Raw genomic sequence first — 72,089 nt, 5'->3', positions numbered from 1 at the left:
TGTAAGATATTTAGATGAACTTTCAGTAAGATATTGTTTTCATCATCTATTTATGGAATAGTATAGGTGAAATTTATTTTTAGGTGTTCTATTGTTGAAGAGATCTTATAAATAGGGTGAGTTATGTATAGCATAGTGTTATATATTGTTCATGTGTCCTTTTTCCTTGATGTCAAAGGAGGAGAGATAAATGTTGGCACAAGTTTTGCTATCAATGTCAAAGGGAGTGATTCTTGTAAATATAACTTGCATGTCATCATTGAGGGAGTGATTCTTGTAAATATAACTTGCATGTCATCATTGATGTAAAACTTGTGGTTTGAATGATATTTTCTACATGGTGTAGTGATATATGGTTGTATGTAGATGTTGTGTGGGTATATGTTTTATGTTGATAAGCATATGTAAAAATTTAAAGTATTAAATAATGAGGCTCCTACAACTTTGATTGATGATTGTATATACTGGCATAGTGTTTCAACTATGTCTAACTATTTAGGTGAAAAATCTACCATACTCTTTAGTCTAGTAAATGGTGGATATAACTTACATGATTATGTGATTTATATAATAGTATTTTTGGATGTGCATCCTCATTATATGTCATGCTCTTAGAAGACTAGGTGATCGAAAGTTGAAGATGTTCCTACCTGGGTTCCTATTTGGGTAGTCTTGATAAGCGACATTAAGGATGTGTTGCATTCCTGATGTAGAGAAGGGGCTTAGAAATCCATTTCAAGTGATAACAATCACTATTTTCTTCCCTTGCAAGTTTCAAGTCCCTAAATTTGATGGTTTCACACTCAAATGCTCATTTCTACTAGTAACCCTCATGAAGGGTTCAATAGGGCATAATCTCCAAACTAGGCTCCACCCCTACAACCTAAGACCATAGTGGATTAGGCCTAATTATAACAGCAAATGGGGTTTTTTGGGCATAACGTTTCATGAAAATGAGATATAAAAAATCTAAGAACATATCTGAGTACCCATTTCAGCCTTATACATGGTATCATGAAATGGGTTAGGGGTATTTTGTAACAAAAAAGCCAACAATTAACTTGTAATTGTGCTACAATGTCTAATTAGTCTTATTCCACCATGTTGAAACATGGTTTTGACAATATAGGCCACAAAATATTATAAAAATGGTTCAAACATGTTTTAAAAGGTATTCCCAAATATTTAAAACTATTTAAAATCCCATTCCAATAGCTTTTCTACCAACCCTAACTCCTATACCCAAAATCATGAGGTTTTCAGACTGTTTTCGGTAAATTGGCCATAAATTCATTAATAATTAATGAAATTAGATTCCACCACCACCAATAGTTAGGTAATATGTTTCTCTAAATAAAAAACTATTTTTGGACCATAAGGAGGTCGTACACAACCATACAAGTCTTTGTAACAACAAAAAAACCAATAGAAAGTGTAGGAAAACCAGTGTGTTTTATAGATTTTATCACCAATACGCCATGTACAATGGACACTAATGTCAAAATCAACCATTACAAGGCTTATTTAAACATTTTTTACCATATCTAGGCAACTAAAAATACCTTTAAAATCCTATGACCGTTCAACTTCCCACCTTTTGCATTTTTGCAACTTTTAACATAACACTTTTACAAGATTTTGCAATATTTGTAAGTTTGAAACCAAATGACTCTAGTTAAATTCTAAATGGTTTTTTATGACATTATTGGAACAAATAAGACTCAAACATCCTAAAACTTAAGAAAATACCTCGTTACAAAATGCACTATCATGGTGCCCTTGCACCATACACCCAGACTGAAAAAAGAACTCAAGTCCCTTGAGGATTGTATTGTTGTAGATTATGCTTGATCACTTCACCTTCTTGTTCTCCAAATTATTTTTCATCTGGCACTCCTTTCCATTGGATCACTTATTGAAGGTTTCCATTGTTCTTCGCATTGATAGAGTCCTTGCCACCTAGAAATTGCTCAATCTTCACAAACTAGCCTGATGGATTCCCTCTGACCTTTTACTTATCTAAAACTGGTAGTGAATTTTCCTAAACATTTGCTAACATGCCTTTGTCCTATTTGTCTTGGACTATCCTCTTCTCTACTCTTGATGCAAGCTTAAACTCACCCATTTGGCCTTGTCATTCACCTTTACTCACATCACCTTTTTCCTTCATCGCTCTCACCAGATTCTTTTCCCCAATAATCTCTATATCATTGAGTTTATATACCTCTATCTTGGTAGAAATTAATTTCCCACTAATCTCTTTTGAAACCAAGAAACAAAGAATTTTTCCTATCATGATCACATCAGGCCTTTCTACCCAATTTTGCAATTCATCCTTAACCTCCTATTTATCAGGTTTTGATACCACCTCACCTTCTTCTTTTCCCAATATTGAATCGCTCCTCGTGCTTACTATCTTGACATATTCAAGGCTTGAAGTGGCTTCTTCATATTTTTCTTCCTCCATCTTTACAAATTATTTCTTACCTAACATTATCATCTTTGTTGCCTTGGTCTTCTCCTTAACCTCTTCCTGCAATGTTGTTAGTGTAAAAGTGGTTCCATCTTTCTCAATCTAATAAGTATTGTCCCTACCATCATATATGGCATGCCTATCAAACTTCCTTGGTCCTCCAAGTAATAAATGACACACATTCATGGGAAACACATCACAAAGTATCTTATCCTTGTATCCACCAATGCTAAACTCAACCCAAGCTTTCCTACTAACCAAAATAGATTGATTATCATTAAACCAAGATGCTTTATAAGGTCTTTCATGAGGTATCTTTTCCAAATTCAGTTTATTAACCATGTTATCAGTAATCCATAAATTTATTACTACTTTACATACCTTTCCTTTGCATTTACAGGTGCTCTTGAATATTGTTCTCTTTTTTGTTGATTCTTTCTCCTTGGATTCTCTAAGGAGTGTTCTTCGCACCATTAGTAATTCCCCAACTTCTAGAGCAGCAAGCTAATCAGGAGAGTTTAAACTATCTCAATCATCCTCTTGCACCAATTGAACTAGTTTGTCAGTACCACTTGAAGTAGAACCTTGTTTATTAGGGAACTTCTATGATATATGGCCAAATTGATTACAATGATAACCTCTACCTACAAATGGACTTGAAGTCCTACCTTGTCCAGCAAACCTTCCTATAGAATCTCTAAAGCCACCTCTTTGATCAACAACTTGGTCATTCCTTTATCTTGCCTCTTCTTGACCTTCAAAGAACTATTTTGGTCTTCTTCCTCTACTAATGCTACCTTTACCTATTCCTTGTCTTTCTTGTCTTCTTGTTAACTTCTCTTCTGCCCTAGTAGCCAACTGAAAATATTCTTCACAATCCTACGAGTAGCAAGACTCAATTCATCCTTAATTTGAAATCTCGAGCCACAAATATATCTGTTTTTTATATTTTTAAAAAGCTGTAGTAAAAAAATCATAATTAATTATTTATTTCAAAATAAAATACAAAAAAATACATGTCACATTTGGACATGAGTCTCCTACTCATAACTAAAATCTTATAAAAAAATATTATTATTTGATTGTGATTATGGTGGTCACACAGACACCCACTTCTTTTTTTTTCTTGAAATTTTAGTACTGCTGCATTGAAATTTCAAATTTTAGTCAAAAAGTTATATTTTTTCAGAAAAAAACTATTATCTTGGAAACTAAATTCAATTTGCTACAAATTATATTCTTACATATTTTTGAAATAATGTCGGTAGTGTTGGAAATTTGGAGGAATTGATTATGTGTTGTATTGATGTTTTGTCATTGATGTCAACACTAGTTGTTTTGTTGTCTACTAGCTTCCGGTAGAGTGGTTGGATTAAGATATTAATTTGGAGACCATTTTTGATATTCTCTGATTTGGTCTAGCTTGTGGTTTTGGCTTGGATTGGTTATTCTTGTGTTCCTGATGCGTATCACATTCAGTTGGCTAAAGAATTGATGATATGGATGCTATCGTTTGTTCTAGTAAGCCTTTTGGTCACCGCGAAGGGTTTTAAGGACAACACTTTGATGAAGATCTTTTGATGAATCTGATAAGTGGTGTTGGTGCAGATTCTAGAAGGTTATCGAGATGCTGTTGGTTATAATGTTTGTGTTCCAGTTGTTCGTGATGTTTCATTTATCTTATGGAGAGCTATTATAGGTCTCGTCTTATTCTATTAGGTTATGGAGTGGTTTATGTAACGTGTTGGTTGATGCTCCCGATGCATCACTAGTTGGATTGATTGTTTGGTTTATGTTATTTTGGTCTTAGGCCATCTTGGTTTATCATTGGTTTGCAGGACTATGTAACAGATCTATTGTATTTTCTTTTAGGTGGCCAAGCTAATTTTTATGTCCCGGGTTGGTATAAATAAGATGTAAGATCTCTTTGTAGATCATGACATGGTATATGGGTTTATGGGATATGAAATTATCTATGTGCGAATAATGTTGTAATCATATGTAGAGGTTTTGGTTGAACATAGGAGATCAGTTTTAGTTTGTGAAAGAGGTTTAAGACCTTTGGTAATGAGCTTAACCAGAACTGTACTCAAGCATAGGAAATGTTATTCTTGCAGTTCACTTATCTTTTCGGATTGTAGTCAGGATTTATTTGTAGTAAGTCAAGCTCCTATTGTGATGAGCACTGTGCCTTCCTACATGTGTAGGCCCCTCTTATTATAATCACATACTTGCTGCAAAAGTATTAACTGACTATGGGTAGGCTTCTGACCATGGTTTTTTCCTTTACCACTTTTTCCACATACAAATCTTGGTGTTATTTGTTATGGATGGTTGGTTAATTATTTTGTGATTTATGTTTATGCTTAACTATTACATCTTCTATTCTAGTATTTGGTTTATGCATTCCGATAGAATTTTTTGTGAGCTCAAAGTTTTATAATCTATTGACAACTAATTTACCCCACCCCCTCTCAGTTGTCCATCGGTTATCCTAATAGTTGGTATTAGAGCTTGGTCCTCTTTTGTAGAAGCTTAACCGCTTGAGGAAGATCCTATAGAAAACAATAATTCAATTGCATCTCTTTTCTGAAGAGAAACCCCTAAGCTTGATTCGACAAATTACAGAGTATGAATGATTAAGATGGAAACTCATTTGAGATGTATTGGGAAAGAAATTTGGGAGATCACGGAGAAAGGCTATACTCATAATCTAGCATCTAGAAATCCTCCTCCGGCAAGCCTGGATAAGTATATTGAAAATGATTATAGAGCTAGAGAAGCACTCTTGAGAGCACTTTTTGGTCAACAAATTATGAGATTAACTGACCAATCTAATGAGAAGGCTATATGGGATAAGATGGAAACTTTGAATGAAGGTGACCCTATTGTAAAAATTGCTAAACTTGATGGTTACCAGATAAGGTATGAGAACCTAAAGATGGAATAAGATGAAAGGATTACTGCTTTCATGGAAAGAGATAAATGAAATTGTTATCAGAATTCAGTGTCGTGGTGGACCTTTGAGCAAAGATGAGATTGTTTCTAGAGTTTTGAGATCTTTGCCACTGGCTTACAACATGAAGGATACTACAATTAATGAGTTGAGAACAATGGCTAAAACTTCTATTAACCAGGTTACTTTGGTTGAAAAATTGTCTTCTTTTGACCTTGAAGAATTTGGTCCTCAAGGAGATGCAAAAACTGAATCTTCTTTTCATGCACCTACATCATCGACTAGCAAGAGTGATTGGAAAGCTTTATATGTGAAGGAACTTGATGAAATGAAGAAAGAAGATGAAGAGTTTGAGCAATTGGAAGTCCTATTTTCTAGAAGAGTACCTAAAGGTCCTACAAGAAGTAATTATGAAGGAAAATAACCTTTTAAATGTTTTGCATGTAATAAGATAGGTCATTTGGAATGTAGATGTCCTGAGAGGAATTCAAGATTTGAAGAGAGAGTTAGACGATCTTTTAGGCCTAGCCATGATTATCAAAACAAGCATAAGTACAGGAGAAATAGAGACAAATCATGTTACTATGTATATGAGGAAGGTGTAATTGATTTTGATGATGAACCGACACAAGATTCGGCTAGTGGATCCAGTAGTGGTAAGGAATGCATTTTTTTGGCTATTAAGGACGATGCTCCGATACTTGTTATTTTGAATAAGGAAAAGGACCTAGCTGCTAAAATTAAAGACAAGGATGAATGGGTGATAGATAGTGGTTTTTCACATCATATGACTGGAGATAAAAGGAAGTTTTTATCTTTGCAAGAATTTGATGGTGGACTGGTTAGATTTGGAGATGACAAAGAATGCATGATTAGAGGAAGAGGAACTATATCTTTGGATGGTAAGCATAATACTGATAATGTTTATTATGTTGAATATTTAAGGCATGATCTTTTGAGTGTAGGACAATTGGTGGATAAGGGATTTCAATTACAGTTCAAGGATGGAAAATGCAAAATCATTACGAGATCTAGTTTGGAGATTGTAACCATTACACAAACTAAAGGTAACATATTTCTTTTGAACTTTGGTGAGAAGACATGTTTGATTGCACAAATTAAAGAAAGTTGGCTATGGTATAAGAGGTTGTGTCATGTTAATTTTGATTGCATTTTAAAGATCAGTTCAACTAAGGGTGTTAGAGATATACCTAGGATTGTGAAGCCCTATAATCCAATATGTAAGGAATGCAAATTGGGAAAGCAGGTGAAAACTTCTTTTAAGAGTATACATGATAAATATAATGATGTTCTTGATCTTATTCGTACTTATTTATGTGGTCCTACTAGAATGAAGAGTTTTTTAGGGTAATAGATATTTTATGCTAATCATTGATGACTATTCTAGAATGATGTGGGTTATTTCCTAAGGGGGAAATCTGAGGCTTTTGAAAGTTTAAAATCTTTAAAGCTAAAGGTTGAGACAGAGATAGGGTTGAAGATTAAATTCATAAGGTCAGATCAGGGTGGTGAATTAACATCCGGTGAATTTGATAGTTACAATGAGAAGAATGGGATAAGGAAACAATTGTCTGCTCCCCGGACACCTTAGTGGAATGGTGTTGTGGAAAGAAAGAGCAAAAATATTTTGGATGCGGCTAGAACTATGATGATGGAAGATTATCTACCTCATATCTGTTGGAGATAAGTTGTGAGAATGATGGTATACACATTCAACAAAGTTCATATCAAAGGAGACACCAATAAGATATCGTATGAGATATGGTTTGGTCATACACCTTCAGTTAAGTATTTCAGTACCTGGAGTAGTAAATGCTATATCAAAAGAGATGATTCCATTGGAAATTTTGATCCTAGATGTGATGAAGGGATAATTCTTGGTTATTCTAATGAAAGAAAAGCATATAGATGTTATATCAAGAGATTGTAGAGAATTATGGAGAGCACTAATGTCAAGGTGGATGAGTTGTACAGAGGTCAAATCAAAACTTATGAGAGAGAACCAGAAGTGGAGATTATCATAACTGAATCGGTAGCACCTATATTGAAACAAAGTGTTGAACTAGTTACTCTAGCAGTATCATAAAATTCAATAGTGACTGAAGATCAGAGTAGGGAAATAGAAAGTTAGAAGATTCCTCGGTATGTAAGGTTGAATCATTCAGAAGATCAGATCATTGGAGACAAGAACAAAGGAGTGATGACTCGAAGAAGGTTGGCAACTAATAACGTATGTTTAATTTCTCAAGTTGAACTGACATCAGTCATTGAAGATTGTAAAGATGAATGTTGGATGAAATTTATGGAAGAGGAATTAGATCGAAATGAAAAGAACAACACATGGTCTTTAGTTCCCCAGCCTAAAACTAAGAATGTTATTGAAACTAAATGGATTTTCAGGAATAAATTGAATGAGGATGGACAAGTCATGAGGAATAAGGCTAGATTGGTAAGTAAAGGATATTCTCAAAAGGAAGGAATTTATTATGATGAGAATTTTTCTCTGGTAAATCCTACAAGGTATAAATCAATGATTGGAGGTTTATTATATCCGACTCAGACTAGACTGGATATAATGAATGTTGTTTCTATTGTATCAAGATATCTTTGTGATCCTACAGAGAATCATGAGTGTCCGGTGAAAAAAATTAGGTATTTGCAAGGAAAAACTGAGAATGGTTTGTGGTATCCTAAAGATGATGAGTTTACACTATGTGCATATACAGATGTTGACTGGGTTGGAGATGTTGATGACCGGAAGAGCACATCCAGTGGATCTTTCTTTCTTGGAAAGAAACTTGTTTCATGGATCAGAAAGAAGCAATCATGTACTTCTTTATCTACTACTGAAGCTAAGTATGTTGTTGTTGCTACTAACTATACACAATTTTTATGGATGAAGCAAATGTTTAATGATATAAGGGTTGATTGCAATGAACTGACAGTTATTCACTATGATAGCTCTACTGCTATTGATATATCAAAGAATCCAGTATTTCATTCTAAGACTAAGCATATTTCTATCAAGTATAATTTTTTAAAGGAGAAGGTGGAAGCAAATCAATTCAGATTGGTTTATGTGAACACTAAAGAGAAGACTGTAGATATCTTCACTAAACCTTTGCATAAGCAATCATTTGAGTACTTCAAAGACAGATTGGGAGTTTCCGCCCTACGGTACAGACTTGAGTGATGCTGATTGGCATCAGTTTGGTATGTATTTATCAGTTCTATCATTCATTCTAGATTGATGTGTTGATGCTACTACTCAGGGGGAGTAATCAGCTGTGTGGTTCAAAGGTTTTATGATTTTTCTTTGATGTTTATTTCAGATTCCTGGCATTGATGTAAAAGTGAGAGAGATATATGTGAAAAATAGAGCTTTGCAGTGATATCATTCTTAGGGGGTGCTTGGTTTTTGGTTTAGAACTTCATTGTCATATCATCTTGCAGAGTTTGTTGGATATCTTCCATTGGGAGACACTTGTTTGGCATTTGGATGTTTTTCACATCTAGTGTTGCCATCAATGCCAAAGAGGGAGATTGTTGGCAATTTGGAGGAATTAATTATGTGTTCAATTGATGTTTTGTCATTGATGTCAACACTACCTATTTTGTTGTCTATTAGCTTTTGGTAGAGTGGTTGGATTAAGATATTGATCTTGAGACCATCTCCAGTATTCTCCGATTTGGTCTGGCTCGTGGTATTGGCTTGGATTGGTTATTCATGTGTTTTTGATGCATATCACATTTAGTTGGTTTGGGATTTGATGATCTGGATGCTATCATTTGTTCTAGTAAGACTTTTGGTCACCAGTAAGGGTTTTATCGATAGCACTTTGATGAAGATCTTTTGATGAATCTGATAAGTGGTATTGGTGAGGCTTCTAGAAGGTTATCAGGATGCTGATGGTTATCATGTTCGTGTTCCAGTTGTTTGTGATGTTTCATTTGGCTTATGGTGACCTATTATAGGTTCGGTCTTATTCTGTTAGGTTATGGATCGATTTGTGTAACATGTTGGTTGATGCTCCAAATGCGTCACCAGTTAAATTTATTGTTTGGTTTATGTTGTTTTGGTCTTAGGCCAACTTGGTTTATCATTAGTTTTTGAGATTATGTAAAAGATCTATTGTATTATCTTTTAGGTGGTCGACCTAATTGTTTAGGTCCTAGGTTGGTATAAATATGATGTAAGATCTCTTTGTAGATCATGACATGGTATGCGGGTTTATGGGATATGAAATTATTTGTTTGCGAATAATGTTGTAATCATATGCAGAGGTTTTGGTTAATCATAGGTGATCAGATTGGGTTTGTGAAAGAGGTTTAACTCTATTTTTTTTATTGCCACTTAAGGGCTTGTTTGGCCCACCATGATCTTGCACATACCTAAATCTTGTCTTCTACATAATGGATTAGGTGTAATTAGAGTAGCAAATGCAGGTTTTCATGCAGATTTGATATCTAAAATCTAAGAACATATTTGAGTACCTATTTCAGCCTTATACAACAAATATTGAAATGAATAGGGGGTGTTTTGGAAAAACAAAGCCAAAAATTGACTGCTAATTCTACTAAAAGGCCTAATAAGGCTTATTCCACTAGGTTGAAATAGGGTTTTGAGACTCCAAGCCTCAAAATCTCATAAAAATGGCTCAAAAATGTCTAAAATGGTTTTCCCAAACATTTCCAACTATTACAAATCCTTTTCCAAGAGATTTTCTACCAATCCTAACTCCTATGCCCAAATCATGAGGTTTTCAGACATTTTCTAGTAAATTGGCAATAACTTCTTTAAAATTTAATGAAATTGGATGCAACAAAACTAGTTTCAGACCTTAAGGAGGCCGTACACATTCATACAAGTCTCTTTAATAAAAAAAAAACCAATAGAAAGTGCAAAAAAAATAACGTGTTTATTGATTTTCTCACCAATACACCATGGCCAATAGCCACCAACCTTGACCTTGACCATTACAAGGCTTATTTAAACATTTCCCACCATAACTAACCACCATAACATCAAATCATAGTGTATCCCCTATTACAAAGCTATGAATTTCTTATAGTTTTTCTAAAATATATAGCCATTTGGTTTAGGATCACCTAACATATATTCCATAATGAAAGGCATTAACACAAGTATTTACTTGCAACATTAACATGGGAATTTACTTGCAACATCGAGATTAGAGTTCTTGGCGATCATGGATTTAGGAAAATCAGATGAACAACCAAATATATCTCCATAGACCGTAAATATTCTAGTTCAGCGTAACTCTTGGGTTTCCTTATCCGTATTAGAAAAAAACAAAATAAGTAGGTAAACATATTCCATTTTTTAAAAGATTTATAAGCACTTTAAAGAAGAGAAAAAAAAACATAGTAATGTAGTGTTTTTTTAAAAATAGCTTTCTTTTTTCCTATTTTTATTTTAATAGATTTATTTTTCACTTTATTTTTATCTTGATTTTTAAAGAAAAAAAGCAATACTCTTCTTTAATTTTATTTTTAAAATTTAATATCTACCAACATATTTTACATAAAAATTTTAAAATTATATCTTTGCTAGTTAACTAGCATAATTATATATTTATTAGAATATAGATAAAGTATTTTATAGATATATTTGCTCATTATTCACTTATCACACACACATATATATCAGTGAAAGTCAGACTTTTGACTGAAGCTATGACGAGTGAGGCCACATTTCTTAGGGACATCATCCTTATTTCTCCATCCTCCTAATCTATCCATGTTCCAACACCACCTTATCTCTCCATGCTTGATCATCGCCAATCTCTTGCGCTATCTCCAACAAGGCAAGTGGGAGGGGAATCTTTTGGGCAATCTCTACCACCACCATCAGTCTTCATGGTGATAGTCTCTGTATACTGCCTAGGCAACTCTTGTGTGGGATGTGAGGGTTGAAAACTTATCAAGAGCACTCATTTACCATCTTCAAGACACCTGTAAGTGTTTCAAACCCAAGACACTATATCAAAATGGCTTTGCAGCTTGTTGTTGCACTACTGGATGAACCTGTTGGCATTTGATGAACCGGTATGATGATATGATGATAATGTATGTTGTCATTGATGTCAATAAGTGCAAGTGAACCAATATGAAGAGTTTTAGTGAACCGGTGTCTGGGTTTCACTAAGTGTGACTATCGGTTTGTAGTCTCAGCTCTAGGGTTTCTGGTTTGGCAATCCATCTTATGTAATGCAACCGGTGACATTTTGTGATGAGTTAGCTAAGAGATGAAGATGAGATCAAGGTGCCACGTCAGTTTTGTGCACAAGAAGGATTTCCTTGAGGATCTTGCATGTGAAGATCGACTGCATTAAATGTCTACCTCAAGAATGAACATTCTTCTTAGCAGTATGAGAAGAAACGTGATGAGTTACTGATTTCTATGTGTGGTGAAGAATGGACGATGTAGAATGACTTGTGATCTGTTTGAGATTGCTTCACTCTATGGAAAGTGTTTGGACGATCAGGATTTGATCGACTGTAATTGTAAACCTAAATGCTTAGGGTTTAGGGTTTATCCTACCGAGCTAATTGTTGTCTATAAGGTCAATGATGTTTGTTATTGTAAGTTGTTGGCAAAAGTTGTGTGTGTATTCGAGTTATGAGATACTTGCCAAACCAGTGAGATAAAACTGCAAAGTGTGATTGCAGAGTAGAGGAACTGAAAAGGATCTTCCTTAGCATATAGTGTTGTTATCAGATCAAAGTTTTACCTGTTGTCTTCTAACCATTTTAATAGAAGGAAAATCCTTTTGCCGGGTATCTTTAATAGGCTTACTGTAAATCTTCTAACCAGGTGACTCAAGTTCATTGAGTTCTTTAAATCCTCTAGCAAGGTAACCATTAACAGGGTTTCAACCTTTAAAAGGGTATATAGCCATCCCTTAACTAGGTGATCTTTAACAAGATTGGTTCCTAGCAGAACCATATTGTAATGTCTTTAACCGGACTAGGATCCTAATAGAGCGAGCTTCAAAAAAGTTCAAAATAATCTTGTGGGTATTCATCCCCACTGTGGTTTTTCCCATTTGGATTTCCGCATGAAATATCCGCGTGTCATGAGTTGTGCATTTTTCATGTGATGATTAAGTATTCTTTGTTTGAGTGATTATGCATGTAGAGCTAATGGTTATAGTATTACTGATATACCACATGCATATGTTTATGGGTGAAATTAATAGGCTATGGTTATTTTTTTGTGAATCATATAAAAGGGCATCCATAAATTTTTTATTTTTTTTTGCAATAGGAAATAATAGTGTTTTGAAATGACGAATTATAAGATAGAAACAATATGATCATAATTTGCAAAAGGAAAAAATATTTCAATTTAAAATTGATATTGAAAAATATAATATCTCACTTGTCTCGGCACTACTAACATGTGTTATGAAATTGAACCCTAGTTTAGTGATGGTATTATTCTTTCTACTTAATTCTTAATTTATGTTTAAGATGTGTTTTCGGTTCTAGGAGTGTGATACTTTGATGATGGACTTTATTTCTTACTTAATTCATTGTAAAGTTAGAGTATAGTGTGTAGTATGATTATGGGGCACATTGTGATTAGATAATGCTCATTTACCTAATGTATAAATGTTAAGTAGTTGCATTATTTATGATCCACTAACCCTAGTATAGATGAACATAGATGCTACATCTGGATGGATTTATGCATCATGTGTGTTCATGTTGTTGGTGAGAGGGGATGATCTTACATCACCCTCTTAGGAGGGACATGTAATGTCACGAATCACCTCCACCAATATATTTATATATGTATTAGGCTATATTTATATATATGCATGGGCATTCGCTCTGTGGTGTAGGTTTGTAAGTGTCAAGCATTGACTCTATTTGGTTCCATAGGTTGGAGCATGCCTAAAAACAATCTTGTTGGTGGTGTGTGGAGATAGCGCAATGGAATTACATTGTCCCAACCCTAGACCATTTCTTCGTAATAAATGATATTGTCAGTCTTATTCACCTGATCGGAATGCCATCAAGGCATTATCCGTTAACCCTTAGTTTTCAAATGGGTCTTGTTAAATGGTTATTTTTGAGTGTTTTATAGTAATTTAAATATTTCATCAGATTTCATTTGTGACTTTTATTTATGGTTTATTAATTATGTCTTTGAGATATTAGATTTATATTTAATGTATGTATATATGTGTGCATGAATGTATTATATATATGAATAATATGGTTATAATTTGATAATTAATCTAATATTGTTTTGTTGAATGAATATGCTTTATAATGAATAAATATTTATATATTGTTGGTGCACATATGATTATATTTATATTTTGGTTTATTATATATTCTAGAGTGGCTATTTTATAGGGGAATTATCCCACTTTCTAATATTTAAATCTTTTGGTGAGAAACCCTAGCTGAGTTTATATATGTTATTTTAAGTTTATATTCATATGTTTTGTTATATTTGGTAGGATTTTATTATAATTTTATGGTTTTAATTATTACCTTTTAGTTAGGAATTGTTTCACCTTCCTATGAAAGGCTCTTGAGAGTTGGCTTTTGAAGAGCCTTTTGGATTGTATATTTCAGGAGGTTTTTAGGAAAAAAAATTTGGAGGGATTTTTGAGGCTTCTTTCATATTTTTTTTGCAAATGGTTTTATGCTCAAAATAACTTATTTTGTTGTGTATGGAGGAAGGGAAATTTGGGATTGATTGTTAGAAAATTTGGAGGAAGTTTGAGGGAGTCTTTGTGAGCCCATTTATTTATTCAATCTAGGCAAGTTTTTAGAGAATTTTGTGAGGAGAGGGGAGGATTTTGAAGAGATTTTTGGAGAGATTTTACTTGAGTATGTGTGGATTTGTTTGCTGTTATTTTTTTGTCTTCAAATTATTTTGGATTGGCTAGTTTGTTGGCCATTTGGACTCAGAATTTCTTCATCAGTTTCTTCACCTTCTTGCCTTCATTTCTCCCCATTTGTGACAGGGTATTTTAAACTTTTTATCCTTTCATTCAAATAATATTGGAATGGAATATTTTTGAGGTTTTTTCATGTCATTTTTTGTGTATTCTTTGTTTTTTAAATGATGACATTGTTTTTTCTTTTATTGGCTTATGGATGTTCCTTTTGCCTTCCTCCATTTCTATATTTTTAAGGGTTGTTTTTGGAGATATGTTTGGAAAACTCATTAAATGAATTCATTTCCCTTTTGTGTTTGTAATTATTGATTATGGAGGTTTTTTCGAGTATAATTTGGTCCTATATGGTTCTATTATGGTTTCCCTCCAATTACATAAAATTGTGATGAGTTTCATGAGGTTAGGAGGTGATTTGAGCACTCAGAAACAAATAATTTGTTAATGAGACTTGAATGTGTTAGTTTATGATGTTGTTTGAAGAATGTATAACGATCTATTTTATTTATGTAAGAAAGGTTAGTGATGTCTCGTGAGGTCTTTTATGACCTCTTGATGCTTTGAGATGTGTTTTGGATGGATTCATGATGGAATGTGTACCTAAAAATGGACTTGCATTGAATTACTTGTATATGTGATGTTGTTATTGTTAAAGGGTATATATGGACTATTATGAATCATATTTTGATGGATTTTGATGTTGTACACCTATCTCACTTGTATAGAACCTTTAGGTAAGTACAATATTCTACCATTGTGAGTTTTCTAGTAAGTCCCTAATATGGCCCTTGTCTAAATTGTATACTTGAGTTCCTTTGTATGTTAACCCTTGGGTATAGGTAGTTTCCATCCTTTGGTTCCCTATTTGTTTGAGGGCCTTATGTATATTTCCTAGCATTGGGGGTTGGCCTTCAGGTTCCACATGGTCGGGTAGTTGCCTATGTCCATTGGGTATCCATGGCCTTGTTCATACTGGATAATCTTAAAAGGACCAAGGTGAGTAAGTATGTATTCAAGGACCATAATTGCACTTCGTATTAAACATCAAATGGTGGTGGTTGAAGAGAAGTTTTACTTGAGTGAGATGACGAGGTAGTAGCTACTACATAATCTTAAAAGGACCAAGGTGAGTAAGTATGAATTCAAGTATGGCTCCTGGATTATTTTATTAGCTTTCATGTTTATGAGTGAACTTCAGGAAAAAGATAATTGTGTTTAAGGAAGTTCATCTCCTATTAAAGTACAAATCAAAGAAAACATTAGAGGGCTGAAAAGAGATAACAAGGCAAACAATAGCATATTCTCTAGCAGGTTAAAAAAATATGATACAATGTAAAAGGTATGGAGATTTCCTTCATTTGTGGTTTGGAAATACAAAGATGCATTCACATTTCTAGTAAGTAGGGACAACTTTTATATTCTGGTAGTAGAACCCAAAATAATACGCATTTTGAGCTTCCTTATGAAGTTTATGAAGAAGAAGTTTAGTTTTGGTATAGTGGAAGAAATTGAAGAAAGGTTAGGAGAAGAGAAAACTGAGAAAGGACATGATAAAAGAATGGATAAACTATTTAAGGATGTTATTTTGCAGAGAGTTTTTGAGGCATTTGGTTAAAGAAGGATAAGATTTATGTCTATCCTACCATTGGTAATATTGAGTTTTCCTAGAACCCCTATTAAGACTATGCCAATTGAGAAGAAGACCTCTAAAAAGAAACAAAAGGCTACAAGAGAGAGATGATCTAGAACCTAAAGTTAAAGTGATGAAGGAGCATCCCCGTTTGATGAGCAATCTTGCATCAACCAAAAATATTTCCTTTCAATTTTGTTCTTATTTAGTTCTTTGTGCAGTTTTTTGTGGTCTTACCAGTTGGTACTGGGAGTTGCTTGTTCTTCATGGAAGATCTTATTTTTTAGTTTGTAGATGGTTTCATGTGCTTGATTCAATATTTTTAGTTTATTTGGGTTCTTTTCCAGTCAGATATCACTTCCGCTTGAGTGTTTCTGGTTCTTGAGATAGTTCTTGTGCTTACCAGTTGGTTTTCCTTCATTATCGACATGATTTTTGGCACGTGGATTGATCTTGGGCCTTGTTCGATGTTCTTTGGCATGTGGTCGACCTTACTGCCGAACCACATCACTTGGTTGTTATTTTCTAGAAAGATTTACCTAATTCTTAGGGCCGACCTAATTACATGTTTCATTTTCCTATATTGGTGAATGCTTCATGTTCTGATGAGTATAAATATGATGTTATGTATCATTTGTTGGGGGCAGAGAAATTAGAACTTAGAATAAGGATTGAGATTCACATGTTGTGATCTAGTTGATTCTTAGAGTCCCGGTTGGATAGTATCTAGCTTCAATCCTACATGTAACCAGTTGATTACCGAATGTTCTTTGATGATAACCGGATGATTGCCAAAAACTCTAAGGCTTTAAATGTTCTATTTATGTAAAATTGTAATGTTTTCTTGCTGCTTACATTGTGTCTCTCTTGCTACATAAGCTGATTGACTCTTTTGAGGGTTTTTAGTAGTTATGTCTACACCAAGTGGTATCAAAGCTCATTATGGACTGGCTTGTGGAAGAATTGTTTGTAAACATTGAGGCATTCCTTGAGGTGGACAGATAGTTGATTGGAGACAAGTTGTGTGTGTGTTCAATAGATCATCGAGGGGAGGCAATTGAAACTGGTAGTCAGATTGCTGAGTTGAGGCACTTCACCGGAGTAGAAGAAGAGCTACCACCGAGGAGGAAAAACCCCTAGAGGGTAGAGAAAATGATGGAAGACTTCAAGATTGAAGTAAGGAATAAGATCTGAAATGCTTTGGATTGTTTGCAGAGAAACCCTGATTCTAAAGATGAATATCAGGAAATTAATGAAGATCTTGAGGAATCTGAAGGAGAAGAAGATGAAAGAGAGGAAATATTCCTAAGAGTAGTGGAACAAGCAAGTAATGTTCATAAAGTTGAGGTTTCCAAATTTTTCACAGCGCTGAACCCGGAGGATCTGATCGATTAGATCAGAGAGTTGGAGTAATACTTTGAGTTTGAGGATGTTAGGGACCCACAAAGAGTGCGATTGGAACATACCAAGTTGAAAGGTCATGCTACCTTCTGTTGGAAAGAATTGCAGAAAGAGAGAGTGGAGAGTGGTGAATTGAAGATTACCCAATGGAGACAGGTGGTTGGAAGATTGAAGGCCAAGTTCATACCAGGAGACTATGAATTGGAATTGTTCAAGAAGTTGTAGAACTTGAAATAGAGAAACATGATTGTGAAGGAATATATTGAAGAATTATACAAGGTTTTGATCAGATCTGGACATGGAGAGATGGATAGAGAAAAGGTGGTGAGGTACAACAATGGACTTGCTTTTAACATTCAAGATGAGATGAGTATGTTGAGGGTTTCCACAGTTGAAGAAGCTTTCCAATATTCTTTTTAAGGCTAAGGAAAAGGAGAAATTCAAGATGACTCATAGTATGAAGAAACCAGTTGAAGAAGAGGAGTCAAAACCTAAGTGGAGTAAAGAACTGGAACAAAAGACACCAAGGAAAGGTATCATCAGTACCAGTAGAGAATTTCTTGGCAAATGTTTCAAGTGTGGAGAAACCAGACATAGATTCTATAAATGTAAGAAAGGAATGTCAACAAATTGTGTGGCAAGTGAGGAACCAGATGGTACTAGATATGAATTTTCACCAGAGCAAGGAGAATCCATTATGTTCAGAAGAAAGGATACCAAATCTACTCAGAGGAAGAGTCTTTTCCAGACTGTATGCAAATTAGGTGGTAAGTGTTGCAAGGTCATTCTACATAGAGGGAGGACTGATAATTTAGTATCTAAGAAGATGGTTGTGAAGCTTGGATTGAAGAGGCTTAAAAATCCTTGTCCTTATGAGGTGATTTGGCTACAAGATGATCAAAAGATAGAGATAAAGGAGATGTGTTTGGTGAGTTTCAACATTAGGACTTTTAGAGATGAATTTTTATGTGATATTGTATCTATGAGTGTCTATCTTGTCTTGTTGGGAAATCGTTGGCATTATGATAGAGGAGCTATTCATGACTATAGAAGAATCCTAGTTACTATTGAAAATGATGTGCATAAGTTCACATTGATTTCTTTAAAGGAGAAAGAGAGGGAGGTGAAGAATCTCAGTCCTGAGAAAAGTTACAGTACTGAGAAACCAGTAGTAGAGGTTATACCGAAAGGTTTGAAAGAACTGGTTGCAGAGGTCATGTTGAAAGTTTTGAAGAAAGATCTGATAGAACCAGTTGCATAAATTATATCAGAGGGTGACATAAGTTTGTAGAAGGATTTGGCAATTGAACCTAATGGATAAATGGAACCGAGCGACAAAGAGTTGACGGTGACAAATCAGATAAAGTCTTGTAGAAAAACCAAATCAGGGCTGCAAAAACTGAGCCAACGTGTAGATTTGAAGCAAAGAAAGAGAAACAAAGGGAGTCAAAGGTTAGAGAATTCGTTTGAGGCACTGAAAGAGTTAGAGAAGAGGTTTGCAGATAAAGAAGATATTTGGATCAGAAATGAGCATGGGATCTTCATTCTGAATCCTTTTAGATGTTCATGAGTTTCCTCTCATGGAACATCTTTTTCTACTTGGGTTGTCTGATGTAGGAGCATCTTTGGTCGATGAGCATTCTTGCATCAACCAAAAATATTTCCTTTCAGTTTTGTTCTTATTTAGTTATGTAGTGTCATGAAATTGTGACCCTTGCAATTTTCAACCACATTAGGGTCCTCATGCACATGATTCAAATCCCTAATCGTTATCGAAAACTAGAGACTTGCTTGATGCCTGAAACCACATCTTGCTTCCCCTCTGCACTGACTAGACTGCATCCACTCCTGCAAAAAAGGGTAGGACAGGGGCGTGGCACCCCTATCCCCTACCCCATTTTAGGGCAGGACCCTTTTTAAATGTAATTTGGAGGTTGCACATTGACAATGAAAAATTGGTCAATTAGCCCTAATTGACAAGTATTCAAGTCGTATTTCCCCTCCCATTTGGCATAAGTTCAAGAAGAATAACACTGATACATAAGACTGCGCATTCAAGAATTCAAGAGCATTCAAGCATTCCTTTCCAGCATTGAGCATTCTCAAGTCTCCCTTCAAGGTTGGGTGTTGCATTCAAGTTAAGGATTCAAACATTGAAGAGGAGATTCATTCCAACATTCAATTCAACATAAGAAAATCTACCTACATTCTATCTACAACCTCCCTTGAGTAGATTTACATTACTGTCTTTCATTTATATTTACTTGCATGTGCTTTCTTTCATCATTTGGTTAATTCAAAAATTGGTGTTTGACCTGAAAGAAAACCCCCAATTCCAACACCTTTCCCTCTCTTTTCTTTGTGTAGGTTGTAGGTGCACAATTGTACTTTCATATTCAGGCTAAATTTGTAGAGGCAAAAAAACCCTTTTCGTTTCGTAGATTTTTCGAAGGACCATGTACATTCCCGCCATGATTTGGGCAACTTTTTCCCAAATTCGTAGGGTAACTTTGATTCGACAAATTATTGCCAGATCCAGGTGCACAACTTCATCCTATGCTTCTACCTTGAGTTATAATCAGATCTTTGTCAGTTTTACACTTGATCATAAGTACAAAATTCAATCAATTCAAATCTCAATCTCAGAAGAGGCGATTCACTTACCATCACTCAGAATTCAATCTCTTTCTCTAGAGGTTGAATCTAGTGTATTTTCCTCCCTCTTCCAATGTAATCCAGAAAATGTGTTTGAACAGAAATCTGAAGTGAAAATTTTGTCTCCTCTCAGAGGGAAGAAAAGCTTTCCTCTAGATCTCCATCATTCACCATTTTCCGAACATCACGAGTTATTTGTTTAGCTTTCTATATTCTTATCGATTGGTACCGATAGTTGCTTGTTCTTTGTGGTGGATCTTATTTTTGGTTTCCATACAATTTCATGTGTGTGATTATAGATTTTGAGTTCATTTGGGTTCTTTTCTAGTCAGATATAACTTCCAATTGACTATTTATGGGTTCTGAGACAATTCTTGTGCTTATCAATTGGTTTTCCTTCATTAGCAATGCGATTCTTAGCATGTGGATCCATCTTGGGTCTTTTCCGATGTTCTTTGGCATGTGGCTGACCTTCCTACTAAACCGCATCACTTGCTTGTTATTTTCCAAAAAGAGCTACCTAATTCTTAGGGCCGACCTACTTACATGTTTCATTTTCCTGTATTGGTGAATGTAATTTTATGAGGCCAACCTAGATGTGTTTTGGTGGGTATAAATATGATGTTATGTATCATTTGTAGGGGGCAGAGAAAGTACAACTTAGAATAAGGATTGAGATTCACATGTTGTGATCCACTTGATTCTTAGAGTCCTGGTTGGATTGTATCTGGCTTGAAGCCTACATGTAACTGGTTAATTACCGGATATTCTCTAATGATAGTATGATGATAGCCAAATGATTGCCAAAATCTCTAAGGCTTTAAATGATCTTCTTATGTGAACTTGTTATGTTTTCTTTCTTCTTTCGTTGTGACTCTATTGCTGCATAAGTCGGTTGATTCTTTTGAGGGTTTTTACCAGTTTAGGTTGCACCATAAAGAATTTGAGCGAATCTCAAAAGAAGATGCATAGAAAGAGAAACTTGTGATTAGAATAAAGACAAAGCAAAGGGTGATTGAAGAAGAAGAAGAGGATGCAATTCCTTTGGCTAACAAGAAAAGATCTATGGCTTCTCTAGGAGAGACTCCTATAGGAAATTATAAAGAAATAAAAATTAAAGTACAAAAGATGACTAAGAGGGAAGAAAATTGTAAAGATGGTTCAAATTATTAGCCACTTGATTTGGATATTCTTCTAAGTGGAATATGAATGCATAAATAACTGGGGTTTATAGTAAACATGTATGATGAGTCTCATCTAGTGATTAAAGAAACTATAGAAAAGGTTGCGATTAGGTACTTGATAATTTTTGCAAAATCACAGATACTAAGCAAAAGTTTCATACAAATCTTGATAAAAAAGAGAAAAAATGTAGTAACAAAGGAGAATAACATAATGGCAAGTGTTATTGATAAATTTTGTTTCTCCTTATTCTAGAAGCAAGAACTAAAATTATACAATTCTTAGTGCAAGGTTCAAAAAGAAATAAATAATAAATCAAATTATGGGTGGATATATTGAACACCTAAAGAGAATAGTGAAACAATAAAATTAAATAGCAGCTGAGGATGTAGAAGAAGTGGTGAAGATTTTGTCTTCTCTAAAGGAGGATAAAAACATAAGAATTTGTATTGGAGAAACAAGTTGCAGTATGTTTGTCCCTAAGAAGGGAATAGAGGAACACAAGATTGATGTAGGTGGTCTGAAAACTATTCTAGATATTCAAGTGAATTTTGACAAGAATTCGATCAAAGTACAGTGAAAGTTCCTAAGGAAGAAACGAAGAAAAAGAAAGGTGGAGAAACAAAAAGGGAGAAGCATTAAGAAATGGATGAAGAAGAGAAGATAGACGGAAGAATAGACCACTCAATAGAAAAGAAGAAAGAAGAAATGATATTGAAGGAGAAAGAAACGATAGTAAGAAGAGTGTCTATAGGTGAAGGTTCCAATGTTCCTAGGTTTCTTTAATTCCAAATGAAATTTCAATTGATAGATACACTAGAGGCATTATAAGTACTGGTAATAGAAGGAAAATTATATTTGAACAAATTATCATCTCTCTAAATGTTTCACTTGGGTGATGTCTTTCATCATATAGCTAGAAAGAAGTATTTAATTGAACTAATTGAGGATATCTTGAAGTTTCTCTAAGAGAAAATTTTGTATGCTAAATTAGATGAATCCTTAATTGGTGAAGAGAAATTGTGAACTCTATTAGAGGTTTTGTAATGATATGATTTCATTCTTGAAGAAGCTACTTCAAGTGATTTAGAGAAGAGGTTGATAAAAGATAGAGTGAATAAGTGTGTGCAAAGACACACAACCATCTAAAGGACGATATTGCAACATTATAATAGTTTTTTCATGCCTAGCTTGAATCCATAAGTAAAATTCAAAAGGATATAAAAAATCTTGAGCCTCATATTCTAGAGATATTTAAGTCTATTGATCTAAAAAAAATAAAAAATAAAATACTAGAAAAGTAGAAAATTAGTATACAAATGTAAATCAATTGGTGGATCAGAAGGAGAATGTAAATAAATATTTTCAAATAATGGAATATTGTTGATATGCATCTCACAAGAATGGTGAAAATTTTTAAAGACTCTGTCAGTATCTAAGTTTGGAAGTTGTGAAGTTGCACAACAACTCATTTTGAAGATGGAGAGCTAGCTCAATGTTTTGATAATGTGGGAGTTGATTGGAGCTTTGGTTGGGCACAATTGAAGGTTATTCGTAAAGATACCATAATCCCTACCTTGCAAGATGTTTCTAAGATTAACTTTCAGTAAGATATTTTTTTGATCATGTATTTATGTAATAGTATGGGTGAAATTTTATTTTAGGTATTCTACTATTGAAGAGATCTTATAAATAGGGTGAGTTATGTATAGCACAGTGTTATATATTGTTCATGTGCCCTTTGTCCTTGATGTCAAAGGGGGAGAGATAAATGTTGGCTGAAGGTTTTCTATCAATGTCAAAGGGGGATATTGTTGTAAATATGGCTTTCATGTCATCATTGATGTCAAACTTATGGTTTGAATGATATTTTCTACATGGTGTAGTGATATATGGTTGTATAGATGTTGTGTGGATATATGTATTATGTTGATAAGCATATGTAAAAATTTAAAGTAGTATATAATGATGCTCCTACAACTTTGATTGATGATTGTAATACTGTTATAGTGTTTCAACTATGTGTGACTATTTCAGTGAACAATCTGTCATACTCTTTTAGTCTAGTACAAGGTGGATATACCTTAGATGATTATTTGATTTATATAATAGTATTTTTGGATGTACATCCTCATTATATGTCATGCTCTTAGAAGACAAGGTGATCTAAAGTTGAAGATGTTCTTACCTACATTCATATTTGGGTAGTCTTGATAAGTGGCATGGAGGAATGTGTTGCATTCCTGATGTAGAGAAGGGTTTAGATATATATTCCTGATGTACTGCATAGTAGTGGTAAAGGTTTCTTCAGATGAATATTAAACTATAATCCACATTTTAATGCAGTACTCTTCTAGTTTAATCTTTTGATCTCATTGTATTTGAATGAACCTACGTATCTTACCCTGAAAAATTGATCTTTAGTTGAGCAAGTCCTCTCAGGGAAAATGAGATCCTTCGTAGTTAGCCTAAACATTGTAAATAATTTCATATATATATAGTGAGTGTTATTCTCACCATGGTATTTTCCTCTTTGGGTTTTTCAAGTAAAAATCTTGGTGTTATATATTTTTGTCTTTGTGATTTCAATTATTTACATTCATGGATATGGTAGATATAATGAATGCTAAATCTGATAAGTTTTAAGTGTAAGTTGATCTCCCCCCTCTCAACATCCGATAGTGTTCAACAACATATAATAAATGTGAATGTTTTATTCTATCATTTTTAATAAAATATTGGAGTCTAATAATTCATTTCAATAAATTCTAAAGTAGAAAATAGTATTTGTTTACTTTCTATTTCTTTGAAGTAATTATATATCTATATCTTTGCATTAATATTATCATCAAAGTTTTCCCTCATTTTTTCTTTGTTTTGTAATTTTATAAATTAATATATATTAAACAACAATTGAATATAAACATTATATGAAAAGTAAATTATTAGAAATTAAGTCATTCTATTTGATGTTAATAACAAATAAACAACATAAGTTTGTAACATTTTATTATAAAAATATTTGAAAATGGTCTAATATTCACAAATGTTCATCCGCTCTTGAAGGATAAGAATTCCTCCATACCTACATATATGCAACTAATAAAATGTTAATAATATTATAATTTAAATTATTTTAACATAATATAATATAAAAGGAAAAAAAAATGCCTTCCAAGCATCATGGTAGTGGCTTGTGGATTTGTCCCAGGGCTATCCTTGAAAATTGAATTATCCACAACCCTTAGACCATCAATACCTTTCACTTGAAATGTTTTCTCAATCACGTGATTAACTTCACACCCTCCATGGTAATGCCAAAGTGTTCGTACAGTATCTTTGCAAAAAAATTCCAAGGCATCTTTATCCAGTATATTTTGTGGCAATTTTGACCCTATGAATTGAAGCCCACTATTAAATGCAAATTCTTGGATAGAAGTTGTCATGGTAATATTTGACAATACCTTCATAGCAAGAATACATTCTTGTACATCAAATGGATGAGAAAAGTAATTATATCTTACAAATGGATTATCTTTGGGATTTTTGCTACTAAGTCGAAGCTCACCCCTTGATAAGGGAAATGTCACCTGGCTGAAGATAGCTCCTATATATTGATCATCTATAGAGTTTTGTTGCTGAAAATAGCTACCACCCCAAATGTAGACATGGGAATTGTCTATTATACCCACTACTTGTGGTGTTTCAAATTCAAGTGCCTTAGCGGATTTCAAAATGATTCTTGTACATGGGGGATCTTGAATCATTTTGCATACTGAGTTTATATCTAACAATACAGTAATAAAAGATGTTGAGGGCTACCCATAATTCTCGCTGATAAAATTACTTCACTCCATTGTCACAAATAGTTGATAAATACTTGATATAAGAGATTATCGATACTACTTATCAACTCAACACCATTAGCCTTCAATATTCCTGCAACATTGTTTTATAGACAAATAGTTGACAAATAGTTGATAAACACCACAAGTAGTGGGTATAATAGACAATTCCCATGTCTACATTTGGGGTGGTAGCTATTTTCAGCAACAAACCTCTATAGATGATAAATATATAGGAGCTATCTTCAGCAAGGTGTCATTTCCCTTATCAAGGGGTGAGCTTCGACTTAGTAGCAAAAATCCCAAAGATAATCCATTTGTAAGATATAATTAGTTTTCTCATCCATTTGATTTTTTTTCATTCTTTAACTAATGTACCTTTATCTCACATCTTTCTAGATCTTGCATTGTAAATGCCACCTGCTGCACTCCACTAACATGAATTCCTAGAATGTCTATCAACAAAGGAATAAATGATCTCATGACGAAATGTAGGAAAATTTGAAATTAAATAAATATATTTTTAAAATTATTGAATAAGAAAATATATTTTTTAATTATTAAAATAAAATTGTGTGAGTGAAAATGTGTGAATGAAACTAAACCTATTTAACAATCTAAGTACATAAAATTTATTCAAACACTCAAGACTAGGACAACTAAGAAGAAAAAATTAGATAAACAACCTAATAGAAATTAAAATGAAGACTCTAGATTTATCCTTTGATTTGATGGTCCCTTGATTTGATCTGTGCTTGCTGAATGGTAGATATCCGACAATGGTCCATGATAGTGAATGAAAGGTGTAAAGTAAGAAATATGTGATTCAAAATGCTCTGCTAAATGGATGTGGATGAGTAAAAGATGAGAAAATATTTATGCAATATGAAGTTATAAAAATGGAAATGGATGAACAATTATGCATTATGGAGGTATAAAAATGAAAAGTGGATGAACAAGGAAGGGAAATGGGAGGTTTAAATAGTCTAAAGGGAGAGATGGAGAGGGATGAGAGGAAGACAACTGTCCTTGAGAAGGGCAAGTGTCTTGCCTTCATTTCTCCCCATTTGAGACGGATGTTTTTGAACTTTTTATCCTTTCATTCAAATGATATAAGAATGGAATATTTTTGAGGTATTTTCATGTCATTTTTTGTGTAATTTTTTTTTTTAAATGACAACATTGTTTTTCTTTTATTGGCTTATGGATATTCCTTTTGCCTTCCTCCATTTCTATTTTTTTAAGGGTTGTTTTTTGAGATATGTTTGGAAAACTCATTAAATGAATTAATTTCCCTTTTGCATCTATAATTATTGTTTATGGAGGGTTTTTCGAGTATAATTTGGTCCTATATGGTTCTATTATTGTTTCCCTTCAGTTTCATAAAATTGTGATGTGTTTCATGAGCTTAGGGGGTGATTTGAGCACTCGGAAATAAAATAATTTGTTTATGAGACTTGAATTTTTAGTTTATGATGTTGTTTAAAGAATGTATATGGATCTATTTTCTTTATGTAATAAAGGTTACTGATGTCTTGTGAGGTCTTTTATGACCTCTTGATGCTTTCAGATGTTTTTTGGATGGATTCAAGATGGAATGTGTACCTAAAAATGGACTTGGATTGGATTACTTGTATATGTGATGTTGTTATTATTCATGCGTATATATGGACTATTATGAATCATATTTTGATGCATTTTGATGTTGTACACCTAAGTCACTTGTATAGAACATTTAGTTAAGTACAATGTTCTACCATTGTGAGTTTGCTTGTAAGTCCCTAAAATGGCCCTTGTCTAAATTGTATCCTTGAGTTCCCTTGTATGTTAACCCTTGGGTATAGGTAGTTTCCCTCCTTTGGCTCCTTATTTTTTTGAGGGCCTTATGTCTATCTCATAGTATGGGGGGTGGGACTTCTGGTTCCACATGGTCAGGTGGTTGCCTATCTCCATCGGGTATCCATGTTCCTGTTCATACTGGATAATCTTAAAAGGACCAAGGTGAGTAAGAATGTATTCAAGGAACATAATTGCAATTCATATTGAACATCAAATGGTGGTTGTTGAAGAAAATTTGTACTTGAGTGAGATGAGGAGGTAGTAGCTACTAGATAATCTTAAAAGGACCAAGGTGAGTAAATATGAATTCAAATATGGCTCCTAGATTACTTTTTGAGCTTTCATGTTTATGAATGAACTTCAAGAAAAACATAATTGTGTTTAGGGAAGTTCATCTCCTACTGAAGTACAAATCAAAGAAAACATTAGAGGGTTCAAAATAGATAACAAGGCATACAATAGAATATTCTCTAGCAGGTTAAAACAAAAATGATAGAATGCAAAAGGTACAGAGATTTCCTTCATTTGTGGTTTGGAAATACAAAGATGCATTCACATTTCTAGTAAGTAGGGACAACTTTAATATTCTCATAGTAGAACCTAAAATAATATGGATTTTGAGCTTCCTTATGAAGTTTATGAAGAAGAAGTTTAGTTTTGTTTTAGTGGAAGAAATTGAAGAAAGGTTAGGAGAAGAGAAAATTGAGAAAGGACATGATAAAAGAATGGATAAACTATTTAAGGATGTTTTTTTGCAGAGATTTTTTGAGGAATTTGATTAAAGAAGGATAAGATTTGTGTCTATCCTACCATTGGTAATATTGAGTTTTCCTAGAACCCCTATTAAGACTATGCCAATTGAGAAGAAGACCTCTAAAAAGAAACAAAAGGCTACAAGAGAGAGATGATCTAGAACGTAAAGTTAAAGTGATGAAGGAGCATCCCCGTTCGATGAGCAATCTTGCATCAACCAAAAATATTTCCTTTCAATTTTGTTCTTATTTAGTTCTTTGTGCAGTTTTTTGTGGTCTTACTGGTTGGTACCATGAGTCGCTTGTTCTTCATGGAAGATCTTATTTTTTAGTTTGTAGATGGTTTCATGTGCTTGATTCAATATTTTTAGTTTATTTGGGTTCTTTTCCAGTCAGATATCACTTCCACTTGAGTGTTTCTGGGTCTTGAGATAGTTCTTGTGCTTACCAGTTGGTTTTCCTTCCTTATCGACATGATTTTTGGCATGTGGATTGATCTTGGGCCTTGTTCGATGTTCTTTGGCATGTGGTCAACCTTCCTGCTGAACCACATCACTTGGTTGTTATTTTCCAGAAAGATTTACCTAATTCTTAGGGCTGACCTAATTACATGTTTCATTTTCCTATATTGGTGAATGTTTCATGTTTTGACGAGTATAAATATGATGTTATGTATCATTTGTTGGGGGCAGAGTAATTAAAACTTAGAATAAGGATTGAGATTCACATGTTGTGATCTAGTTGATTCTTAGAGTCCCGGTTGGATTGTATCTAGCTTCAATCCTACATGTAACTGGTTAATTACTGAATGTTCTTTGATGATAATATGATGATAACTGGATGATTGCCAGAAACTCTAAGGCTTTATATAATCTATTTATGTGAAATTGTAATGTTTTCTTGCTGCTTTCATTGTGTCTCTCTTGTTGCATAAGCCGCTTGACTCTTTTGAGGGTTTTTTCTAGTTTTCGAGGCATTTGGTTAAAGAAGGATAAGATTTGTGTCTATCCTACCATTGGTAATATTGGGTTTGCCTGGAACCCCTATTAAGACTATGACAATTGAGAAGACCTCTAAAAAGAAACAAAAGGCTACAAGAGAGAGATGATCAAGAACCTAAGTTAAAGTGACGTAGGAGCATCCCTGGCCGATGAGCAATCTTGCATCAACCAAAAATATTTCCTTTCAATTTTGTTCTAATTTAGTTCTTTCTACAGTTTTTTGTGTTCTTACTAGTTGGTACCGAGAGTTGCTTGTTCTTTGTGGCAGATCTTATTTTTCATTTTCTAGATGGTTTCATGTGCTTGATTCAATATTTTTTAGTTTATTTGGGTTCTTTTCCAGTCAGAATTCACTTTCGATGGAGTGTTTATGGTTTCTCATATAGTTCTTGTGGTTACCGGTTGGTTTTCCTTCATTACCGATGTGATTTTTGGCATGTGGCTCGATCTTGGGCCTTGTTTGATGTTCTTTGGCATGTGGCCAACCTTCCTGCTGAACCACATCACTTGGTTGTTATTTTCCTGAAAGATTTACCTAATTCTTAGGGCCGACCTAATTACATGTTTCATTTTCCTGTATTGGTGAATGTTTTATGTTCTTGTGAGTATAAATATGATGTTATGTATCATTTGTAGGGGGAAGAGAAAGTAGAACTTAGAATAATGATTGATACTTGCATGTTGTGATCTGGTTGATTTTTAGAGTCCTGGTTGGATTGTATCTGGCTTGAAGTCTGCATGTAACCAATTAATTACAAAATGTTCTTTGATGACAATATAATGATACACAAATGATTTCCAGAAGATCTAATGCTTTAAATGATCTATTTATGTGAAATTATTATATTTTCTTGCTGCTTTCATTGTGTCTCTATTGTTGCATAGGTCGGTTGACTCTTTTGATGATTTTTAATAGTTATGGCTACATCAAGTGGTATCAGAGCTGGTTATGGACTGACTAGTGGAAGAATTGTTTATAAACATTGACAGATTCATTGAGGTGGATAGATTGCCGATTGGAGGCAGGTTGTGTGTGTGTTCAATAGATCATCGAGGGGAGGCAATTGAAACTGATAGTTAGATTGCTGAGTTGAGGTAGTTCACCAGAGTGGATGGAAGAAGAGATGCCGACGAGGAGGATGAGCTCCCAAAGTGTAGAGAAAATTATGGAAGACTTCAAGATTGAAGTAACGAATAAGATCTCAAATGCTTTGGATGGTTTGTAGAGAAACCCTGATTTTGAGGATGAATATGAGGAAGTTGCTCAAGAGCTTGAGGAAGCTGAAGGATCGGAAGATGAAAGAGAGGAAAGATTCCTAAGAGCATTGGAACAAGAAAGTAAAGTTCATAAAGTTGAGGTTTCCAAAATTTTCACAACACTGACCCCGGAGGATCTGATCAATTTGATCAGAGAGTTGGAGGAATACTTTGAGTTTGAGGATGTGAAGGACCCACAAAGAGTCCAATTGGAACATACCAATTTGAATGGGCATGCTACCTTGTGGTGGAAACAATTGTAGAAAGAGAGTGTGGAGAATCTTGATTTAAAGATCACCTAGGGGAGACAGATGGTTGCAAGATTGAGATCGGGAGACTATGAATTGGAATTGTTCAAGAAGTTGCAGAACTTGAAACAGAGAAACATGATTGTGAAGCAATACACTTAGGAATTATACAAGGTTGTGATCATATTTGGACATAGAGAGAGGGCTAGACAAAAGGTGGTGAGGTACATGAATGGACTTGCTTTGAACATTCAATATGAGATGAGTATGTGGAAGGTTTCCATAGTTGAAGAAGCTAACCAGTATTCTTTGAAGGCTAAGGAGAAGGTGAGAAGAAGACAACCGAATAAGGAAAAGGAGAAGTTCAAGATGACTCATAGTATCAAGACACCAATTAAAGAAGAGGAGTTAAAACCTAAGTGGAGTAAAGAACTAGAACAAAAGACACCAAGGAAAGGTATCAGTAGTACCTGTAGATAATTTCCTGGCAAATGTTTCAAGTGTGGAGAAACTGGACATAGATTCTAAAAATGTAAGCAAGGAATGTCAATAAGTTTTGTGGCAAGTGAGGAACCAGGTGGTACTGGATCTGACTTTGCACCAGAGCAAGGAGAATCTATTATGTTCAGAAGAAAGGATATCGAATCTACTCAGAGGAAGAGTCTTTTCCGGACTGTATGCGAATTAGGTGGTAAGTGTTGCAAGGTCATTGTATATAGTGGGAGTACTGATAATTTAGTATCTTAGAAGATGGTTGTGAAGCTTAGATTGAAGAGGCTTAAGCATCCTTGTCCTTATGAGGTGAGTTGGCTAGAAGATGATCAAGAGATAGAGATAAAGGAGAAGTGTTTGGTGAGTTTAAACATTAGGACTTTTAGAGATGAATTTTAATGTGATATTGTATCTATGAGTGTCTGTCATGTCTTGTTGGGAAAGCCTTAGCATTACGATATAGGAGCTATTCATGAATGTAGAAGAATCCTAGTTACTCTTGAAATTGATGGCCATAAGTTCACATTGATTTCTTTTAAGGAGAAAGAGATGGAGGTGAATAATCTTAGTCCTGAGAAAAGTTGCAGTACTGAGAAACTGGTAGGAGAGGGTATACCGAAAGGTTTGAAAGAACTGGTTGCAGAGGTCATGTTGAAGATTTTAAAGAAAGATCTGGTAGATCTAGTTGCATTAATTATATCAGAGGGTGACATAAGTTTACAGAAGCATTTGACAGTTGAACCCAATAGACAGATGGACCCGGGTGACAGAGAGTTGACGATGACAAACTAGATAAAGTATTATGGTAGAACCAAATCAGAGTTGCAAAAGCTAACCCAACGTGGAGATCTGAAGAAAAGAAACATAAACAAATGGAATCAGAGGTTAGAGAAGCTGGTTGAGGCACTGAAAGAGTTAGAGAAGAGGTTCACAGATAAAAAACATATTTGGATCATAAATTAGCATCGGATGTTCATTCCAAATATTTTTATATGGTCATGAGTTGCATCTCGTGGAACATCTTTTTTCACATGGGTTGTCTGATGGAGGAGCATCATCGGTCGATGAGCAATCTTGCACCAACCAAAAATATTTCCTTTTAGTTTTATTCGTATTTAGTTATGTAGTGTCAGGAAATTATGACCCTAGCAAATGTCAACCATAACAGGGTCCTCATGCATGTGATTCAAATCCCTAAGCTTGATCACAAACTGGAGAATTTCTTGATGCCTGAAAACAACATCTTGCTTCCCCTCCACACTGACTAGACTATATCCTCTCTTGCATAAAAGGTTACGATAGGGGTGTTACACCCCTATCCCCTACTCCATTTTGGGGAAGGACCCTTTTTAAATTTGATTTGGAGGTTTCACATTGAACGGGAAGACTCCCCTAATGTCTGTCTACAAAGAAAAACTGGTCAATTAGCCCTAATTGACAAGCATTTAAGTTGCATCTCCCCTCCCATTTGACATAAGATCAAGAAGCATAACATAGATACATGAGATCGTGCATTCAAGCATTCAAGAGCATTCAACCATTCCTTTCCAGCATTGAGCATTCTCAACTCTCCATTCAAGGCTAGGTGTTGCATTCAAGTCAAGGATTCAACCATTGAAGAGGAGATTCATTCTAATATTATATTCCACACAAGAAAAACTACCTACATTCTATCTACAACCTACCTTGAGTTGATTTAGATTACAGTCTTTCATTTATATTTACTTGCAAGTACTTTCTTTCATCATTTGGTTAATTCAAAAATTGGGGTTTGACTTGAAGGCAACCCCTCAATCCCAACAACTTTCCCTCTCTTTTCTATGTGTAGGTGGCAGGTGCATAGTTGTACTTTCATATTCGGGCTCCATTTGTAGAAGCAAAAAAACTCTTTCCGTTTTGCAGATTTTTCAGAGGACCATGTACATTCCCGCCACGGTCCAAGCAGCTTTTTCCCAAATTCATAGGGCGAGTTTGTTTCGACAGATTATTGCCAGATCCAGGTGCACAACCTCATTATATTCTTCTATCTTGAGTTATAATCAGATCTTTGTCACTTTTACACTTGATCATTAGTACACAATTCAATGAATTCAAATCTCAATGTCAGAAGAGTGGATTCCCTTACCATCACTCAGAAATGTATCTCTTTCTATAGAGGTTGAATCTTGTGTATTTTCCTACCTCTTCCAATGTAATCCAGAAAATGTGTTTAAAGAGAAATCTGAAGTGAAAATTTTGCCTCTCCTTAGATGGAAGAAAAGCTTTCCTCTAGATCTCCATTATTCATCATTTTCCCAACATCACAAGTTATTTGTGCTATTTTCTATGTTCTTACAAGTTGGTACCAGTAGTTGCTTGTTCTTCGTGGTGGATCTTATTTTTGGTTTCCATATGGTTTCATGTTGTTGATTATATATTTTGAGTTCATTTGGGTTCTTTTCTAGTCAGATATTGATTGACTATTTATGGGTTCTGAGACAGTTCTTGTGCTTATCAGTTGGCTTTCCTTCATTAGTGAGGTGATTGTTAGCATGTGGATCCATCTTGGGTCTTGTCCGATGTTCTTTGGCATGTGGCTGACCTTCTTGCTGAACCACATCACTTGGTTGTTATTTTCCAGAGAGATTTACCTAATACTTAGGGCTGACCTACTTACATGTTTCATTTTCCTGTATTGGTGAATGTAATCGTATGAGGCCAACCCGGATGTGTTCCGGTGGCTATAAATATGATGTTATGTATCATTTGTAGGGGGCAGAGAAAGTAGAACCTAGAATAAGGATTGAGATTCACATGTTGTGATTCACTTGATTCTTAGAGTCTTGGCTGGATTATTGTGGCTCTATTGCTACATAAGTCGGTTGACTCTATTGAGTGCTTTTACCAGTTATGATTGCACCATAAAGAATTTGAGTGAATCTCAAAATATGATGCATAGAAAGATAAAATTATGATTAGAATAAAGACAAAGCAAATGGTGATTGAAGAAGAAGAAGAGCATGCAATTCCTTTGGCTAACAAGAAAAGATCTATGGTTTCTCTAGGAGAGACTCCTATAGGAATGAATAAAGAAATAAAAATGAAAGTACAAAAGCTGACTAAGAGGGAAGAAAAACCCAAAGGTGGTCCAAATTATTACCCACTTGATTTGGATAGCCTTCTAAGTGGAATATGAATGCATAAATAATTGTGGTTTATAGTAAATATGTATGATGAGTCTCATCTAGTGAATAAAGAAACAATAGAAAAGGTTGTGATTAGGTACTTGATTATTTTTACAAAAATTAGTGATATTAAAGAGATACTACCCAAAAGTTTGATATAAATCTTCATAGAAAAGAGAAAGAATGTAGTAAAAAAGGAGAATAACATAAGGGCAAGTGCTATTGATAATTTTTGCTCCTACTTATTCTAGAAGCAAGAAGTAAAATTCCATAAATTCTTAGTGCAAGGTTCAAAAATAAAAAAATGGTAAATCAAATTATGGGTGGATATATTGAAGACCTAAAGATAATAGTGAAACAACCAAATGATATAGTAGTTGAGGATGTAGAAGAAGTGGTGAAGATTTTGTCTTCTCCAAAGGAGGATAAAAACACAAGAATTTGTAGTGGAGAAACAAGTGGCAGTATGTTTGTCCCTAAGAAGGGAATAGAGGAACACAAGATTGATGTAGGTGGTCTGGAAACTATTCTAGATATTCAAGTGAATTTTGATAAGAATTTGGTCAAAGTGCAATGAAATTTCCTAAGGAAGAAACGAAGAAAAAGAAAGATGTATAAAAAAAAAGGGAGAAGCATTAACAAATAGATGAAAATGAGAAGATAGACAGAAGAATAGACCATGCAATAGAAAAGAAGAAAGAAGAAATGATCTTGAAGGAGAAAGAAAAGACAATAAGAAGAGTGTCTATAGGTGAAGCTTCCAATATTCCCATGTTTCTTTAATTCTAGATGAAATTTCAATTGATAGATACACTAGAGGCATAATAAGTACTAGTAACAGAAGGAAAATTATATTTAACAAATTATCATCTCTCTAAATGTTTCACTTTGGTGATGTCTTTCATCATATAGCTATAAACAAGTATTTAATTGAACTAATTGAGGATATGTTGAAGTTTCTCTAAGAGAATGTTTTTTATTCTAAATTAGATGAATCCTTAATTGGTGAAGAGAAATTGTGAACTCTATTAGAGGTTTTGTAATGATACGATTTCATTCTTGAAGCAACTACCTCAAGTGACTTAGAGAAGAGGTTGATAGAAGACGGAGTGAATAAGTGTGTGCAAAGACACACAACCATCTAAAGGACGATATTGCAGCATTTGAGTAGAGCGTAGATAGTGTGAGACAAGTATACAAGTTTTTTCACGCCCAGCTTGAATCCACAAGTAAAATTCAAAAGGATATAAAAACTCTTGAGGCTCGTATTCTAGAGATATTTAAGTCTATTGATCTTAAAAAATATGAAAATGAAAATGCTAGAAAAGTAGAAAATTAGTATACAAATGTAAATCAATTGGTAGATCAATAAGAGAAGGTAAATAAATACTTTTTTCAGATTAAGGAATATTGTTGATATGCATGTCATAGGAATGGTAAAAATTTTGAAAGACTCTATTAGTATCTAAGTTTGGAAGTTGTAAAGTTGCACAACAACTCATTTTGAAGATGGAGAGCTAGCTCACAGTTTTGATAATGTGGGAGTTGATTGTAGCTTTGCTTGGGCACAATTGAAGGTTATTCATAAAGATATGATAATCCCTACCATGCAAGATGTTTAGATGAACTTTCGGTAATATATTTTTTTGATTGTGTATTTATGTAATAGTATGGGTGAAATTTTATTTTAGGTATTCTACTGTTGAAGACATCCTATAAATAGGGTGAGTTATATAGACAACACAACGTTATATATTTTTCATGTGCCCTTTGTCCTTGATGTCAAAAGAGGAGAGATAAATGTTGGCTCAAGGTTTTCTATCAATGTCAAAGGGGGATATTGTGCTAAATATGGATTTCATGTCATCATTGATGTCAAACTTGTGGTTTGAATGATATTTTCTACATGGTGTAGTGATATATGGTTATACAGATGTTGTGCGGCTATATCTATAATGTTGATAAGCATATATAAACATTTAAAGTAGTATATAATGATGCTCCTACAACTTTGATTTATGAGTGTATATACTGGTATAGTGTTTCAACTATGTGTGACTATTTCATTGAACAATATGTCATACTCTTTAGTCTAGTACATGGTGGATATACCTTAGATGATTATTTGATTTATATAATAGTATTTTTGGATGTACATCCTTATTATATGTCATGCTCTTAGAAGACTAGGTGATCGAATGTTGAAGATGTTCTTACCTACATTCATATTTGGGTAGTCTTGAGAAGTGGCATGGAGGAATATGTTGCATTCCTAATGTAGAGAAGGGTTCAGAAATACATTCTTGATGTGCTGCATAGTAGTGGTAAAGGTTGTTTCAGATGAGTATTAAACTATAATCCGCATTTTAATGCAGTACTCTTCTAGTTGAATCTTTTGATCTCATTGTATTTGAATGAGCTTACTATCTTACCCTGAAAATTTGATCTTTAGTTGTGCAAGTCCTCTCAGGGGCAATGAGCTACTTCGTAGTTAGCGAAAACATTGTAATTAATCTCAAAGATATATTGTGAGTATGATTCTCACCATGGTTTTTTCCTCTTTGTGTTTTTCAAGTAAAAGTCTTGGTGTTATATATGTTTGTCTTTGTGATTTCAATTATTTACATTCATGGATATGGTAGAAATAATGAATGCTAAATCTGATCAAGTTTTAAGTGTAAGTTGATCTCCCCCCTCTCAACATCCGATAGTGTTCAACAACTTATAGTAAATGTGAATGTTTTATTCTATCATTTTTAATAAAATATAGTAGTCTAATAATTCATTTCAAAAAAATTTAGAGAAGAAAATAGTATTTTTTTAAATCCTATTTCTTTGAAGTAATTATATCTATATCTTTGCATAAATATTATCATCAAAGTTTTCCCTCATTTTTTCTTTGCTTTGTAATTTTGTAAATTAATATATATTAAACCACAATTGAATATAAACATTATATGAAAAGTAAATTATTAGAAATTAAATCATTCTATTTGATGTCAATAGCGAATAAACAACATAAGTTTGTGACATCTTATTATAAAAATATTTGAAAATGGTCTAATATTGACAAATGTTCATCTGCTCTTGAAGGATACGAATTCTTGCATACCTACACATATGCAATTAAAAAAATGTTAATAATATTATAATTTAAATTATTTTTATATAATATAATATAAAAGGACAAACAATACCTTCCAAGCATCATGATAGTGGCTTGTGGATTTGTCCCAGGGGTATCCTTGAAAATGGAATTATCCACAACCCTTAGACCATCAACACCTTTCACTTGAAATGTTTTGTCAATCACATGATTAACTTCACACCCTCCATGGTAATGCCAAAGTGTTCCTACGGTATCTTTGCAAAAAATTTCCAAGGCATCATTATCCAGTATATTTTGCGGCAATTTGGACCCTATGAATTGAATTCCAGTATTAAATGCAAATTCTTGGATAGAAGTTGTCATGGTAATATTTGACAATACCTTCATAGCAAGAATACATTCTTGTACATCAAATGGATGAGAAAAGTAATTATATCTTACAAATGGATTATCTTTGGCATTTTTGCTACTAAGTCGAAGCTCACCCCTTGATAAGGGAAATGCCACCTTGCTGAAGATAGCTCCTATATATTGATCATCTATAGAGTTTTTTTGCTGAAAATAGCTACCACCCCAAATGTAGACATGGGAATTGTCTATTATACCCACTACTTGTGGTGTTTCAAATTCAAGTGCCTTAGCAGATTTCAAAATGATTCTTGTACATGGGGGATCTTGAATCATTTTCCCTACTGAGTTTAGATCTAACAATACAGTAATGTTCAATTCATCAAGTTGTTCTAATGGGCCAATTCCACTTAATAAAAGAAGTTGAGGGCTACCTATACTTCCCGCTGATAAAATTACTTCACTCCATTTTGACAAATAGTTGATAAATACTTGATATAAGAGATTATCAATGCTAGTCATCAACTCAACACCATTAGCCTTCCGTATTCCTGCAACATTGTTTTATAGACAATATTAATATTCTAATGTAACTTAAAATATTGTCATAATAGCATAGATTTAATTTAATTTTAGAAAATGGTAAAGTTGAATAAATAAAAAAAATGAAAAAATAAGAAAAATACAAACAATATAATTATATTGTTAAAACTATATGTGAAGAGAATTATTATTCTAATTAATACATTTTTAACAATATAAAATTATTATTCTTTTCAAAATATAGGTATATCTAAAACCATTAAACTGATTTGATTAATATTTAGGGAAAGAGGGGCTCACGCCAATACTGAAAAAAGGAAAGCACGAAAGTGAAAGTGCAAGCGTACCTGACGACGAGTCAAAGAGGACTCTGGTGGCTGTAGCATTCAGAAGAACCACAATGTTATCTGGATTTGCATATTGCAGAAGATCTGCAGCTGTGTGTCTCCTTCCCTCGTTGTCAAAGGTCGAAGCACTGAACTTGGTTCCCTCCAAATGATCCAGAGTATACCCATTGTAAGGAAGCACTCCAGATTCCAAAAGTGCATCCTTCACAGCAGAATTCCAACGGAAAAGCTTGTCTGGTTTGAAGGCCATCAACTTCTCCACCCATTCGTACGACTCATTCACAAGTTTCTCATCCCACTCCATCTCTCGAATGAATTCTGAACTTGCCCTGCTGTAGAAACCAGCGTTAATGGCTGATCCACCTCCCAGGACTCTTCCCCTTACCGACCGCACTCCCTCCTCTGAGACAAATCCTTGCATGACATAAGGCAACTCGTTGGGATCCTCCGAAGCCTTGAATACGCCTTTATTGTCTGCAGTGTCAGGATTTCCATAAGGGGAATCTCCTCTTTCCACTAAAAGAACAGAATAGTGCTGTGACAGAGTTGCAGCGAGAGGACACCCTGCTGTGCCTCCTCCAATCACAATGTAATCATATGTTCTTGCAGCTGCCTTTTCAGCGTCAAATGTCATAAAAGGATATGGGTATTCTGCAAACGCCAAACACAAAACAACTCACATTACTATATTACATACCAAACTTAAAAAGCATTGTAATTTTTATACGCATCCTTCATATAAAACATTGAAATTTGAAATGAAATACTGAAAGAATGCACTCACCCAATTTCTGCGTTGCCACCGCTGAACAGTGGAGGTCATTATGATTTGTGAAAAGCAGCAGGCATGAAATGAGACAGAAGAGAATCTCCATACTCACTAGTTGATCTAACCCCTCGTATAGACTTGAAATTGAAATCGATCTGATTCCTCTTAAATAGTTTCACTTCTCTTAATCGTAATTTCAATTAACTCAAATTATAAATGATCACGGACACTTGAATTTTTTAATTAGATACCATGCAACTACTTTTAACGTAAGACTCCTTGAGTCGGTCACCAACCCTGGACATTCCATTTGGCTGGTATGCCATTAATTTCAACCTAAGACTACTTTTGTGTATTGCATGCCAATAATTTCAAAGAAAGATTTATTTTATTTCTATTGGCTCAGACAAAAAATATCATTTTTAAAATATCATTTTTTTTATTTCTATTGGCTCAGACAAAAAATAGTAGGTAGAATTTTTATTTTTTTTTCCATAAAATAACATATTTATCTCTTCATTAATGATATTGATATGACCAATGTACTAAATCAATTATAAATTTATTTTTTTACAACTTTATGTATTTGATTCAATTTAAATACAATAACCATTCGTACAAAAAAAATCAAACCCAATGGTTGTTTGCACTAGAGATTTAATACTGTATTGGTATTAGTGGATTTCATCGTACATATATATTAAGGGCTGCGTCTATTCTGGCTCCAAAACGGACCTTTCGTACAACGTGTTTGGGACAGATTAGTCAATTGCAGTTGTTAATTACAAAATCGAGGATGTAAAGCGTGCGAGTAACACGCGTGTTAGTCAATCCATACTGGTATTTTGGAACCAGAATATATGCGTCCTATATTAAGATACAACTGACACTTCGGATTCCATGGCTTATACATAACAAATCATTATGATCAACTACTTTTAAATGTAAGAGCAAGTATTAAATTTATTAAACACACATACTGCCAATTATAAATCTAAAGGGAAAGTAGGTTATTAAGTTAATCAATTTTTTTAAAACGAATTTTAGAATGCTTAATATATATATATATATATATATATATATATATATATATATATATATATATATATATATATAAATATGTGTGATTAAAATATAATATTATTTAATTTTAAATTCTTTTATTTTCTTCATTTTACTTTTTAAGATGCTTGTTGATAAATTCTAATTATGCAATAACAGATTTATTTTTAATTTTTTTTAATTTTAAATATGTTTGATTAATTATATAATTTAAAAAAATTTATTTATAAATTTATCTAAAAGTTATAGTTTAATTTTTTTTTGTTCTTTACTTATTTTGAAGTTATGCTTTTATTAAATATTAACATTTTGATATCTAAAGGTTGTCAAATTGAAGGTAAAAAATAAAAGCCTTTATTAATAGGTAATTATCATGTTTCTGTTTTTGCTTTAGGCTTTAAAAATGGTTCTATGATTGAACATAAGGGAGCCTTTAGAATTAATCATGTAATATTCATTGTTTAATGCATTATATTGTGTGAAGTTTATTGTATAAATAGTTTACAAAAATACATATAGTTGTTTTTCCCAAAAAAATTATTAAATTTAAATCAAAATTTAAAAATAAAGCAATTATATATTATCTTAAAAACAATTCAATATTTTGATAGTATTTATTGTAATGGTGATTATATATTTCTTTACTTCTTCCTATTTATCTTTATCTCTAATTTTATCTAGTCTAAACTCACCGCGCCAATTGCAATAACTTGATGCTTTGCATCTCTTGTTTTAGATTAACAAATTTCTAGGTCAATAAACTGGATCATAATAGATAACAACATCATAATTCTTTCATGTATTGATAAATATAAGGATTTTTATTGAAGGTGGCAAATTTGATATCATGTGAAATTTTTGAATCAAACAATCAATGACTTCTTTATCAATAGATTGATCCTAATAGCAATATCCCAACTTTTCAAGGAGTGTTTTATTTTTAATTATTTTATGAATTGATAAGTATAAAGAATTTATTCAAAATGTCAAATAATATTTTCATGTGTGATTTTTGAGTCAGAGAATGAATAATTGTATATCAATAAATTGTATCATGATAGCAACATCATAATCATTTTATGTATGTTTTATTTTTAAAATTATAAGAAAGAATGTGCAACCAAAAATTTTCCTTTGTCTTTTCAAAATCATTGAATACAAATAACATTTTTTAGTCATTATTATTTAATTATTTTAAGATTTTTTTAGAATTGAAGTAATTTTTTATTTTAATTTTTAAAAGATAGACTTTGTTGTTTTTAATAACAAGGTGGACATTTGCGTTCTTTATTAACCCCATTTCTATGCACTTAGCCCACCAACATATTAAAACTTTCTTCATTATCTAATGACGATCTATCTAGGTATAATAATGAATCTCTTGGTAAAATTGTGTAATCAATTATGTCTATTAATTTAACAATCTTAAATATTATTTATAAATAAATGTTTGCCCTTATTTTTTATAGTAGATGGTGTACACCCTATAGTTTAGAAAAATAATATTAGAAATTTATATATTGTGTGGTACTGATCTATATAAACATAAAAATAAATTTCTTTTGAATAAATTTTGATTATAAATTTAATTTTCTTAAATGTTGTGGAATAAAATTACCACTAATATAATAGAAATTTCTATATCGTATGATAATTGTCCATCTAGATACAATGATTGATTTCTTTAAAAAATAATTAATATCAATGTTCCCACTCTGTAACAAAATCATTTCATTAGTTAAAGAATGTAAAAAAATCTAGTTAGAAGGAGAAGAGTCGAGGAGCGCTTTTTTTAAAGGGCTCAACTTGTCTTAGTGCCTATTCTTCGACCATTCATTTTACCTCCTTTAATTCCTCATTCAATTTGAAAGGTACGCAACTTCCTTAATATATTTTACTATGATATTTGAACAACCTTAGGTCCGACTTTATTAAAGGCACCTATGTTAAAAATGGCATTTACCCTTATTAATGCCATAATGTTTTTTCGTGGTTTATTATAGGGATAAGTACTTAAAATCTTAAGTATCATATTTAAGCCTACAGATTATATGGAAGTGTGGGATAGACTACCCAGCGAATGAAATATTTTTTAAATACAAACTTATTAAGAAGTGTTTTGCATTCAATTGTTTCCACTTATTTAGTCAATCATCATATAGAATTACAAACTTTTAACAAAAAAATTTATTGTCTGAATCTATTTTTTAAATTAAATAATTATAAAAACCATTTTTCTTTGTTTTTATTGGTTCATATTACACACAATTTAAGTAGAAAATTATTATTTGTTTTTTAAATATACTTAATTTATTTCTATTTGATATGTCCAATCTTATAAAGATATATTATCCAACCGTATTTTGTAGTGATGTACCTTTATCTCACAACTTTCTAGATCTTCGATTGTAAATGCCACACCCCGCACTCCACTGCCATGAATTCCTAGAATTTCTATCAACAAAGGAATAAATGATCTCACAACGAAATTTAGAAAGATTTTAAATTAAATAAATATATTTAAAAAATTATTGGATAAGAATCTATATTTTGTATTATTAAAATAAAAAATGTGTGAATGAAATTAAAGCTATTTAACAATCTAACTACACAAAATCCATTCGGACACTCAAGACTAGGACAATTAAGAAGGAAAATTAGTTAAACAACCTAATAGAAATTAAAACGAAGGCTCTAGATTTATCCTTTGATTTGATTGTCCCTTCATTTGATGTGTGCTTGTTGAATGGTAGATACTCGACTATGCTCCATGATAGTGAATGAAAGGTGTAAACTAAGAAATATGTGATTCAAAATGCTATGCTAAATGGATGTGGATGAGTAAAAGATGAGAAAATATTTATGAAATATGAGGTTATGAAAATGGAAATGGATGAATAATTATGCATTATGGAGGTATGAAAATGAAAAGTGGATGAATAAGGAAGGAAAATGGGAGGTTTAAATAGGCTAAAGGGAGGGATGGAGAGGGATGAGAGGAAGACAACTATCCTTGAGAAGGGCAAGTGTCTTTCCTTCATTTCTCCTCATTTGAGACGGGTTTTTTTTGAACTTTTTATCCTTCATTCAAATGATATTGGAATGGAATATTTTTGAGGTATTTTCATGTCATTTTTTGTGTATTCATTTTTTTTTTAAATGATGACATTGTTTTGCTTTGATTGGCTTATGGATGTTCCTTTTGCCTTCCTCCATTTTGATATTTTTAACGGTTGGTTTTGGAGATATGTTTGGAAAACTCATTAAATGAGATCGTTTCCCTTTTGCATCTATAATTATTGTTTATGGAGGGTTTTTCGAGTATAATTTGGTTCTATATGGTTTTATTATTGTTTCCCTCCAGTTTCATAAAATTGTGATGAGTTTTATGAGGTTAGGAGGTGATTACTTGAATTTTTAGTTTATGATGTTGTTTAAAGAATGTATATGGACCTATTTTATTTATGTGATAAATGTTATTGATGTCTTGTGAGGTATTTTATGACCTCTTGATGCTTTGAGTTGTTTTTTGGATGGATTCAAGATGGAATGTGTACCTAAAAATGGACTTGGATTGGATTACTTGTATATGTGATGTTGTTACTATTCATGGGTATATATGGACTATTATGAATCATATTTTGATGCATTTTGATGTCTTACACCTATGTCACTTGTATAGAACCATTAGGTAAGTATAGTGTTCTACCCTTGTGAGTTTGCTAGTAAGTTCCTAAAATGGCCCTTGTGTAAATTGTATCCTTGAGTTCCCTTGTATGTTAACCCATGGGTATAGGTAGTTTCCCTCCTTTGGCTCCCTACTTTTTTGAGGGCCATATGTCTATCTCCTAGCATGGGGGGTGGGACTTCAGGTTCCACATGGTCGGGTGGTTTCCTATCTCCATCGGTTATCCATGTCCTTGTTTATACTAGATAATCTTAAATGGACTAAGGTGAGTAAGTATGTATTAAAGGAACACAATTGAAATTCATATTGAACATCAAATTGTAGTTGTTGAGGAGAATTTTTACTTCAGTGAGATGATGAGGTAGTAGCTACTAGTTAATCTTAAAAGGACCAAGGTGAGTAAATATGAATTCAAATATGGCTCCTTGATTATTTTTTTAAATTTCATGTTTATGAATGAACTTTAGGAAAAAGATAATTGTGTTTAGGGAAGTTCATCTCCTATTGAATTACAAATCAAAGAAAACATTATAGAGTTCAAAATAGATAACAAGGCATAGAATAGCATATTCTCTAGCATGTTAAAAAAATATGACACAATGCAAAAGGTACAAAGATTTCCTCCATTTGTGGTTTGGAAATACAAAGACGCAGTCACGTTTCTAGTAAGTAGGGACAACTTTTATATTCTAGCAGTAGAACCCAAAATAATATGGATTTTGAGCTTCGTTATGACATTTATGAAGAGGAAGTTTAGTTTTGGTATAGTGGAAGAAATTGAAGAAAGGATGGGGGAAGAGAAAATTCAGAAAGGACATGATAAAAGAATGGATAGACTATTTAAGGATGTTGTTTTGCAGAGAGTTTTTGAGGCATTTGGTTAAACAAGGATAAGATTTGTGTTTATCCTACCATTGGTAATATTGAGTTTGCCTGGAACCCTTATTAAGACTATAAAAATTGAGAAGAAGACCTCTAAAAGGAAATAAAAGGAAAAAAGAGAGACATGATTTAGAACCTAAAGTTAAAGTGATGCAGGAGCATCCTTGGTCGATGAGCAATCTGGCATCAACCAAAAATATTTCCTTTCAATTTTGTTCTTATTTAGTTCTTTGTGCAGTTTTTTGTGTTCTTACTGGTTGCTACCGAGAGTTGCTTGTACTTCGTGGCAGATCTTATTTTTTATTTTCTAGATGGTTTCATGTGCTTGATTCAATATTTTCAGTTTATTTGGGTTCTTTTCCAGATAGATATGGCTTCTGATTGAGTGTTTCTGGGTTCTGAGATAGTTTTTGTTCTTACCCATTGGTTTTTCTTCATTACCGACATGATTTTTGGCATGTGGAACAATCTTGGGCCTTGTTCGATGCTCTTTGGTGTGTGGCCGACCTTCCTACTGAACCACATCACTTGGTTGTTATTTTCTAGAAAGATTTACCTAATTCTTAGGGTTGACCTAATTACATGTTTCATTTTCTTGTATTGGTGAATGTTTCATGTTCCAGTGAGTATAAATATGATGTTATGTACCATTTCTAGGGGGAAGAGAAAGTAAAACTTAGAATAAGGATTGATATTTGCACGTTGTGATCCGGTTGATTCTTATAGTCCCGATTGGATTGTATCTAGCTTGAAGCCTGCATGTAACTGGTTAATTACCAAATGTTCTTTGATGATAATATGATGATACACGGATGATGGCCAGAAGCTCTAAGGCTTTAAATGATCTATTTATGTGAAATTATTATATTTTCTTGTTGTGTTTGTTGTGTCTCTCTTGCTACATAAGTTGGTTGACTCTTTTGAGGGTTTTTCCTAGTTATGGCTACACCAAGTGGTATCAGAGCTAGTTATGGACTGGCTAGTGGAAGAATTATTTGTAAACATTGACAGATTCCTTGAGGTGGATAGATCACCAATTGGAGGCAGGTTGTGTGTGTGTTCAATAGGTCACTGAGGGCAGGCAATTGAAACCAATAGTCAGATTGTTGGTTTGAGGCAGTTCAATGGAGTGGAAGAAGAGATGCCACCAAGGAGGACAAGCCCCCAAAGGGTGGAGAAAATGAGGGAAGACTTCAAGATTGAATTAAGGAATAAGATTTCAAATACCTAGGATGGTTTGGAGAGAAACCCTGATTCTGAGGATGAATATGACGAAGTCAGCGAAGAGCTTGAGGAAGCTAAAGTACTAGAAGATGAAAGAGAGGAAAGATTCCTAAGAGAAGTGGCACAAGCAAGTAAAGTTCATAAAGTTCATAAAGTTGAGGTTTCTAAATTTTTCACAATGCTGAACTCGGAGGATCTAATCGATTGGATCTGAGAGTTGGAGGAATACCTTGAGTGGAGAATGATGATTTAAAGATCACCCGGTGGAGATAGATGGTTGCAAGATTGAAGACCAAGTTCATACCGGGAGACTATGAATTGGAATTGTTCAAGAAGTTGTAGAACCCAAAACAGAGAAACATGATTGTGAAGGAATATACTGAGGAATTATACATGGTTGTGATGAGATCTGGACATAGAGAGATCAATAGAGAAAAGGTGGTGAGGTACATCAATGAACTTGCTTTTAACATTGAGATGAGATGAGTATGTTGAAGGTTTCCATAGTTGAAGAAGCTTAACAGTATGAAGAAACCCGTTGAAGAAGAGGAGTCAAAACCTAAGTGGAGCAAAGAACTGGAACAAAAGACACCAAGGAAAGGTATCAGCAGTACCGGTAGATAATTTCCTGGCAAATGTTTCAAGTGTGGAGAAACCAGACATAGATTCTATAAATGTAAGCAAGGAATGTCAAAAAGTTGTGTGGCAAGTGAGGAACCAGATGGTACCAGATTTGACTTTGCACTAGAGCAAGGAGAATCCATTATGTTCAGAAGAAAGGATACCGGATCTACTCAGAGGAAGAGTATTTTCTAGACTGTATGCAAATTACGTGGTAAGTGATGCAAGGTCATTGTAAATAGTGGGAGTATTGATAATTTAGTATATGAGAAGATGGTTGTGAAGCTTGGATTGAAGAGGCTTAAGAATCCTTTTCCTTATGAGGTGAGTTGGCTACAAGATGATCAAAAGATAGAGGTAAAGGAAAAGTGTTTGGTAAGTTTCAACATTGGGGCTTTTAGAGATGAATTTCTATGTGATATTGTATCTATGAGTGTCTGTCATGTCTTGTTGGGAAAGCCTTGGCATTATGATAGAGGAGCTATTCATGACTGTAGAAGAATGCTACTTACTATTCAAAATGATGGGCATAAGTTCACATTGATTTCTTTAAAGGAAAAAGAGAGGGAGGTATAATAATGAATCTCTAGGTAAAATTGTGTAATCAATTCTGTCTTTGAACTTAACAATCTAAAATATTATTTATAAATAAATGTTTGCCCTTCCTTAATTTTTATAGTAGATGGTGTACACCCTATAGTTTTGAAAAATAATATTACAAATTTTTATATTGTGTGGTGCTGATCTATATAAACATAAAAATAAATTTCTTCAGAATAAATCTTAATTATAAATTTAATTGTCTTAAATGTTGTGGAATAAAATTACCAATAATATAATAGAAATTTCTATATTGAATGATAATTCTCTATCTAGATACGAGGATTGATTTCTTTCAAAAATAATTAATATCAAAGTGTTCCCTTAGAAGGAGAAGAGTCGAGGAGCATTTTTTTTAATGGGGTCAACTTGTCTTAGTGCCTATTTTTCCACCATTCATTTTACCTCCTTTAATTCCTCATTCAATTTGAAAGGTACGCAAGTTCCTTAATATCTTTTACTATGATATTTGAACAACCTTAGGTTCAACTTTATTAAAGACACCTATGTTAAAAATGGGATTTACCCTTATTAATGCCATAATGCTTTTTCCTGGTTTATTATACTGATAAGTACTTAAAATCTTAAGTATTATATTTAAGCTTACACATTATATGGAAGTGTGGGATAGACTACCTAGCAAACGAAAGATTTTTTAAATACTTTAGGATCACTCAATGTAAATCTAGGTGTGTCTTATTATGAAGGGTTTTGCATTGAATTGTTTCCACTTATTTATCCAATCATCATATAGAATTACAAAATTTTAAAATTATTCTATATTCTTAATCAATTTTTTAAATTAAATAATTATAAAAATCATTTTTCTTTGTTTTTATTGGTTCACATTGCACACAAATAGTAGAAAATTGCTTTTTTTTTTTCAAAAATATACTTAATTTATTTCTATCTAATATGTCCAATCTTATAAAGATATATTATCCAAACTTATTTTGTAGTGATGTACCTTTATCTCACAACTTTCTAGATCTTGCATTGTAGGTCTGCATTGTAAATGCCACACACTGCACTCCACTGCCATGAATTCCTAGAATATCTACCAATAAAGAAATAAATGATCTCACAACGAAATGTAGGAAAATTTAAAATTAAATAAATATCTTTTAAAACTTATTTGATAAGAAAAAATATTTTTTATTATTAAAATAAAATTGTCTGAGTGAAAATGTGCAAATGAAATTAAAGCTATTTAACAATCTAACTACACAAAATCCATTCAAACACTCAAGACTAGGACGATTAAGAGGGAAAATTAGATAAACAACCTAATAGAAATTAAAATGAGAACTCTAGATTTATCCTTTGATTTGATTGTCCCTTGATTTGATGTGTTCCTATTGAATGGTAGATACCCGATTTTGCTCCATGGTAGTGAATGCAAGATGGAAACTAAGAAAGATGTGATTTTAAATGCTATGCTAAATGCATGTGGATGAGTAAAAGATGAGAAAATATTTTTGCAATATGAGGTTATGAAAATGGAAATGGATGAACAATTATGCATTATGGAGGTATGAAAATGAAAAGTGGAAGAATAAGGAAGGAAAATGGGAGATGTAAATAGGCTAAAGGGAGAGCTGGAGAGGGATGAGAGGAAGATAAGTGTCCCTAAGAAGGGAATGTGTCATGTAAGTAAATGAAATGTGTCCCTAAGGACACATGCCTATTTGGGAATGAGACACCCAATTTAGAATGTTCTATTCCAAAAGAGATTATAAAATATGGTAGTCTCATGGTTTAGCAAATTTGGGATATTTTCACAAATTTTTCTTTCAAATTTTCCCTTTGAGCTGAAGCAATGTGCTTAGACACCAAAGGAAGAGGTGCTTGCACTAGATTCTGATACACTATACTTGCTTTCATTACCCACTTCATTCTTTCTTCAAAACAAAAATTCCTTTTTCTTTGATTAATTATCCTTCATTATATTTTTCTTAGCAAATCTCTCCATATTTCCATTTTTTCCCTTATTAGCATAGTGTCTACATTGCTTGCACTTGTAACAACTAATGTTCTTATTTAAGGAATTTTTCCAGAACAGTTCTTGATCTGCACTGATTATCTTTGTGACCATAACCATTTCATATATGACAATATCCATGAAATTAGTTTTCTCTAGCTGGATTATGATTTTTATAGTGATTTTCTTTATGACCAAACCTCTTGCAGTTATAACACTGAATACTTCTATAGCTTGTAGCCTTACGAACAAATTTATTGCATTAAAAATAATAGTTGTTAAATGATGGGTACCTTTGTGCATTCGATTGGCGAACCCATGACTTTTTTCCATTAGTACTCTGGTTTTGGATCTTGCTTACATCTTTTGATTTCTTCTCTGCTTTTGTCTTAACCTCTTTACCTTTTTCTTTGTCAACCTAATTTGAACATTCCCCAGATTGAAATCCAAGTCCAGTCCTATCCAAATGAGCTTTTTGGATTTTTTTTAATTCTTCCAAAAGCTTACTACTATCAAGAACCTTATTCTCCGACTTTAGCTTCTTCACTTCTTCCTCTAGCTTCTCACATTCTTTAGTCTTTAGCTTGATTTATTCTTCCATGGTTTTCTCTATCTTATTCTTCTCCTCAATATTTTGCATTCGATCTTGAACACTCTCATTCGCCTACTTCAACTGATTGTTAACTTTCATATGCCTTAGCTTGAATTTTTAGTTTTTCTTTGTTATCTTCCGCACACACATTCATTTACTACTTTCACATTTGCTTTCAACTCCTCATTCTATGATTCAACAATTTGAGGATCTTCAAGAACTATCTACAAGTCTTCATCAAACTAAAATTTTCTTGTCATACACATAGGTGCCATGATTTAACTAACAAGGATCTCCCTCAAGAGTTTAAGCCTTCAAGAAGGGGACCAAGGATCTTATACCAATTATTGCATTAGTTGAAAGGACCAAAATATTGAGACGGAGTGGGACAGGGATCAGTATTCTCACCAATTAAAAAATTTCTCCAAAAATTAAGACCTTTTTAAAATGTACCAAATACCACCAATTAAGCAAATCAAACATAACACAAAAAATGTAGAATAAATATGAAAACACAACCACAAATGGAACACTATATTTTATACGTGGAAAATCCAAATGGGAAAAATCACAGAGTGTTAACTCTCAGGATAATATAACTAGTTAAATGGTGTTTATAAAATGGGTGGCTCATTGTCAGTTGGCTCACTATCAAAATGCTCACTGCAAGATTACAAAGCCGACTTACTATCAGAATGCTCATTGCAAAAATAATAAATGAACTAAAGAAAGTTGCATCTCCAATTGCATGAAATAAGTTCCCTGTTAAGCTTAGATCGCAAAACAAAAAAACTATAGAAGATCTTGTAAAATATCTTTGGACTACTATCCACAAACACCTATAGCAGATCTGGTGAAGGATTACTACAACACTGTTATGCACTCTAATTCTACTCCAACGACTTGGTTTTCTATAACTCGCACTTCATATACTACTTACCACTCATATCTTATTACTCATCCATGCATTCATACAGTTCTATATATGTAGAAAAAACCTTACATGTCGGGATAATATGTCCACCAAGAACAAGTAATATGCTGCTCAGATCAACACGTTATCCAATAAAGCCTTAACCAAAAATATGATAATTGAGTTAGCCTATGCAAGATATCTAAATGCTTGCTTTACACAATTCATTAACCAATGAATATACCTTAATTACCAGAATAAAAGAGGGGTCAATCAGACCAATAAATATTGACCCAAAACCACAAAGATCTAGGCCTAGCAACTCCAAAATAAAAAAACACAAGTACTACACATACCATAGATACCTAACCACAAAACATGAAAGATACAATTGTAATAACTGAAATAGCTAATACCAAAACAAATAACAGATATTGAGACCACAATAAGCATAAATCAAAAGATGAAGGTCTTTTGAAAGTGACTCCAACAGATCATCTACAGTTTCCTGCACTATATCCCAATAATACCAAAACTGCATACATCATCTGCACATACCATTTTCATACACCATTCGGACCAAACTAAATAACTAGTTTGACATCAATGACAAAACTAACAATATTCACACAAGTCTAACGTAGGGATTATGAGACCTCCTCAAGGTGATCTAGCTAGAGGGCCATCTAGAGCAAGAGGGGCGAGTGGAGTTGATCAACCTAAACCCGCACCTTCTTGAGGTAGTGTCACTTGATTTGAGACTTGATTGTGATTCTGATGTACTATATTTGACTAGACATTTATGATTTTGATATCATTGTATACTTGGACATTTTTATGATTTAATGATGATATGCAGATGGAGATTGGACCCTACATGTGTTTTTATTTGATTTTTCCAATCATATGTTTTATGATGATTCCTATGATGATATTTATGATGATGTTTATGATGATCAAGATGATGGCATTTTATTCTACCATGATTATGGACACTAATATGATGATTTATGATGTTATGATTTCCTATATGCTCATCTATAATAATTATCCTACTCATGATGTCGTATGATGTTGATAATTTTTATCTATGTTGAAATAGCTAATTCTGAAACAAATAACAAATACTGAGACCACAAAAGCATAAATCAAAATATGAAGGCCTTTCGAAAGTGACTCCAATAGATCATCTACACTTTCCTGCACTATATCCCAATAATACCAAATCTGCATACATCATCTGCACATACAATTTTCATACACCATTCAGACCAAACTGAATAATTGGTTTGACATCAATGACAAAACTGACAATATTCACACAAGTCTAACATAGGGATTATGGGACCTCCTCAAGGTGATCTAGGAGGAGGGCCATCTGGAGCAAGAGGGGTGAGTGGAGTTGATCAACCTAAACCCACACCTTCTTGAGGTAGTGCCACTTGATTTGAGTCTTGATTGTGATTTTGATGTACTATATCTGACTAGACATTTCTGATTTTGATATCATTGTATACTTGGACATTTTTATGATTTAATGATGATATGCAGATTGATATTGGACCCTATATGTGTTTTTATTTGATTTTTCCATTCATATGTTTTATGATGATTACTATGATGATACTTATGATGATGTTTATGATGATCTAGATGATGGCATTTTATTCTACCATGATTATGGACACTAATATAATGATTTATGATGGTATGATGTTTTGATTTCCTATATGCTCATCTATAATAATTATCCTACTCATGATGTCATATGATGTTGATAATTTTTATCTATAATGATGTACTCTAATTGACTATATGCATAATGAATTCTTAGTATTTCTATAGTTACATGCTTATAATGATTCCTATTCATGCCTATGATGTTTTATAATGTGAAATGATGTCTATTTAATGTTCTATTCAGATGCTTATGTATGTGATGATGTTTTTAGAAATGTAATGGTTATGATATTCTTATTGATGAATAATGTACGATGTGACTTATTGATGCTATATACATATGGAATATCTAAATGATATATTAATGTATGGATATGAAAAATTATTTGATGGATGATAAAATGGATACATGATGGATATATCTATAATGTTATATATACATTTTAATTATGATTATGTACATGATAATTTGATGATATTAACAATGGATAAATCTATCATGTTGGTATTTGGGGCTTGCGAGTGGCCTCCGCACGTCCAATGGACTAGTCTCGCCTCAACTCGCCTTTCCTTTAACCCCAACTTGGCATCCATAAGACCAAGGTAAGGCGAGGGGAGACGCTGGGCTGGGTTGCGGGGATACCACTGGGTTTTAAAAAAAAAATTTAAAAATGGATGAATATGAATGAATCTAAATGATGAAAATGATGCAATTTTTCTTTAGTTTGTCCAAGAATACTCAATCAATTAATTCACATAACAACCATTGATCATATAACATGATGAAAGAATAGCCTTATGAATGATGTTCAATGAAATTTCAATAATGGATAATAATGAAATACAATTTCTATCTAAATGCTTAAATAATCATCTTTTTAAGCATATTATGATAGCGCTTTTCCACCATTGAGCTTTTAAAAATATTATAAGAAAATACAAGCACCTAGGTATAATTAAACTAGTATGACTTGAGTTTCTTACATGGATTTTGATTTAGCAAGTTAATCTAAGCGTCGAGGTATAATGAGACCAAGACCACCTAAGTATCCCTTGCATCAACAAACAAAAGAGAAAAAAAAAACACAAACATTGAACCTTCTATGCCATAGATATGTTTTCTTATTTAAACAGATATGATCATCCATGTTTGGTGTTTCTAATGTAAATAGTCATTTTTTTGTTCCATGTCAATGTTCAATGATTCATGTCACTATTTTGTTGTAAATCTCGCTATTATGATGCTTGTTGTCTAATAATATATATCAAAATCTAAATTTTTATCCTCTTAAGTGTGACATTCAAGATTCCATTTTGTAACCACGTCAAGGGTTTTCCTTTGGTCTACAAATGATTGATTTATTATGGATGTAAGAAATGTGGATAGGTGGATGAGAGTTTATTATGGAATGGATAAGATAGGTGCATGAAAACACTAACTCACAAGGCATGGTAGGATTTTATTGGTAGGATATACACATTGGGAAAAGGATAGGCTATGGATAAGATATGAGTAGGATTATCATTATTATGAATAGGTACAAGTATATAAATAGAAAAATGGCTATTGAAGAGATTTTATTATGGGTATTTATAATAATTACGGTTATGGATGAGAACCTATAATCCAAATAGATAGAAGGGTTGATTTATCACAAGTAGCGCTTGTCACCAAGTTTTCACTACTTTCTTTTATTGCACTTTTTCTGATGATATGAATTGTTTGTACTTGATTTTTTTTCTGTATTTTTTATATTTTTCCATATTTTTTTGTTTTTTGGTATTTTTACCCCTTGCCTTAGGTTTGTAGAAAGGCTTAAGTATAAAAATTATGATGATGCATACTATTGATTGGGTCATCTGGCAACTCATCTTCATGTGTAAATAGTTGATAGGCCCCTGAACCATAAGCAACCATAATAACATAGGGACCTAACTAGTTGGGCTCAAATTTTCCCTTCTTTTCTTGATCTTGTTGATTTTGGGGGTTCTCTTTGAGCATAAGATAACCAACCTAAAAGACACAAGGCTTGACTCTATGATTATAGTTCCTAGACATACATTGTTGATAAGCCTTTAGATCATTGAAAGCCTTTTGTCACTGCTCATACAACAACTCAAGTTCCTACAACCTAGAAACACGATAAGCCTCAGTGGGTATCAATCCCTTTAGTTGAAATCTTAAAGATGGCATGTCAACCTCAATGGGAAAGATGGATTCAGATCCATAGACAAGGGAGTAGGGTGTTGCACTAGTGGGTGTTCAGATATTTTTTTGATAGGCCCATAAAGCAAGGTTCAACTAGACATACCAATTACAAACAACTTAATTGAGTGTCTTCTTTAATATCTTCAAGATTTTTTTGTTGGAAGCCTCAGTCTGGTCATTGCCTTGCGGGTAATAACATGTGGAGAAACAGCATTGGATTTGGAACTTTCCATGGAGTTTTTTTACATCCCGATTCTTAAAAGGTCATCCATTATCAATGCTAATGAATATAGGGATTTTGTAGTGGCAAATGATACAATTAAGGATAAATGAGGCCATCTATTTTCCTCCAAAATATCTTAGGTTTTTTTTGGGGGTACTAGTGTAGTGTTACTTCTAAGCATAATTATATTATAGTGTGTTATTATACATTGAATAAATTTTAATATTATAAATCAGAGAAAAAAAATATGAAGATAACCACTCTAGACTCCGCAAAAAGAAGAAAGAGAAAGGATCGGGTCTACTAGCAAACAAAAAGAATAATACGAAAGTGATAGGAAAAGAAACGCAGGGGATGACCTAGAGTGCGGGAGGTGCGCAAAAATCTTTTTGATAGGCCCTGGAAGGTGAGAAGTTGCAGTTCCCTGTGGAGGCAAGGCTTGAAACCGAAGATGCTACAGTCGATCCAATGCTCCTCCGAGTGAAAATCAAAGCACCAGGAGTCGCAGAAGCTTCGAACACCACCAGATTTCTGAGAACTATTTCTATGAGAAAATCAAAGCGCTGAGGGTGGAAGCCAGATCAAGGCTCGCAGGGGCTGACGCAACATCCACGACGTCTACATGGAGGAGTTAATCTCCTCCACTTAGTTTGCATATCCTTCTTCACTGACTTTCTATTTGTATTTCGTGTTTTCATTTATTCTGCTCTGCAAATATTTATTGCGATTAACTTCACCCACTGGCCCTCCCCCGTGTGGATCTAACCTTGGTTTCCAATGGAGCCAGAGTCAGACGGAGATATTAGTAATCCTAAACCCTCACCATAGACATTACTAGCCCTAGCTAAGTCCTTCGTTGAGACCATCGCCTAGACTGCAGATGGAGTCCGCTCAACGACGCACTTCCTGAAGACTCCAGCAGGTGAAGGACCTAGTCAAGACGGTAAGCTCCCTTGCAATTCCTCGGGCTCTTTCTACATTTCTCTGAACTCTGAAATGTTGGATGAAATTATTTTAGAAAAACATAGATTAAGTGACACTGCTATCTTTTTTGCCTGTGTTAATGCTAAAAAATGCCCACCTAGAAAATTCATAGACGACTGGTTTCATGATTTATGGAATCTTAAACTAGGGCTTAAAATTACATTTTGTAGACAAGTTCAGAGAGGTCTCTTTCTCATTTTCTTCAACACGCATGAAGCCCAGTTGGAAGCTCGTAAATGCCAGTACTGGATGGTTGGAAATACATCTTTTTGAGCCCTAGCCTGGACTCCAGAGGCAATTAATGAGGAATTCCTTGCACTATCCTCTCCCAGATGGGTCATCCTCAAGGATGTCCCCCCCTTTTTGTGGCATTTTCTTCCCCAAATAATGGCACCTTTTGGTAAAATCATTAGGGTTGATGAAACTGCTAGATTGGTGCTCAACTTAGATGCAAGAATGCTTGTCTCAATCAAGCTCGGAATCGACATTCCACCATGTTTAAACCTAGATATTAATGGAGACACATTCATCTGCCCGATTGAAATACTTGGAGGATTAAATGCTTGTTTTCTCTGCAAAAAAGAAGGGCATATTTGCAAATATTGCCTAATTATCAGTCATAGGAAGCAAATGCATAATCTAGTGAAACTTCTGTAAACCCTAAAAATGTTAATAATATGCAACCTCCCCCTCCTATTATTGAGATCCCTAAAGACGTGTTGTCCACAAATCTCGGTCCCTCTCCTATTGTTGCTAACCCTCTCGTGCCCAATCATACACCCTTGGCCTCCGATCCCCTCATCCCTATTTTCATCCCCTCTCACAACCTTGTTGACTCGCCCTACTTACCAACCCGAGTTGACTTTTACCCTATAAAACCCAATTAGTAGAAACCAACACCCTATCCAAAATCAAATGGTTCCCATGATGCCAGTTAGACCAAGTGAACTTAAAATCAAGCGAACTTAAAATCATTGAGGTTAATGTCCATCAAACCAGAGGAGGAGATGAAATCAACAAGATCAGTCATACTGTCCGAGTAGTCCTCACAACCACTAGCTTTCTCAGAAGGGTACAAAGGGGAATCAAAATCTCCCACAAACATCCAAAGGTCATTCCTTTGATTCCCAATTAGAGCCTTAGAGTGAATCAGTGAGCCTTCAAAAAAAGCAGGGTTCCAAAGAGTGGCAATTCTCCCACAAGCACTTAGGTAGTAGGTAGAGTGAATCTTATAATATGTTATTATACATTTTGTAAATTTTTATATTATAAATCAATATATTTGAAGAGAGATTATGATAAATATTAAATTTCTAATATTTTAAATATAATTAGATATTAATTTTTAATTATTAAAATTATCTTGAAAAAATTATTATAATCATCATATACATTTGTACATGTATTACTAAAATGTTGGTAGATTATAAGGCACATAAGTATCATTCTATTTCTTATAGGACAATGTAGTACTTTAATTTTATTATATTATAATTATAATTTTAAAAATTATATATTATTGATATCATTTACTTATTTTCTTTATTATTTTATTTTGTATTATTCTAAATATTTGAACAATAATGATGAATAAATATAATGACAATTATAAAATCTTTGTTTTAATAGCATATCTTAATTTCAATCTAAACATATATTAATTGCCATTGTTAAAGTTATCTTAGAATTTTTTATTAAAAAATCATTATTATAAAACTTAAATGTTTTACTTATTATAGTCACATAATAAATTTGTAATTTAAGTTTTTTTCTTTTCAAAATATTTAAAGGGAATATAAAAATATAATAAAAGAATATATGAAACATTATAATATTATCATATCTTTATAATAATTTAATATTAATTACAATATTATAATAAATATTAAGTCATTATTAATTATAATATTGTAATATAATATTTATTTAAATAGATTAATGAAAAAAAAAAGATATCTTCTAGTTAAAACAAATCTAAAAGTTTCTAGTAGTTGAATAAATTTGTTAATAGTAGAATATTGTATTTATATGTAAAATACTAATTATATACAACTTAAATGGATATGTAATGGTACAACATATCCCACTTTTATTAATGAAAAATTAAATGGACCAAATACCTATTAATAATCATAAATGTTTGTTATCTCTCTCTTTCATATTGACACAAAAGGACCAATAGTTGAACATAAAAAACATTTGAATACAAGATAATAATTGTACTCACCTTTTAAATTTGTGATAAGACAATTTGTTAATGTGAATTACTCCAATGCATGTACATTGCTACCCTAATAGTTGTACACATAAGAATAATATTTTTTCACTATGATAACATTAGTTGTTGAAGTGAGCACTTATTTTATAAATGATACAATTATAGTGGATAGCTGTGATATTTTATTTGAAATAAAATATTATTTATTTCGCTTGTTAATGAATGTATTTATGTTTTTTTATGTAGCATTTATAGGCTCTCATGTGTTCAAGTATTGACTTATTTTGACTAATATTTGGTAAAAATTTTATTTACATGTGAATTATTTATTTACAATATATAATATAAATACATGGCAAGACTAGTTATTATAAGCACAAGTGGTGTAGAACTACTGGACACTGTACAACTACCGGCCCCCTCCTCTATATATAGATTTTTTCAATTTTTATATGCAAAGATAATATATGTATATTTTTTCAATTGAATAATTTTTCCTTTTTCTATGATTTGATTGTTTTAAATTTATAATCTTTCAACTAGTAGTAGAGTAGGTTGTAGGATTTTTTTATTGTGCATGTAGCAAGGTTAGAGAAATATTAATCTCTAAATCGCTAATAGTAGTAACTTATCATTTTTGTTTTTGCTATTTACTAGATACAACTATAATTATTGGTATATCAAAATGATTACCCAACTATCATCCCAAGAACCCTAGGAATCAGTGGAAGTGGGATACACAACTCCTATAGTCAAAATGCATTGAATCCACTGACACCAAATCAACAAAAATCGATTGAAAGAAGAAAAAAGGAAGGACAACAAAGCTCTTTTCATAATTAAATTTATATTAGATGTTTAATTTTGCCCTTGAATTTGTAGTTTGATATCAAAGGATGAATAGGCGGCCCTAAAATTACATATAAAGGAACATAAAACATTAGATCAGTAAGACTTTTATTTGTTCAAGCATTTTGAAAATTTAAGGATGAAGGAAGTTGAGTCCATTCATGAATTTATTACTAGGATTCAAGGTATCAAAGGGAAAACAATATTAGAACAAAAAAATGTAAGAAAAATTCCCAGATCTCTTCCTCTCTGATTCAATAGTAATAGGCACTGAAGAAAGTAAAGATCTAACCACTTCCAAAGTTGTAGAGTTGATTGGGTCTTTGCAATCTCATGAGAAGGATATGTGATGTTCTACAAAAAAATTTGTGCAAACTTTCTAGTCTTTCATAATAAATTGAAGAAAAGTATGAATCTTCTCCCTCTCACATTACTAAATCATAACGTGAATCTTCTACTAATAATAGAGGATGAGGTAGAGAAAGAGGAAGACCAAATAATAGAGGAAGAGGATGAATTTCTATAGATCATAGACTCCTTAAGCAAGATTTAATACAATCAAGATTATATTTGAAGATTACACTAGCTATTGTTGCATAATACAAGCGCTTAATATATCATATAATGAACATTCCTTGATGATTATATAGATGAGGAAGTTGATGTATAACAACCATGGGTTATGAAGTATATTATGGGACTTCATGAAATACATTATGGGACTTTAGGTGGTCATTTCTCAACATAGACCACCACAATAAAGATCATTAGTGTAGGATATTATTGGCCAAGTCTATTATTCAATTTCCATGATCTAGTAAGAAAGTGCTAATCGTTTCAATTATTTGTTAGAAAAATGAGGAATTTATCCATGCTACTTCACTCGATCATTTTAGATTAGCCTTTTGCATAGTTGGATTATATTTCATCAAAATGATTAATCCTCTATTAACTATTGGTCACAAATAGATTCCTAAAGTTACCGACTCATAAACAAGATTTTATAAAGTTATTTTATTGAAAGATGTGAAAATTAATTTGATACCAAACTTTCAAGAAGTGCTTGTTACAAGAATTGGTGCGCTAAGGACCATTGTATTGGACAATACAAAAGATTCTCGTGGTTCAAGGATTTTTAAGGTTTTCCTTGAAGAAGGGTATTCACTTGAAGGTATTATAAAAATATTACCACAAGTGAATGAGTTAACTAAACCTACAAATAATAATCTAATCAGATTAATCAAAAGACTAGGGGTTGATAGTCAAAGGGAGTGTCACAAGAACCTAGAGAAAACCCTATCAGTCAATTTCATCACTCTAAATTTTTTCTTAAGGCATCCTTGTATGAACTAGTATGTGAAAAGAGTATTATATATTGATTTTAATAGAGATTCTATCTCTGCAATTGTTGAAAGACTTTGATATTGAGAAAAATAGAGCAATGCATGTCTTGTTAGATGAATTATTTAACTTCCAACAAGTAAGGGAGCATGCTCATGATGTAATGGTAAGTTTCCAATACATGTTAAATAAGTTTTTTTTATCATAAAACTTTGGACCCTAATTTCAAAGAAGGAGATTCAGTCCTCAAGTGGGAGGAAAGAGGCACAAATCTTGAGTAACATGTTAAGTTTGACTCATTATGAAGATGCCCCTTTCAGATAATTAATTACAAGGATATACTGCTCATGATTTTATAAAAAAAGAAGGAAATATTTTCATTCCTAAAATATTTCAACCTAACTCTTTATCCTTTATTGTATATAGTTAGTTTCCCTCATTGCATGTGTGTTTTCTACTTTTCTTTTCATAAGTGTCATGTGCATGCAAAAGGTGAATAAAACTTGTGGATTGTAGTCACCTGTTCACATCTTAGCACCCATTTTGGATCAATTCATTTTGAAAGACAATTAATGGTTCATTGTTATGGGAATCAATGGTCGTTATTTAATATGCTCTATTCACGTGATAAATTTTAAAATCTTTAGTAGAATGGATCTACATGTGTGTGCACCAATTTATCCTTTGAGAATCATGGTGGCCAATGGTTCAATGCATTAAACACACGAGAGGGGAATCCCTTTTTAAATATTAATACAAGTGACAAATTGAGTCATTTGAAAGCATTTTAGAATCACAGAGCATTTTAAGAGAGAATTTTTGTAGAAAAAGCATAGTGTTATCTTTTTAGTAATTTTTTTGAGAATTTTAAGCATAAGGAATTGTACAAAGAAAAAATAACCATGGATACTATACAATCAACCTTTGGAAGTGAATGCCCAAGGAGGAAAAGCACCCCTCCCATAAGGAAGCTTTAGGAGCTTCCTCCTAAATTTAAGGATAGTGGATCCTATGCCTTATCTCCTAGTCTAGAAACATCATAAATCACCAATGTAAGGACCATGAAAAATAATTATTGTAGAAACCCATTTTTGGTTTTAGATTATGCAAATTCAATTTTTGAGTCTAGATTGTCTAAGAAACCTAAGACTCTAAGGAAGGGTGCTCATGTATAAATTCTAAACAATGTGTTGAAAAGTGATTATGAATCATTTGGGTGTAGGATACAAAGCTCTACTATGGCTAAGTATATGGTGCACTAGTAGATGTTTCCGCATGGTAGTACAATCCTACCAATTTAACTATCATGGGAGACAGATTCAAGTTCTGATCTATGATATAGTAGTAAGAGAAATCATATGAATCCCACATGATGCTACAAAATATTTTTGTTCCTTTATATGAAATTTCATTTAGTTTGGTAGACAATGAAAGATTAGTTGAAGCTTCCAAATTAGGAGCTCCACAATTATTTGGTAAATTTAATAATGTCTTCACCAATCATTTCTCATTCTAGTTTCATGATAGATATACAAGATGCCTTCTTTATTTTGGCTTTAACATCTTTGGATTTGAACATGATACAAGTGTTTATGATCTCCAATTGGGTCCATCCCTCTACCTAGATATAATTTCAAGTGAAAGACATACAATACAAATGTTCTTAAGCACATTACAAAAAAAATACAACATCAACTATCTATTTCAAGCATGAAAAAAAGATTAGGTACCAATATTTTCTATTGCACTTAGTTATTTTTTAAAATGCACAATTCTTTTAGCCACATGTATTTGGCCATGGTAGACATTTCTTAGATAAATAGAAAATAATCCTAATGCCTACATGGACCCATTGGCTCTTGGTGACACATGACTACTATGAGTTTTTAGAGATATTTTTGACTCTTACATTGTTTTACTTCAGCCCTGAGGAGATCACCTATATAATAAGTTATAGGTAGAGGGAGCACCTCATGATTTTCAAAGTCCCATGCGATTGGTTCTTCAGAGCCCATTTTTCAATGATACACATGGTTTCAAGGAGGAACCATTTAGGCTTCTGTGGATGTTTATAAATGGAATCGTTGCCATAAAAAGGGCAAAATAACTTGATGTCATTGATTTAGATTTAAAGGCCGAAAGAATGAAGAAAACCATTTATGACCTATCCTTTATAAAAATGAGGCATTATGATGATAAAAAATGCTTAGAGAACTTACTCTCCTTGAAACTAGTCCATCAAGGACTTCATTCAATAAATGACCAATAGAAATATGATCTCAATGGTCATATGACTAGCCTCAAGCTAGCCACACTATTTGTGCACAAACCTCTACCATACTTGGACTAATGGTGATCATTAGTTGAATACTGAATGGCTATTTATATTAATCTAGCTCAAATTCTTGCAGAACCTCTCCATGCATGAGAGTCATCTTATAGTCCCATTTAAAAAAAATTATCCATCCAAGCTAATGACTTGGCATATTACATTAGATAATAGTGTTAGTTCTTGTTTACATAAATAAACTATCGCTTGGTTACTTGCCATGGTTATGTAATAGTTTTGGATTGTTTGTATTGCCTAATTGAAGGTATACATTATGAACAAATTAATATCAACTGATATCAAATTCTTCTTTGGTTTTCCTATTTCAACACTTTTATATGGTATCAGAGTAGTTTTCTTCACCTGTGACATAGTGACAACATTGTTTAGTGAAGAAATTGTATGAGATGTGATGTGATGATTTGTAAACTTCTTACTATGAATCACTTAACATCTGTTAGGTTCACTAGGATATAGATTTAATTTAAGATCGAAACTAACGTTGCTCATGAAGAGAGAAAATAATCACATAAAATGCAAGAAAGGAAATAAGGTGACAAAAATCATGCATTAGGAAAAGAGAGAGAAAAGGTTTGATACCAGAGTTCACCAGACTCTGGCTACATCTTTGGATCCATAAATACACATGATCAATGCCATTATTATGATGCAAATGCTCTTACATTACCATGGTCTTTCAATAAGTTAGAATCTATTTCCAAAGAAGATTGTTACCATCAGGTTCATCCTTCTTCCACACTGTCCTGACAAGACTTTTCTAGCATCCTGCCTAATCCTTTTGTCAAATTCACAATGCTAAGCAATGGAACTGCAACTCTCACTCTGAACAGGAGTACATAAGCAACAAGCCCTTACAAAATGACTTAAGAGTCATACAATATTGTCTAAGAGAGAAATCACTAAGTTTTTATCTCTTCCTATTGTTCTAAGAGACTACTTTGAATTTTCTATCTCCAAGAATGAATTTTCAAAAACCCTATCACAACAAAATCCTTCTTTACAATTCGTTCACAACCCCCTTGTTTGGCTTTATGCATTTGTTAGGTTGTTAATAACCATATATGGTTTTATTTTGTTATGATTCAAGCTTGAAACATTGTATAAAAAATACATCGCCCACATCAAATTTAAAATCATTTCACACTATGAAACGCTGATATGTTATTTTGGCAATCAGTGGGTCAGCGGTTCAACCCCCGCCAACCCCTACTTTAAAGAATTGCCAACCATAGGTCGTGCTTAAATCAAATTGACACCATATATAGGTAAAGGAATTGACAGTGATGGAACAGTAGGCCGGTTGCTTAGGAGGTTTGAGTTTAGGGTGTCAAATCCCCTAATAGTCTCGAGATCGACCTGGATCATTCCTCCCCACTGAGGAACTTTTGGACCTCCAAAAGGTTCTTAATCAGACACTAAGTGAGAAAATCACCTTCCCACTTGTCCAGTATCTATCCACTTTGTTTGTGCACCTGCTTCATTAAGAAGTTTTACAATGATTATAATAATTGCAAGCCTATTGCTACCCATTTGCATTTTCCCACATCCTTCTGTATTCACTACCCTAGATACTATCCATGTACAACATATTCACATCAATAACAAATACAAGGATATTAATGACAATGAGATAACAACACTTTTAATCCTCTTAGCAGGTTCCCATGACAAATTATCATGTTGCGGCGTTGATAATCTTTGTAACACATTATAGTTAGGCTTACATGCAACTACTTCATTTTTATGCTTCTGATCACATTCTTTTTCTGCCTTTACAAACATGAGTGAATAATTTTGTCTCACATACATGAGCATCTTCACTTGCCCAATGTTCACCAATGGAGAATCAATTGCAATCTTCTTCTTGTCTTTCTTGAGATGAAGCTTCGGATGAGGCTTCAAATAGTTAGCTTCTTGATGTCTACCTTTGTTGCAATAAACAAAAGTATTTTCAACATCCAGCCTTTCTTGCCCTTCTCTTTCTTCTAAACTGGAGATGGGTCTTTATGTAGTGTCCCTTTCCTAGTTGACTTTACCTTCTTGTACAAATTCATTATTTTCCAACACTTGGAAACACTATGGTTATTTAACCCATAAAATATGCATGGTTTTCTAAACCACCAAATTTCTATATTTTCAATCTTGTTGTAATAAAAAGGAAAATTGGAATAATCAAGCTTTTTATACCTTTGATGGCCACCATTGGTGCATGGATGCTGAGAAGAATCTATGTTTGTTCTTCTCTTAAACTTCTTGCATGTTTCACCACTGCCTGAAGGTGATGTGCTATTGCCTCTCTCACATTGTTCTTGAAATGATTATTCTTTTAGAGAATTCTTTGCATCCACGACCTTGGAGCATTCTCCTTCACCATACCCCAATCTTGCATAGAGAGGTCTAGCTTCCACCTTCACAGGTTCAACCATACCTTGTCGATAAATTCCAAGGCCCTTTCCTTTGTATCCCATCTTCCTTAACAACCTCAATCCAACACTTCGAGACTATTTTTGAGAATTAGCAAGAGAACAAGGAACAGAATGAGAAGAATGAGGAGCTTTCACTACTCATTTGCATCTTAATCTCTCTTCGACAAGCCTTCCTTCTTTAAATTACCATTCCTCATACATCTCATCAACCTTGACCTTTATCACCATGAAAGATTCACAAAATTTTGCATCAAAGAAAAAAGGAAACTGATTTTCCTTTTGTGAAGACATCTCCTCATTCTTCTTGATTTTTCTCCAAGTATCCCACAACCTGCAACTTGTCAGACCGACTCTGATACCAAACTTGATCTATAAAATCCTTACTATGAATCAATTAACAATTATTAGATTCACCAAGATACAAATTTAATTTAAGATAGAAATTGGCGTTGCTTGTGAAAAGAGAAAATAATCACATAATATGTAGGAAAGAAGATAAGTTGACAAAATCATACACCAGGAAAAGAGAGAGAAAATATTTGATAATGAAATTCGCCAAACTCTGGCTACATCTCCAGATCGGTAGATAAGCATGATCAATGGAATTATTATGATGTAAATTATTTTACATCACCATGGTCTTTCAGTAAGTTACAATCTATTTCCAAGGAATATTGCTACCATCAGGATCTTCCTACTTCCACATTGTCCCGACAAGAACTTTCTAGCATCCTACCCAATCCTTTTGTCACAATCATAATGCTAAGAAATGACAATGTGACTCTCACTCTCAACAAGAGTACATGAGCAACAAGCCATTACAAAATGACTTAAGAGTCATACAATATACTCTCAGAGAAATCATTGAGTTTTAATCTCTTCCTATTGTTCTGAAAGTGTACTCTAAATTCTCTATCTCTAGGAATGAATTTTAAAAAATCCTATCAACCCCTTTTATACATTACTTTTTCATATGGGATTAAAACCACCATAATTAATAAATTAACCCCCTCACAACAAAACCCTTGTTTACAATTGGTTTACAACCCCCTTGTTTAGCTTTATGCATTTGTTAGACTCTAAAAAACCATATAGGGTTTTTTTTTGTAATGATGCAGGCTTGAAACATTCTATAAAAAATGCATTGCTCACATAAAATTTAAAATTATTTCATGGTACAATAGTGATATGTTATTTTGGTAATTGATGGGTCAGTGTTTCAACACCCACCGACCCCTATTTTAAATTATTGCAAACCATAGGTAGTGTTTAAATCAAACTGATGCCATATATAGGTAAAGGCATTGACATCGGTAGAACAGTAAGTTAGTTTTTTCAGAGGTTGGAGGTTAAAAGCTCAAATCCCCTAATAGACTTGAGATCCACTTGGATCATTCCTCCCCACTGAGGAACTTTTGGACCTCCAAAAGGTTCTTAATCACACGCTAAGTGAGAAAAATACTTTCCCACTTGTCGAGTATCCGTCCACCCTATTTGTGCTCTTTCTTCATCAAGAAGTCGTACAATTATTATAATAATTGAAAGCATATTGATACCCATTTGCATTTTCCCATATCCTTCTACATTCATTGCCTGAGCTACTATCCATGTACAACACATTAGCAGCAATAACAAATACAAGGATAGTAATGACAATGAGCTAACAACACTTTTAATCCACTTGATAGGCTCCCATGACAAATTCTCATGTTACGGTGTTTATGATCCCTAAAACACATGATAGTTAGGCTTACATGCAACTACTTCATTTTTATGCTTCATGTTACCTTATTTTTCCACCTTTATAGACATGAGTGAAGAAGTTTAACTCACATACATGAGCTTCCTCACTTGACCAATGTTCACCAATGGAGAATCAATTGCAATCTTCTTCTTGTCTTTCTTGAGATGAAGGACAGGATGAAGCTTCCAATAGTTAGCTTCTTGATGCTCACCTAAGAACAAGGAATTTTCAATATCCATCCTTTCTTGCCTTTCTCTTTCTTCCAAACTGGAGATGATTCTTTATGTAGTGTCCCTTTCCTAATTTACGTTACCTTCCTATACAAAGCCATTCTTTTGCAACACTTGGAAACACTATGGTTATTCAACCCACAAAATTTCTATATCGTCATGCTTCTTATAATCAAAAGGAACATTGGAATAATCAAGCTTATTATACCTTTGATGGTCACCCTTGGTACATGCATGCCGAGAAGAATTTGTGTTTGTTCTTCTCTTAAACATATTACATGTGTCACCATTGCCTCAAGGTGATGTGACATTGCCTCTCTCAGATTGTTCTTGAGATGGTTCTTCTTTTGGACAATTATTTGCATCCATAGCCTTGGAGCATTATCATTCACCATATCCCAATCCTACATAGTGAGGTTTAGCTTCAACCTTCATAGGTTCAACCATACCTTGTCCATAAATTCCAAGGCCCCTTCCTTTGTAGCCCATCTTGGTTAACAACCTCAATCCACCACTTTGAGATTGTTTCTGAGAATCAACAAGAGAACAAGGAAGAGAATGAGAAGAATGAGAAGATTTCATTGAGTTTGCATATTCATCTTTCTTCGACAAGCCTTCCTTTTTAAATTTTCATTCCTCATACATATCATCAACCTTGACCTTCATCGCGATGAAAGCTTCACAATATTTTGATTCAAAGACAAAAGAAAACTGATTTTCCTTTTGTGAAGACATCTCACCTTACTTTGCTTGAATTTTCTCCAAGTATCCCACAACCCACAACTTGTCAGACTATCTCTTATACCAAACTTGATTTGTTAAATTCGTACTATGACTCACTTAACAATTGTTAGATTCACCAAGATACAAATTTAATTTAAGATCAAAGCTAACGTTGCTTGTGAAGAGAGCAAATAATCACATAAAATGCAAGAAAGAAAATAAGTTGACAAAATTCATACACTAGGAAAAAAGAGAGAAAAGATTTCATAACGGAGTTCACCAGACTCTGGCTACATCTTTGGATCCACAAATGCATGTGATCAATAACATTATTATGATGCAAATGCTCTTACATCACCATGGTCTTTCACTAAGTCACAATCTGTTTCTAAGGAAAATTGTTACCATCAGGCTCTTCCTGCTTCCACACTGTCATGACAAGAACTTTCTAGCATCCTGCCCAGTCCTTTTGTCACGTTCACAATGCTAAGAAATGAAACTACAACTCTCACTCTCAAGAAGCCCTTACAAAATGACTTAAGGGTCATACAATATCCTCTCAAAGAAATCACTAAGTTTTTATCTCTTCTTGTTGTTCTGAGAGACTACTCTGAATTCCCTATCTCGAGGAATGAATTTTCAAAAATCCTATCACCCCATTTTATACATTATTTTTCCATATGAAGTTAAAACCACCATAATTATTAGAATAAATGCCCTCATAACAAAACCCTTCTTTACAATTTGTTTACAACCCCCTTGTTTGGCTTTATGTATTTGTTAGGTTTTTAATAACCATATAGGTTTTTTTGTTTGTTATGATTTGGGCTTGAAACATTGTATAAAAAATCAGTTATAAGGTTTTTTTATTAGATTGTTAATAACCATATAGGGTTTTTTTTTTTTGAAATATGTTAGTTTGGCAATCGGTGGGTCGGCAGTTCAACCCCCGCCGACCCCTATTTTAAAGCATTGCCAACCATAGGTAGTGTTTAAATCAAACTGACGCCATATATAGGTAAAGGCGTTGACACCAGTGCAATAGTAGGCCAGCTCTTTCAGAGGCTGGAGGTTAGGGGGCAAATCCCCTAATAGACTCAAGATCCCTGTGTATTGAAATCTGTTTGGAGGTGGAGATTATTGCAAATTCAAGCTGATCCCTGAGAATGTTAGGCAATGGTATTCAGAATATGCAGATGAGCGGATTGGCAGTTTGAAGAACTACCATAGGAAAGTGACAAGTTGATAAAGTAATGTGAGATCTGAGGAGATATTAGTATATATGAAAGGCCACAACATCATAGAAGGTGATTAGTTCAGTTGATAGATGAGTTCAATTATAGTTTATGCCAATTTCATTGCTATTCTCCCCTAACCGCACCAAAATAAAGCTATTTAAACTCAATTTGTTAGTGCTGAAGCAAGCAACACTTCTATTGCCAAATGATTATGTGATTGGATACATCAAATGAGAATTATGTATCAGACGTCTAAGCAAGGTATGAGTGTTATGAATTTTCACTATATTAGAAGACAAAAATAATGAATAGGTGGATTTTGGTAAAAGACATTGGCTACCAATACAGCTGGGTGAGACACTCGGAGCAGGTAATTTATTTGTTTAATAGCAATTTTAAAAGCTAAAGTTGCATAGAATTTTTAAGCGTAAGCAGTTATAAGGAGTTTTGTTTTGGTTTTTGAGTAATAGGGTTGTCTAAATGGAAAAATTAGTTATCATTTCTAAATCTGAAGGATATGACTTTCAAATATGGCAAATTAATTTTTTTTTTTAATTGAAAAAGGTTTATGGGATATTGTAAGTGGAACTGTGAAAAAACTACAAAATGTAGATGAAGCAACAAAATAGATTGCTAAAGACCGTAGGGCTTATGCATCGATTGGTCTTGGCTTATCTAATGCATATTTGCATCGCATTGATCTAATGAAGACATGAAGGGAAATATGGGATGGGCTTAGTACTTTCTCGGGTTCATGGGCTTCAAGTGTTAAAATGCCCATAAAAAAAAAATTGTTTGCGTTGAAGATGAAAGAGGGAGATAATATTCTTCAACACATAAGTACATTTTGTTCTCTCCTTGGTCAACTTGCAAGTGTAAACTCCAAAGTCAATAACGGTAATACCAAGGCAATCTTACTTGGTAGTATGCCTCCAAATTTTGATCATAATGTTTTCACTTTGAACAAAATTAATCCTAGTTTGTAAATTTTGATTTCTTCTTTGATTGATGAAGGAAGCAAAGTTAAAAATAGTCATTTAATTATTGAGGAAAGTGATTTTCTTGCTAAGAAGTCTAACATTTCAACAAGGAAAGAATTCAAATGTTATTATTTTCAGAAAATTTTGGACATGTATAGATGAATTGCACTTAGCGAGCCAAATATCTCATTGATGGGAAGTTGAAGAAAAATAAAGCTCATGCTATCACTAAAAGTGAAACACAATTTTGTGGTTTTGCGGTGCATACAAATGATTCATCTGATAATGATGACTCACCTCATGATGCCAAAATTGATCAAAGATTTACATTCTAGAGAACAGAGAAGATCCTATTGGCAGTTGGAGGCAATAGAGGTAGGAGGTTAGTTTTCATCCCAAGCTAGCTTCTTGCTTAGGGATGATTTATTGCAAGAGAAACATCCTATTTGTGTCCCTGATGAGAAAAAGGGGGCTTGGCATTATGTGTCCCTTCAAGAAACAAAGGGGGAAAGATTTCTTGTGGGTTCGCTTAGTGTATTCACATTTGATTAGTGATTTGTCAAGCACTTGATGAGATGTGGACTGTTAGAGGAAAGGTTTCTCACATGAAGACATTTAGTTGGTGATTTTTACAAGAGATGAGGGATTATTTCCAGAGCACTTGAGGAGATGTTAGACACACTTGAAGGAGATGTGGAATTTCAAAGAAAAGACATCTCAGGTGTAGCACTAGAGAAGGCATTAGATATAGTTCAATGAGATGTGGAATTTATGAGGAAATGTGTCTCATTGTGCATGTAGGAAGGGAACATTTTATGTTCTATAGTCAAGAGATCCACTAATGTAGTCAATTTGGTGTCTCCTAGGTGAGTGAGGATGATTGGTGAAGGTACTTCATCATATTCTCCAAAACAGTTATGTTCAAAAGCTTTGCAATGCTCCATTCTTGTCTAGATTAATATAATAAGGGGGGAAATGTTGGTGTATTACATTGGGTAAAATTGTTAGCCTTAGTTTACATAAATAAACCACCTCCTGGTTAGTTGCCATGGCTATCTAATAGTTTAGGATTATCTCTATTGCCTATATAAAGGTATACATTTTGAATCAATGAATATCATGTTATATAAAATTATGTTTTGGTTTTCCTCTTTCAACACTTTCAATGATATAGGGCCTCTAACAGTAGCTCCTAAGGCTACATTGGAGCATGGAAGAAATTGAATGCTACTGAAAGTCTAGGCTAGAAATATATAAAATGTAGAATAGTTTTAGGGATATAGTCCCCATGGATAAATAAAATAGGAAGCACTTTGGGATGAAGCACATAAATTTCCACTTTCTCCCTATGATACAAGCTATACTAAAAAAGAGGTAGTAACAAAATTTGAACAAAAATAAATGGAAGAGGCTTCAATAGTAGGTGAGACTGTAGACTACCCTAGACTTTTTCACCCCCTCCCTACCCTACAAGCCAATACAACTGTCTTCCCATCTCGCACTCAAATTCATTTGAAACTCCCAATCATTCAATTCATAGGTGGGCACTGCTATGGATCAACACTTTCCTTTGTTGGACCTAAAGACATAGACTCCCATTTTTTGGTTCATATGTTATGCAGTAAATCAAAGGAGACACTTCAAATAGGAGTTGAAAATAGATAGTAATTAGTGAAGGTGAACATTTTTTTAACTTATAAAATAATTTCTTTGAATTGTAGGAAAAAATTGAATGCCTTGAAATAAGGGGTCAAGGAGATGAAAGGACATATTGAAAAATTGCTCCAATTAGGTCTCCCCTCTACATGTCATAGGTAAAACTTAGTGCTCTCTTTTTGTCCAATTCACAAGTTTTGTGAGGACAATAAGAAATATTGAACTACTTTCTATAGTTTGGGTCAAGTGTGGAGCATCATAGAAGTAGATGTTATTCTTCAACTACTTACATAGGTTGAATTCCAAGTGTGAGCTATAGCTCATAGTTTGAAAAATTTGTCCTTTAAGGAGATTATTGATTTGGGTATTCTTTGAGGCTATATAGAAGAAGGTTCAATCCTTTGAAGTTGAGTGGGCATCCCTTCAACTCACCCATTAGGGGTTATAGTTTTTTCAAGGATGTATTCTATTTTTTGCAATTTTGGTTTTTTAATCTACAAACTATAGAATTTTTGGGTTCTATTTCTATAGGTGAAGATTCCCTATGAGTTGCTAGACTTGTAGAGTAACTCTACATTTTGGATCAATGCACTTGAGGCATCAATAGAAATAGTGAATGTATTTTGGTTGGGTCAAGGTCTTTGTGTTGGGAGCAATCTCAATGTCTTTTTTGGGGGGCTAGGTATGGTTTATTTCAAGAG

The 72,089-nt window shown here is 33.3% G+C and overlaps 1 protein-coding gene across 1 annotated transcript; it reads right to left on the bottom strand.

Annotated features, from left to right (window-relative positions):
- Positions 1-36,868: 36,868 nt before the first annotated feature.
- Positions 36,869-39,125, bottom strand: LOC131039870 ((R)-mandelonitrile lyase-like). The gene is made up of 4 exons (XM_057972723.2): positions 38,990-39,125; positions 38,206-38,856; positions 37,056-37,866; positions 36,869-36,970 (listed from the first exon to the last, which is right to left on the bottom strand). The coding sequence occupies exons 1-4, from the start codon at positions 39,078-39,080 to the stop codon at positions 36,919-36,921; spliced, it is 1,605 nt and encodes a 534-aa protein (XP_057828706.2). The 5' UTR covers positions 39,081-39,125; the 3' UTR covers positions 36,869-36,918.
- Positions 39,126-72,089: the final 32,964 nt, after the last annotated feature.

This window comes from Cryptomeria japonica, unplaced genomic scaffold (assembly GCF_030272615.1).
Source record: "Cryptomeria japonica unplaced genomic scaffold, Sugi_1.0 HiC_scaffold_293, whole genome shotgun sequence".
Lineage (NCBI taxonomy): Eukaryota > Viridiplantae > Streptophyta > Pinopsida > Cupressales > Cupressaceae > Cryptomeria > Cryptomeria japonica.
Note: the sequence above shows the minus strand (reverse complement) of the source record. Positions and strands in the feature narration are given on the sequence as shown.

Bases quoted from the DNA above. Each gene is read 5' to 3' on its own strand.
- LOC131039870 (XM_057972723.2), bottom strand. From the start codon at position 39,080: ATGGAGATTCTCTTCTGTCTCATTTCATGCCTGCTGCTTTTCACAAAT. The intron at 37,867-38,205 runs GTACGCTTGCAC...ACAATGTTGCAG, and splicing joins CCTCTTTGACTCGTCGTCAG to GAATACGGAAGGCTAATGGT. The intron at 36,971-37,055 runs GTATTGTTTGTC...GCATATGTGTAG, and splicing joins ACTATCATGATGCTTGGAAG to GTATGCAAGAATTCGTATCC.